The sequence below is a fragment of the Mesoplodon mirus genome (genome assembly GCF_964341445.2).
Source record: "Mesoplodon mirus genome assembly, chromosome: 1".
Classification (NCBI taxonomy): domain Eukaryota; kingdom Metazoa; phylum Chordata; class Mammalia; order Artiodactyla; family Ziphiidae; genus Mesoplodon; species Mesoplodon mirus.
In genome coordinates this window covers 73,475,554-73,547,642 of record NC_138976.1, presented here as the reverse complement: position 1 = coordinate 73,547,642, position 72,089 = coordinate 73,475,554, and the positions used below count along the sequence as shown (strand labels likewise).

Sequence of the window (72,089 nt, the reverse complement as noted above, 5' to 3'; positions counted from 1 at the left end):
GCATATGGTATTTGTTTTTCTCTTTCTGACTTACTTCACTCTGTGTGACAGTCTCTAGTATACCATGCACTTTTAAGTCACAAATTGATGTTTCTCCATAAATTTGCAAGTCCTTTGATATAAAATGTACCCAGAGTACCATTGGGCAGTATCTTTCATATCACATGATTCATCTAAAAGTAAAGTAAAATACTTGCGATTTTTCAAATTTTGAATTAGTTGATCTTTGATATTATTAGAAAGGTCTTGAATTCTATGGGCAATTCTTTATTTGCTTAATTCAAGATATTTTAACTTTTGTAAAATACTTTCAGGCTTCTCATACTTTTCTAACAAAGTTTCTATAACTGAAATAGTTTTTTTTTTTACCATCTCTCCATCTAAAAGTAGTTGTATGTGTGTGTACATGCACACACAAGAATTCAAAGTTACAAGCTCAAATCCTGTTTAAAATTATTTAAAAATTTTTTGAACATTTAATTTTGATTTCAGGTGACTAATCCTGTAGATTGTTTTTTGACTCTTGAGAGGAAATTTCACTATTATTGACTTAAAATGTCTTTTTACACAACAAACACCTTTTTCATTTTGTTCTGCTGTAGCAAACTGCAACTGCCCTTCTATGTGAAATCTACAACATACCTCCTTCCAGTCTTTTAAAAAGAAAAACAAAACTCTTCTAATATACGCTATAGAATGTTTGTGTCCTCTCAAAATTCACATGTTGAAACCTAATCCCCAATGTGGTGGTATTTGGAGATGGGGGCCTTTGGGAGATTAGATCATGAGGGTGGGGTCCTCATGAATGAGATCAGTACTCATAAAAGCGACTCCAGAGAGCTCCTTTGCCCCTTCTGCCACTTGAGAACACTGGCAGAAGACAAGCTGTTATGAACCAGGAAGTTGGTCCTCTCCAGACACCAAATCTACCGGCACCTTGATTTTGGACTTCCCAGCCTCCAAAACTGTGAGAAAGTTTTCTGTTTAAGCCACCCAGTCTGTGGTATTTTTGATATAGCAGCCCAAACAGACTAAGACATCATAGTCCTAGTTTCTCTGTCTCCATTCAATCCTGCATCAATAGTACAACTTTCTTTTAAAGTAAAAAATTTCTTTATATGTGTTACTTTAATTAGAAAACTGATTTAATTATAACAAGAATAATAAGCATTTCAGCTCAATTACCAATCCCAATTTACATGGGAATTACTATAACTCATGTGGTTTGTATAAAATGTTCAAAAGATTATACTATATCAGTGCACAGAAAAAAAATCAGTTGAACTGACACAATCCACTGTCACTGACTAGATCGCGATGCACTCGTGTGTAACACCAGAAAACCTGAAGTGCCCAGTCTACACACTGCAACCATAATATATTAAGTGATGCAAAATTAAACTGAAATTTAGTCCTACTAAAACAATACATTCGTGTTTAATGGCAAAATGCTTTACACTGCTTTGGTCTTTAAATTTAAATTAGCTAAAATTAAATAAAATTTTAAAAAATCAGTTTCTCAATCAGCCATGCTACATTTCAAGTGTTCAAAGCCACATCTGGCTAGTTGATACTATATTGAATAGTGCAGTTTAGAAAGGGGAGAAGAGACATCTGGGGACCTACCAGGAGATGTGGGATTTTGAAAAGAGGGAACAATCACAGGAGAAGATTTTAGTTTTGTTGCTGTGCCATATTATCCTCCTTTTGCTGTTCCCTCAAGAAAATCTACAGAGAAGTATATATACATATGTGTGTGTGTGTATATATATATATATATATATATGTTTTAAGGCCTTTTGAATCACATCAGTGACTGCTTTTAGTTATTGCATTTGTCTGCTTGAACTGCTATAACAAAATACATCTCTCTAAATTCTCTTCTTACATACAGATGGCCAGCAAACACATAAAAAGATGCTCAACATCACTAATCATTAGAGAAATGCAAATCAAAACTACAGTGAGGTATCACCTCACTGGTCAGAATGGCCATCATCAGAAAATCTACAAACAATAAATGTTGGAGAGGGTGTGGAGAAAAGGCAACCCTCTTGCACTGTTGGTGGGAATGTAAATTGATACAGCCACTATGGAGAACAGTATGGAGGTTCCTTCAAAAACTAAAAATAGAACTACCATATGACCCACTACTGGGCATATACCCTGAGAAAACCATAATTCAAAAACATACATGGGGCTTCCCTGGTGGCGCAGTGGTTGAGAGTCCGCCTGCCGATGCAGGGGACACGGGTTCGTGCCCCGGTCTGGGAGGATCCCACATGCCGCGGAGCGGCTGGGCCCGTGAGCCATGGCCGCTGAGCGGGCGCATCCGGAGACTGTGCTCTGCAGCGGGAGAGACCACAACGGTGAGAGGCCCGCATACCACAAAAAAAAAAAAAAAAAAAAAAAAAACATACATGTACCACAATGTTTATTGCAGCATTATTTACAATAGCCTGGACATGGACGCAACCTAGATGCCTATCAAGAGAAATGGATAAAGAAAATGTGGTACATACATACGATGGAATATTACTCAGCCATAAAAAGGAATGAAATAGTGTCATTTGCGGAGACATGGTGGACCTAGAGATTGTCATACAGAGTGAAGTAAGTCAGAAAGAGAAAAACAAATATATCATATAATATCACTTATATGTGGAATCTAGAAAAATAGTACAGATGTACTTATTTGCAAAGCAGAAATAGAGTCACAGATGTAGAGAACAAACTTATGGTTACCAAGGGGGGAAGGGAGGGTAGAGGGGGTGGCATGAACTGGGAGATTGGGATTGACACATATACACTACTATGTATAAAATAGGTAATTAATGAGAATTTACTGTATAGCACAGGGAACTCTACTCAATGCTCTGTGGTGACCTTAATGGGAAGGAGATCTAAAAAGGAGTGGATATATGTATACGTATAACTGATTCACTTTGCTGTACAGCAGAAACTAACACAACATTGTAAAACAACTATACTACTCCAATAAAAAGTAATAAAAAATAAAAATAAATAAAGTCTCTTATAAGGACACTAATCCTATCAGCTCAGAGCCCCACCCTTACCACCCCATTTAACCTTAATCACTTCTTTTCTCCAAATATAGCCACAGTGGGGCTTTGGGCTTCAACATATGAATTCTGAGGGGACACAAACATTACTCCATGACAGTTATACAGACCAACAGGAACAGTCAAAATTTTTTATTTTATTTACTCATTTAAAATTTTATACATTTTAAGAATTTTGCTGACCAGAGAGCCACAGAAAGGTGGACCCAGTGAGAATCCACAAGCTGGTCCAGGATTTTAAACAAATGTAGTATCTTTCCCCACAGATTCAGGCTCGCCAATGTGTAGCTAAATGTAGCTTTCCTTTAATCACTGTATTGGCTAACTGATTTGAGGTAACTCATACACTTCTGATTTAAACCCAGTCTAAGTGGGAAAATACTGATTAATTTGGATTATTCTCCTCCTTTCTCTCATCCTAAAAGTGGCACCTGGGCACACAGGAGGTTACATAACACCATGACGTGATGGATGGGGGCAGGGTGGGCATCTGACTCATGGTTGTTTCTCTGCAGGCATCCTTCACTGAAGTAACTCATCCATCTGTTCTTTGCTCCTCATCTCTTAACCTAAGGAATCCACTGTTCAGGTGCCCTTGTCCTCGGAGATCCTGCCTCTGGTGGATGTAGGTTGTTCCATGCCTTTCTCATACCCACCACAAAGCCTCTCAGGCAGCCCACAGTCATTTTGGCCGCTATCTGTCCCTTGCAGCATCACAGGAGATCAGATCTGGAGTGCCATCTTAGGTGCTCCTTCCCTAAACACGCCATTGTTTCCATTTTGCTGTGATCAGTACCCCCATATCTGGGGCTCCTCTAAGACACCTGCAGTTTCCTTCAAATACACTCTTAGAAATCAAGATACAAATTTTCTCTGTCTACAGAGGTCATCAATTATCTGAGGTTTTGTGTTCCCTTCAACCCAATCAGGTACCGACTCAATCGGGTAAGAAGACTGTTGATGTCCTTCTCAAGAACCTACAGCAGTGGTTTACCCTCACTCTCCTCATTAAATCCTCTCAGGCATCACCTCCACCCAAGCCCAGATGAGAATGAGTTTCTGTCATCCTCTGCATGGCAGAAAACCTGGCCTTGTATCACCACCTATTTCCCCACTGACACATACTCAGCGTTTCCAGTCCTCTAGATCTGGCCTCAGTCCACTCATTTCCATTAGGAAATGCAGAGAAAAGTAGAAAGAATAGTAAAATGAAAATCTGCACACCCTCCACCTAGATTCAACACCAGTTAACATTTTACTATATATGACTCTAGCATGCACTCTCGCCACACTTTTTTTATACTCTTTTTTTTCTTTTTAAATCAGGCATTTATAAACAAAAGGCATACATTAATTATGTAAAAATAGTTTTCAAATAGTAAAATTATTAAAAAGTTAGATTTAGGTTTTCAGAAAGATGGAGCTGAAAGTACACAAGGTTCTCATTTACTCTTCCTGCCACCCTCCCACCACACTCCCATCCATAGTTTCTCCTATTATTAACATTTTACATTAGCGTGGTACATTTCTTACAACTGATGAGCCAATATTGATATATTATTATTAAAGTCCATAGTTCATATTAGGGTTCACTTTATGTGTTGTTCTATGGGATTTGACAAATGTATGTCATTTATCCACAGAACAGATTAACAGCCCTTAAAATCCCCTGAGCTCCATTTACTTCTCTCTCTCTCCCACCCTCCATCCCCATCAAACTCCTAGCAAACATGGATCTTTTTACTGTCTTCTATAGTTTTGTCTTTTCAAAATGTTATATAGTTGGAATCACACAGTGCACAGCCTTTTCAGACTGGCTTCTTTCACTTAACTATGAATTTAAAAGTCCTCTATGTCTCTTCATGGTTTGGTAGCTCATTTTTTTGTTGTTGATGAATAATATCCCACTGTATAGATGTAGCACATTCATTCACCTATTTAAGGACTTCCTGGTTGCTTCCAGTTTTTGACAATTCTGAGTAAAGCTTCTATAAACATCTGTGTGTAGGTTTTGTGCACACATAAGTTTTCAACTAGTTTGAGTAAATAGGAGTGTGATTGTTGGATGGTATGGTAATACTGTTTAACTTTCTAAGAAACTGACAAACCATCTTCCAGAGTGCTGTACCATTCTGCATTCTCACCAGCAATGAATGAGAGTTTCTATTTCTTTATAGCCTCACCAGTATTGGGTGTTGTCAATGTTTTTGGATTTTGGCCATTCCAATAGGTGTGTAGTAGTATCTTATTGTTGTTTTAATTTGCATTTCCCTAATGACATATGATGTGGAGCATCTTTTCATATGCATATTTGCCATCTGTATATCTTCTTTGGTGAAGGGTCTGTTCAGATCTTTTGTTCACTTTTGAATTGGGTTGGGTTTTTTTTATTATCATTATTGAGCTTTAAGAATTAGTTCTTTGTATATTTTAGATACAAGTCCTTCATCAGATATGAAGGACTTTCTCCCAGGCTGCAAGCTAACAACCATAGTTTTATAGCCATAGTTTTATAGATGCGGGTAGAAGACACAGGACTTCTGTGTCAGAGACAAAGGACTTTATTACTCTCAGCACAGCAAGTAGCATGAACTTCTTGTTCACATTGGCTTCTCTTGCCCTCAGTTCCCAGGGGGATAACACAGAGAAGCCTGGGAGGAGGGGTGCTGTACACACAGTGGGTTTGTGTCACAATTAAGGAACTCCAAGCTCAGGAAGCTCAAATCTTTTATAATGGGCTGCAAGAAAACCTGCTTGACTTTTACCCGAGAGGGGGACTCTGTTTTTATTATGCTACACTAAAAAAAACCTTTCCCTTTGACTTAGAGAGAGACACTCTATCTCCCAAAGCTTTCTGCTAGTCAAATGTCATTGAAAAGACTGTTTGGTGAGACGTCCATGATGGTGCAGTGGTTAAGAATCCACCTGCCAATGCAGGGGACACGGGTTCGAGCACTGGTCCGGGAAGATCCCACATGCCGCAGAGCAACTAAGTCCGTGGGCCACAACTACTGAGACTGCGCTCTAGAACCCATGAACCACAACTACTGAAGCCCACGCACCTAGAGCCCGTGCTCCGCAACAAGAGAAGCCACCGCAATGAGAAGTCCACATACCGCAATGAAGAGTAGCCCTCGCTCGCCTCAACTAGAGAAAGCCCACGTGCAGCAATGAAGTCCCAATGCAGCCTAAAATAAAAAAATTTATTTAAAAAAAAAAGATTGTCTGGCACAAAAGCTGTTAGTGTCTGCTCACAAGACTGTGCAGAAAATGATAAAGAACTGTCTCCCCACAGTAATGATACAACACCTCTAAATATCTTGGCATGTGTGCTCTAAATTCTCCTGTATAATTACTACAACATTATCACAAATAAGAAATTTGACAATGATTTCATAAATCACAACTCCAGCAATTCATATCCAGTCCATATTAAAATTTCTCCAAGTATGCCAATAACCTGTTTTATGGCTTAAAAAACAAACCCAAAACAGAATCTTATAAAGGTTAACCATTATATTTGGTTGTTTTGTCTCTTTTTTTTTTAATAAGTAATATCTAGCAGTTTATTAACCAATGGAGTATACTGCACAACAAACTACCTCACATCTTTCAGGAACAAAACCCACTAAATTTGAAAAGTAAAAAGATGTCACCCACTGAATTCAGACACAATTAAAATGTGCTTTAAATATTTGTTTGGGTAAGGGGGTCACACACTTCTACTCAATTAAGAGAATCATTTATACAGTCCAGGTCTTTTATTTTCTTTACACCCATCATGCCATGAATTCATAGGGAATGGGCTCCAACAGTTCAGGCTCCTTTCCATTGGTTCTCACAAAGTGTGCTTCTCTGGGTGGAGCAGGCTGGCATTTCAGTTGAACCCAAGTACCTTTCTCCTTGGCTTCCTTCTTTTTCTGATCATTTTCCTTCACCCGTTTCAGGAAGCTATCCCGGCTCTTAGAGTGCTTAATATGCTCAATACGCACATTAATTGTCTTGGCAAGAATCTTGCCCTTAACTTGTTTACAATGATGCCAACAGCATGCTGGGTAACATTGTAGACTCTCCCAGTTTTGCCATGGTAACATTTGTGGGGCATTCCTTTTTGAACAGTGCCCATTCCCTTGATATCTACAATATCACCTTTCTTGTAGATTCGCATGTATGTGGCCAAAGGAACAACTCCATGTTTTCTAAAAGGCCTAGAGAACATGTAGCAGGTGCCCCTCCTCTTTCCCTTTGTGTTGGTCATTTTGGCGAATTACTGGAAGATGGCGGTTCCGGCCGAAAAGCTGTTTTGTCTCTTTAGTATCATCTTGTCTAGCACAACCCCCTCTCCTTTATTTTTTCCTATTGGGGAAAAAAAATCTCACATTCTGAATTCATCTGATAGCTTACTTGTGATATCATTTATTTATTTATTTATTTATTTAAAAATTGATTTTATTTTTTTAAACATTTTTATTGGAGTATAATTGCTTTACAATGGTGCGTTAGTTTCTGCTTTATAACAAAGTGAATCAGTTATACATATACATATGTTCTCATCTCTTCCCTCTTGCGTCTCCCTCCCTCCCACCCTCCCTACCCACCCTTCTAGCTGGTCACAAAACATGGAGCTGATCTCCCTGTGCTATGCGGCTGCTTCCCACTAGCTATCTATTTTACATTTGGTGGTGTATATATGTCCATGCCACTCTCTCACTTTGTCCCAGCTTACCCTTCCTCCTCCCCATGTCCTCAAGTCCATTCTCTAGTAGGTCTGCGTCTTTATTCCCATCTTGCCCCTAGGTTCTTCATGACCATTTTTGTGTGTGTGTGTGATATCGTTTAGCCTGCTCCTCTCTCCCATGTATTTATGATAAATTGGAAATTTAGTCTAGAGACTAGATGATTCAGATTAAGCCATTCTGGCAAAATTATTCCATAGGTGATGTTCATTTTAAATACAGTGAGAAAGCATCATAGCAGGAGGCACTTAATGTCACGTGGTCTTGCTACTAGTTTTATTACTTGGAGTGACAACTGCAAGATCTCTCCTTCAAAGGTACCATCTTCTCCTTGAAATTTGTAAGCAATCTGAGATGTAATCCTTTTGACATCAAGCAAATAGCCTATTCTCCAACAGGTTTTAGCATCCACTGAAGTTTCTTTCCTGAATTAATTATCCAGTGGGGTTAGGCTTTGCTACTAATCATCAAAGCCAACCTTTTAAAATTAAAAGGTGTGAGAATGAAAGCAGGGAAGGAGGAAGAAGGAACACCTCTCTTCCTGTAAAAATGCATCTCTTAAAATTGACAGCTGTGGCTTTCAAGAGCTCATTTTGGAACAAGTCAAGAATTTTACTCTGTTCTTAAAGGTCCCCAGCATCCACCCTTCCCTGGGGCAGTGAGCCTTAGTCCCAACAAAGGAAAGAACACAGAACAAAGAAGAATTATTGAGAAGGAAAAATACATCAGGGAATATTTCAAATATTATCCAGCTATACTTAAATGGTAGGGGTAGAAAATCATCAAAGGATGCCAGAACTCATGGGCAAAGGTTTGAGGAGTAACAAAGTATTTACATAGTCTCAGCATACATTCCTCCAAATTCCTTATTAATTTAAAAAGAAGAAGTAGCTTTCAAGTTAAGAAGCCAGACCCTCCTTAACCAAAAGGTCAAAGTTAACATCAGCAAAAATAGGACAAACTGAAGATGCCTCCTGATGTACCTGGGGCACAACATCATTTCTGTGCTATTCCTTCCTAGATAAAGCAAACTCTGGGTTAAATCAGGCAAACCCCAGCTGAGGGACATGACTCTTCTGTGCTCTTCAAAAATGTTACAGTCAATCATGGCAAAGGAATGCTGAAGAACTACTGCAGATTAAAGGAGATTAAAGAGGCGTAACAACTAAATGCCATATGTGATTCTGGAATAGACCATGGACTAAAAATAAGAAGCCACAAAGGAACTTATTGGGATAATTGACAAGATTGTAATATAGACTGTGGATTAGAAAATAGTATTACATCACTGCTATATTTCTTGATTTTGAGAACGGTACTATGATTTTGTGAGAAAATGTCCTTGTCTAAGGAAAGAGATACAGAAGTATTTAGGGATAAAGGGTCGTGTCTCCAATTTACTCTCAAATCGTTTCAAAATACACATGTACAAAAATATGTTTAGAGAAAAAATGAGAACATGGGGCAAATATAAACAATTGGCGAATCAGGGTGAAGGGTATATGTTGATTCTTGCAACTTTTCATAAGTTTCAAATTATATTTCCTCCACCACCCAAATAAAGCCACTCCTGTTTTTTTTTTTTTTTTTCACTTTCCTTACTTCCTGCTCAAAAATTCCTGTGGGAGAATGAGAACTGGCCTGGAGACAGAAAACCTGATTATAATCCTCACCTTCAACAATTCACCTTCAACAATTTCACATCCTATATCTCACAAGAAGCCTTGGTAACGTTACTAACAGAAGCCCACTTGTGTGTAATGCTCAGTTCACAAACATTTTCACACATACCATCTTACTTCATGGGAGACAACTATTTCCACCTATTGAATGAGAGGAAAAAACAACAACAAAAAAAACAAAACCCAGAGGCTTAAAGTGGCTTGTCCAAGGTCACTGAGTCAGTGAGTAGCCAAGGTGGGACTAGACCCTAAGAACATAACTCCCTTTTGAACGCCATAGCCATTATGCCCTTCTGGTCCTAGTTTGGCAACTAAGGGACTTGGTTGCATAGGTCTTACTTTCATGTCCTTTTCCCCAAGGACAGCTGGAGTCCAGAAGATTTGGGAAGTGAAGAGCTGGCTGTAAAGATGATGTCCAGGAACAGGATTCTGGTTATGAAGGCTATGGTAAAGCCAGGAGAATACTGAGTCCCAGGCCAGGGATGTGGTGTATCACTGTATCATGGGATCAGGAAGAATGCATTTGCTAACTCATGATCCCTAACCTGAAAAAGAGTTCCTTAAACTGAAAGATGAAAAGCAACAGAGAAAATTAACTAGATAAAATGGCAATAATTCCCACTAGGAAACCACAGAGTGGGTTCAGCTATAGCACTGATGACCTCAGATGTCTTTATAATGATGCACAAAAGGAATGACCATGGCAAACACAGAATTTTAATCTGAGGAAACTACAGTCTTACAAGTGTCAAGGAAACTTGGTGGGTTGAGGATCTCACAAAGTATGACCCCGTGGAAAGTTGAATCATTGAAAAGAAATACCTTCAGAGGAGTAAGAAGAATATGAAATGTTAAGAGGCTGAGACTTAGTTGGAAATCCATAGACCTGAAATAGACACAATGAAGAACATGTGGGTGAAGAAAAAGGAGAGAGAACTAAAATTCTACCAGTGGAAGTATGCTTATCATCACAAAGCCTACAGCAAACATTATTAAGAGAGACACAAATGTCAGGACTGAAGAACCGATTAGAACTCTAGTTTCTTTTCATAAGGCAGGCCGCTAGACCCATAAGAAATTGCAGATCTGTTGGAGGGAAAATAGGTTTTGGCAAAATTACAAAAATAAAAATGATAAAGGTTAGACAAAATTCCAACTCTAGTCATTTCTGATTTCTCCCATGGCACATACCTAAAATAATCTGTGAAAGTGAAGAAAGACTGGACACAGATCATGTTCAAGTTTTCCAAGTGGGGAGAAGGAGAGATTCCAGAAACAACTGGCAAGCAATAAAAGTCCTCCCCCAGAGTGCTTAGCAGGTGGTTTGCCATTTAGGATGGAAAACAGTGGTCTTCAGGAGGCAGCATGGGTCACTGAAGCGAGCCATGACAAGGTGACTCCACTTCCTACAAGGACCGGACTGACAGCACAGAGGGATCCAAGAATGTAGAGGACTTGCCATTAGCAGAATTCCTGACATTTTCTTGTAATAGTGGACAAAGTATTTAGAAACATGGGCTGGATGTTAGTAAAAAGAGTTAAATCTGTAGCTTGTTGGGCTTGCCCAAAGAATGTTGATTGACGTATCCACAACAACTTGGACAACAGAAGAGAGTTCTCTAGTTGGCTTCTGAGCTTGATCCTTGGCTTGGTTTTGATCAAAATTTTTATTTATATCTTGAGTAAAGATACAGAAGCTGTAGTGTGCTGAAGCTGGCTTATGAGCATAGATCATTAAATTCTTAGAAAATTTGTGAACAGGTTGACATGTTAGCTTGTAATTGGTCATAGTGGGGGTATTTAGACTATAGAAATTAGCAAGCACTGTAAATCAGGGCCTTTCCTTTTCCTTCCCAACGAGAACTGGTTGTTCAACATTTATTACCACACCACTAAACAGAAAACAGTATATTGGTTAGGACTCCTTTGACTGAAGCTAAAATCGGTTTAAGCAAACAAAAGAACAGCAATTTCAGGTAACTGGAAAGACCAGGTCAGAGCCTTAGGCAGAGTTGGACACTGGCACAAATCGTGTCACAAAGACTCAGTCTCTCTCCCTCTAGTGCTCTCCCTCTATTCTGCTTTCCTCCATGTTGGCTTCATTCAGTAGTAACTCAAGGCTTTTATCATATTGGTATTGCAATGCCAGTGGAAAGAGAGGCCCTCTTCCTCAATAATTTAAACGAACGATCCACTCACTATGATGATGGGAATAGAGCGTTTTGATTGTTCAGTCCTGGGCTGTGTTCCTATCTCTGGGTATAGAGACTGAGAATGCGGAAGTAGCCAGCCAGATCATGATGACGTTACCAGGAGAGAGGGAGATGGATGCTAGGCATCTAAGGAACATGTGTCCAAAGTGCATTTACTTGATCTGTGAACAAGACTGAGAAATTACTATTCAGCTAAAAAAGCGTAATCTTGGGATGATTGAATCAATGGGCATAGAGTGCCAAATCAGGAAATATAAGAGCTGTTCTATAATTACTTAACTACTCAGAGTGTTGTATTCAGTTCTTGGCACTGCAGTTTACAAGGGCCATTAAATATTCATGAGAAAGTCCTAAAACCATGTATGTAGAAGAATGTACTAAAAATGGCTGAAGAAATCAAAGAATGTTTGCTTTGGAGAAAAGAAGATTTAGGAGCATATGGGATCTCTGTTTTCAAGTATTGAAAGTCCTCTTCTAACAGAGGCTGTCCTCTGTGTGACTCTAGAGGGTAGAGTCACAGGACCAGGGGACAGACTTGGTTCAACATAAGAAACTACTCCCTGACCCTGAAGGCTGCCCAAAAACTTGAATGGGTTGACTCAAATCAGGGAGCTCATGGAGGTTAGACTCTATCTTAGTCGGTAAGGCAAAAATCACATGCAGCCAAAATCACCTTGAAAATTACCTATAAAGAATGTTTAATATAGATCATGGGTTTGTGCCTGTATATGTATGTATAAACATACAATGTATTTAATAATGTACAACATAATTGAGAGCACAATCTTTTAAACACTGGCATGACAAAACCTTTGAGAAGTGTGTGGCGACCAAATAAAACCACCACTGATTCAAGTCTCCCATTCACATTCACTTTGGGGTACATACCGACTGGGTGTGACGATCACTCTTCCCTCCCACTCCTCTACAAGTACATTTAGTTAAACCGTCCTGTTGTGTAATAAAAAACTTGACTTTCCTTTGTCCCCGCTTCCTGGGAGAAAGACTCTTCGTCCTTAGAATTTGCCAAGTAATAGGAGCATGTATTTATTCATGAGCCTCTTGGATCACACCTGAGTTTATGCTAAGAGATGAGATAAGTCGGGATGGGGGCTGGTCACCAGAAAGACTACATGATTGGAGTTTGGGGATGTAGAGCCAGCCCAACCTCCAGGGAGGGGAGGGGGACTGGAGATTAAGTCCAATCCCATAACCAATGATTCCATCTACCACGCCCACTAAAAACTCTAGAGATCAGCTAAGTGTAATTTCCTGATTAGGGAACACATTGAGGTACTGAGAGTGATGTGTTCCACCAGGAGAGAGCATGGACGCTCTGCATTTGAGACCCTCCTGCACCTTGCCCTATGCATCTCTTCATTTGGCTAGTCCTGATTTGTATCCTTTACAATAAAACTATAGTCACAGCATGGTGCTTTCCTGAGTTTTTAAGTCTTCTAGTGAATTACTGAACCTGAGGGGTTGTGTGAACTTCTGAATCTGTAGCCAGTGGTCAGAAGTGTGGGTGGCCTGGGGACTCCTAAAGTGTGGCTGGCATCTGAAGATAGGGCAGTCTTGTTGGGGACCATGCCCTTAAGTCTATGGATATGACACTAACTCTGGGTGATTAGCATCAAAAGCACACAGCAGTATTCCAGTTGGTATCAGAGCAAGCGTAACTTAAACATGGGATGTGATTGTACAGTACATCTAACAATAATTCTCTAATAACTCCAAAAGTCTACTTTTTTAAACGACAGACTTAACAAAATTAATACTTTTATCTTGGCCCATAGAAAAGCCCTTAGGCAATAGTCTTGTATTATCTTACTTTAAGAAATTTATGTTTAAAAGAGGCAAGAGGGCTTCCCTGGTGGCACAGTGGTTAAGAATCCGCCTGCCAATGCAGGGGACACTGTTCAAGCCCTGGTCCGGGAAGATCCCACATGCTGCGGAGCAACTAAGCCCATGTGCCATAACTACTGAGCCTGTGCTCTAGAGCCCGGGCAGCACAACTGCTGAGCCCGCGTGCCACAACTACTGAAGCCCGTGCGACTAGAGCCCGTGCTCCGCAACGAGAAGCCTCCGCAACGAGAAGCCCACGCACCACAACGAAGAGTAGCTCCTGCTGGCCACAACTAGAGAAAGCCCGCGTGCAGCAATGAAGACCCAATGCAGCCAAAAATAAATTAAAAAAAAAAAAAAAAAAAAAAAACAGGCAACAAAACTGGAATCTGAGAGTCTTTGGCTCGTGCAATTTCACATTACTGATTCAGGTTACCAGAGAGCAGCTAAGGTCTAGTGATGTAACAGCTTCTCCACAGTGAGGTCAGGCCAATTAGGAAAGGAAAACAGACACCCTTTTTCTAAATCAATCAGAATATGACCCAGGAGACACTAGCAACGTAATAACAAGATGGGCACTTCCATGCCTAACGGCTTAAAAGTTTGGCGATATTTTTCTTTTCCTTTTTTCTTTCAGAGAGATGTGAATCAAAAATATCCACTGCCAATTTCACAGAAATTTAGAGAGAGGGCAAATCCACTTGCAAGCTTTCAGGGCAGAAAGGACAATGCATTTTCTCCCCAGCCCCTTCAGTCAGAGGCCAACAGCAGCAGTATTCATCCCCAACACATCTATTCAAATTCCTTAAGATGCCCCCAGAGATGTTGTCCTGCTCCCCAGGCGGTAAAAGGGCAGGGAGTGAATTCCCAGAAAGCAGAATTGATCAAGGGGGGAAGTTATAGGGGTCCTTCTCAGCTGAGCGTAAGGAAGGACTTTCTGAGTGGAAGGTGCTTCTCCGGAGATTGGGGATGAACTCCCTGTTACGAGCAGGTCTAAGCTCAGGGTCACAGCCAACTCATGGGGACAACTGGACAAGGAGATGGGCAAACCCGATAAGGGATGAGGACATCAGAAGACATTTCAATCCCTGCAGCTCTGACAGCCTGTGGTTCTGTCTGTATGTTCAAAGTAAAACCAGGGAAAATCATCCCATGCAATGAGACTCATCTGCTGTGTCCTTACCACAGATATTTCTCAACAATAAATCCCACTAGAGTACTTCCTGCATGATGTTATTTAGGGAAGTTAAGGGAGATTTTGGAACTACTTCAATGCTCTTAAACTCATTATCTAATGCTAATTAAAATGATCTGTTTTGCTGTCACCAAGGAAAATCTTGTTAGCGAAACTGATGAGTTGCAGGGAGCTCTCTGTCACTGAGCTGGGAGCAGATGCATGCTTGCAGCACCACACAGCCTATGTCACCGACAATTAAAGGCGAAGGAGAATTAACCTGGCCGTGTACCTGGCCTCGAGCAGGTTTCCAGGGCCAGCCAGACATCTGACAGCACTCAGCTGGATAGCAGGAGACCTGCCTTGGGGCAGTCACCTCATCTCTCTGAGTTGGTTTATCAGCCTTATTCAACCTATTAAAATCACCACAGGAATTTTCAACAATTCAGTACCCTGGCTCCACCCTAGACCAATTAAATCAGAATCCCTGGAAACGGGGCCCAGGCATCAGTATTTTAAAGCTCCCTAGCCGTGATTCCGATGCGCAGGTGAGGTTGATTACCACTGCATCTGATGGCCTCTAAGAACCCCTCCCTCCAGCCCTGGGCCCCTCCCCGTTCCCAGACTAATCAAATGATGCAAATCATTTGCTCATCTCATCACTCTCTTGCAGACACTTGTTATAATGAGTCTGATTCAACGACTTCCACGTGAGTATCAGCTGTTGAATCATGGAGGTTAACGACTGTTAATCATGACCCTGTCTTAGTTCTTTTTGTATGTGCTTAGCACATACCAGGTGCTCAGTACTGATCTGACAGATGAACAGTGCAGAGGCCAAAAATTCCATGTGCAATTCATCCCATCTCTCTGCTTCACTTTGAGTGGCATTTTAGTCATGCTGCTGCTCCTCATCACTCAGAAGAGCAAGAAGAGTTAGTTACTAAAGTTAAATAATGTATAAGACTCAACTTTAACATCAAAATAGCCCCAAATAGTGGCTTAAACAAGAAAAGTTTATTTCCCTAAATACATAAAACCTTGGCTTTCAAAACATGGTTCTGGGACCAGCACAATCCATATCACCTGGGAACTTATTAAGACTGCAGACTCTCTGGCTCCAAACCATTATCTACTGAATCAGAGACTTTTGGGGGTAGGGCCTAGAAATCTGTTTTAACAAGCCATCCAAGTGATTTGAGAACCCTGCCTTTATAAAAGCATTTGAGAGCTGGTAGTCCAAGGTTAATATAGCAACTCCATGAAGCTGGCAGGGACACAGGCTCCCTTCTGCTCACATACCTGGGGTAAAAACCTTGTCCACATGCTCCAATACAGATGCTGAAGTTCTAGCCATCACATCTAAGTTCAAAGGAGTGAGAGAGAGAAAAGACCAGAGGAGGGCAAGGGCACTCTCTCTCTCTTTTAACGTGACTTCCTGAATGAGTACATTTATTCTTACATCTCATTGGCAAAAAAACTTTTCTGTGAAGAAGGCAGAAACGTTTTTGAGTTGGGCAGTCCACCCAGCCAAAAACTGGTGTTCTGTTTCTGAGGTACTGAGACAAGAAACTAGTTGTTTCTATCTCGATTAATCACCCAATGATGATAATAAGGAAAACTAAAACTTATGAGTGCTTTTCATGTCCAGGCACTGTGTTAAATACATCACGTGACAGTATTCTATGGGGAATTGTTATACAGTATGCGTTCTTAGCCTCAAAGCTCTGCTACTCTGATAAAAATGCTGGTGGAGGAGAAGAAAGAAGATGAGCAATAACCAATATTATATATCCATTCTTATTTAGCAGGAATAATACAGCACTGGTTTTGCCATCACTTAATAAAGTTGAGCTTGCAAAACAACACTACCCCATTCCAAATGGCTGGTTTGTTCTTTCTAAGGCTGCACGTTCAGTTCACTAGGACAGGTGTGTAGTGATGTCTGTACATGAAGAAGCTTGCGTCTTGGGCTTCCCTGGTGGCACAGTGGTTAAGAATCCGCCTGCCAACGCAGGGGACATGGGTTCGAGCCTGGGTCCGGGAAGATCGCACGTGCCGTGGAACAAGCAACTAAGCCCGTGCGCCACAACTACTGAAACCCACGTGCCTAGAGCCCGTGCTCCACAAGAGAAGCCACCGCAATAAGAAGCCTGGGAACCACAATGAAGAGTAGCCCCCGCTCGCCGCAACTAGTGAAAGCCCACAGCTCAGCAACGAAGACCCAACACAGCCAAAAGTAATAAATAAATTAAGAATAAATTTCTAAAAAAAAGAAGCTTGAGTCTAACGCAAGGGATCCAGGATTCGTGGGACCTAAAGCCTGTACAATTTAGGATCTCCCCTTAAGAAAAAATTAAATTATGAATACAAAATGATGTAGCAGGCTTTGGAATGCCAAGCAAGCAAGCGGCCCAGATGCTTAAGCCTCGCTGGCTTCACAGGAAATCTGCTTGCAGTTAATGCCTCCCTTCTGGCTCAGCCTGCTGATTGCATGTGGCACTGAGGACACCAGGCAGGAGATTGCAATCCCTGTGGTTTTCCAGCTTTTTGTTTGTTTTTAACAGCAGAACCCTGTTACAAAAAGAAACCTAACTCCAGGGCTTCCCTGGTGGCGCAGAGGTTGAGAGTCCGCCTGCCGATGCAGGGGACGCGGGTTCGTGCCTCGGTTCGAGAAGATCCCACGTGCCGCGGAGTGGCTGGGCCCGTGAGCCATGGCCGCTGAGCCTGCGCGTCCGGAGCCTGTGCTCCGCAACGGGAGAGGCCACAGCGGTGAGAGGCCCGCGTACCGCAAAAAAAAAAAAAAAAAAAAGAAAAAGAAAAGAAAGCTAACTCCAAATCTGAACACGTTCAACAGGTATTAGTGGGGCTGCTCTCACTGGAGCCCAGGTGGCTGGTCAAGAGCCCCATCGGCTCTGCCCCCACCTCCTACCACAGTGCTGCTCCCAAGGCATCTCAGGGCAAACTGGGACTTTGAGCATCCCACCTAGAAACCACCTGATCTACTGGTGGGTTGCGGGTTAGAACTCACATCTATCCCAAGCTCCTTTCATTCTATCACACTAATCCTTCGATTCCCAGGCCAGGCCTCAAACGCCTTTTGCTGAGCTCTCACCTTATCCCAAATGCAGGATTTGTTGTACTGTAGAATCAAAGTACAACGTATTACCTGCTTCTAAGGTGAGTCAGAACATGCCTGTCCCACCACAATCCTGGCGGAGGAGGGCTGTGTACTCCTTGTATTAACTTAAGTCACCGAAGGTTATTCCCCTGAACTACTGGTCCTCTTTCTCCCCTTCTTCCACCCTGCACCTCTGGCCGAGTCCCTGGCACACTGCAACCCTGTGACTTGGGAACCAAACAAGGCAAGGAATATCCAATCTATCTGGGGAATCATGAACACCTACAGAGTTTTACAAGGCACCTTCACATACACAATCTCATTTGATTCTGACCTCAACTCTATGAAATTTTCAGGTACTATCTCTATTTTTATAAATAAGAAAACAGAAGTTTCTAAAGATTGTGACTCACATTTCTGGTCAGACTCAGGGCCGCGCTTCAGAGCCAGATCTTCTGAAAACAAACTCCAAGTGCTTTTCACTGTGGTACTGCTCTCAAAAACCCCTCCCATTTGTAGTGAATGTTCTTGTTTAAAAAAGCCTATTAATTAAGGGAATGTGAAGCAGGTGGCTTGTTTTGTAGATGAGGAAACAGAGGACCCAAATCACCTGGGTGGCAGAACCCACGCTGGGTCCAAGCTTCTCAAACAAATCCAAGGCAGTTAACTGCCTCTGCAAAGCAATCACCTGGGGTTGGCCCAGTGTCTCCTGGTGCTCACACCCATCTCTGCATGACAAGACCACTAAGCAAGTTGAAACCCTGGACTTCTCTGCCGTTCCTAGGCTTTTTGGCCCAGGTGAATGACCTCAAATTACCCCTTGCTCCTTCCCAAGGAAACGAACTCCCTCTCCAAGCTGCCTAGCTCTCAGCATTCTACCCGAACAAGTTGATAGACTTTAAAGGAAGGCGTTAATCACAGGCTACAGCTAAAGGTGCTGTTCCTATCAGGGTTATTTGCATTTAAAAAAGAGCCAATTTGGGCTCAAGTGCTTTCACCCATGCTTCCTAACCTGTGGGCAGAAGAGACTGCAGGGCGCCTGCAGACCCCACCTTGCCCCAAGCCCTAGCTACAAATGGGGTGAAGGCTTTTCAAAGGTGCACAGCTGCTTTAAGTTGATTGTAAAATATGTATTTAAAAGTGTGTGGTAATGAATTCATGGACCTGTCTATGTGATTTCTCAGCCAATACAAACTCAAAAGTGCAAGTGTAATACTGCGTTTTGGGGTAAGGGTTGCTGAAATGTTTGATGTCAAAAAACCTCAACAATGGGAACTTTGACTCCCAAGGCATGGCTTTGTGACAACAAAGCTTTCCAGCAATCTCCAAATCTCCCATGATTCTACCTGGCCACTAGAAAGCCTGGCCCTGGGAGTGAGCCCCAACCTGTGTATTCAGGCCCAGTTCTAGGTCCTTTTCACATGTAAACTCAATTTAAGTTGAATTAAACCTCACAGTGATCCCCAGAGCTCTAAATGCTCTTGTTTTGGTCCCATGCCAGATTCTGATTTGATGCTGTTTATTAAAAAGAGCACTTTACCCATTAACTAATCATCGTGGCCAAGTGAATGGTGCTATGATTTGGGACACCTGGGTCACGTGCATCTGATGAAGGCAGGTCATGACGGGCTCACCCTACACAAACGGGACGAATGAAACGTGAGAGGAGGGGAGCCCCGAAAGAGGTACCAGCCAGACCAAAACACACGTCCACCAGGATGCATTACACGCAGATGCAATGGGTTTCAATACGTCTATGTTTAGAACTAGATTTACGTATTAAGCAATACAGATGGGGCAGAATAGTTGATTGGGCAAGAAAAATAATACCCAACACGTGTCCATTTCCTCAAAAGCACTTCCTTGTTGTTACACAGGTCTTTAAAAATCATGTTCATTCGGGCTTCCCTGCTGGCACAGTGGTTGAGAGTCCGCCTGCCGATGCAGGGGACACAGGTTCGTGCCCCGGTCCGGGAAGATCCCACATGCCGCGGAGCGGCTGGGCCCGTGAGCCATGGCCACTGAGCCTGCGCATCCAGAGCCTGTGCTCCGCAACGGGAGAGGCCACGACAGTGAGAGGCCTGCGTACCAAAAAAAAAAAAAAAATAATCATGTTCATTCTTTCTATCACTGTCTACTGTTGAATGTAACAGCAGCAAGTCAATGTGTTTACTGGCAGGTTTATCAATAAGAACATGAGTTTTAAATGCAAGAGGATTTCTATCTAAAAGGAAAGTCTGTTTTCAAGCATCTGGAAGTCACTTAAAATATCTAAATTATTCATTATGCTTAATTATAGTCATCAAGAGCACAGTCAGATGATTCTCATAACCATACCAGATTTCTATCACCTTCCACTTAAGTACTATTACATATCGGCACAACTAAGAACTAATCATTTCTCCCAAGACAGAATTAATTCCCCTAAAAACAAGACAGCATGGACCAAAATTTCTCATTACCATGTTTTTGGAGCTCTCTTCGTCCACTTACATTCAGCAATGGGCATGAGGCCATGTTTAAACATTAGAAATCATTTTGATGAAAGATTCCAAACACCACTCCTTCACAGCGATGCAAAACATCGGCACTATCTTCCAAGTCACTGTTTTGGGTACAAACATGCCCACAGCAATCAGTGTCTGTTTGCAAACTCTGGAATGCAGAGCAGAGCGGCCGTTTAGTTACCATTCATAAAAGACCAATCCAAAGAACGTATCTCCTGGTTGACTTCATTTAAACCCTTAAGAATTCATCTGGGAAAAAGGGTAGGGAATTTGGAGGCACTGTGGTGGTAGAGGTTTTGAATTTAGAAAAGGAAAGGTGGTGTCTTAGTTTCCTAAGGTTGCCTAACAAATACCACAGACTGGGCAGCGAAAACAACAGCAATTTATCTCCTCAAACAGCCTCTGGAGGCTGGAAATCCAAGATGAAGGTATCAGCAGGGTTTGTTTCATTTGGAATCCTCTTTCCCTGGCTTGTGGATGGCCCTCTTCTCTCTTGCCTTCACGTGTTCTTCTCTTTATGTGTGTCCTGATCCCTTCTTACAAGGACACCAGTCATACTGAACTAGGGCCTACCCATAAGACCTCATTTTACCCTAATTACCTCTTTAAAGACTCTATCTGCAGATACAGTCATTTTCTGAGGTACGGTACAGAGGTGGGAGTGGCGGTTAGGATTCCCACACACACACTTGAAGGGGACACGATCAATTCAGTCCTTAACAGATGGAGATGATTATAACCTGTTTCCTTAGGTTAATCAGTTTCAGAGGTGAGAAAAAAGTTCAAGTGGCAGATTTTTATGCTTATTTAAGTTCATTAGTTTTAGAAATAGCTTGATTAATGGCTCAGTATAAACTGTTGCTGCTTTTTCTGAGACCCTGTACTCTCTTAACCATTATTCTAAAAATACACACACTCTTGTCTTTGTAAGACATACTCTTAAGAGTGACTAATCTGCTATAATTAAGATGCAACCTTTTCAAAATTTCATTGCAAACAGAAACAGAAGTGCCATCACATATTTTAAAGAGCCTATCCTTTGCGTTCAGGTAAGCAGGAAGCCTTATTCCATTAGGCAAACACACATTACCCCAGGCTTAAAGGGGAACAGGTTCTCCTTCATTCTAGGCAATGTCAGATCGATCCCTGAGAAAAGCATGGGGTGCAATCTGAAAGCTACAAAAGCTAAATTTTAAAATTAAAGACATTCTCAAAAGCAGGAAACTTTTCCATGGAAAATACATCCTCCATTCAGCCAGGTAGGTTGTTCTCAATTTGGTTAAAACCATTTGTTGATTTCTGCTAAGAATAAATTAAAATGGTAGAAAGTCAAAAGAAAGAAACAAACAGGAGAGAAGCCATCAGTGAGTGAACAACAACAAGTATCCGGAAAAAGAGGAAGCCACGGAGAAAGTTATCAGGGCCAAGAAAGCCGAATACCACGTATAAGCAGAGGAGCAAGTTACTTCTCACTTGGATCTACAGAAACTCCCAGCAAGTAGAGGTGCTGAGTCCCGGGCAAAGCTGGAGTGAGGCCTAGCATGGGAAACAAAGGGATTGGCTAAAACTGGTTGACTACCACTCTACACATTGGCAGAAGGCCGAGAGTTTATTTTGTGGACTCACGGTGGTTCGATTTCTTCAGACAAGGGGGTCCCAGGTATAAGAGAACATGAGGGAGAGGTGCTGTACTCAAAGCAGGTGGGTTAATGAAAATCTGCACACAGTGCTGAGCAACCAGAATTGTGGCTGCCAGGTGGATTTCCCTCTAGAGGCACAGAATGGCCCAGACACAAGGCCTGTGGATCCTGACATCTGGAGGACTCCAGTGAAACAGGAGCATCCATACCTCGTCACCTGTGTAATGAGCAGTCAAAAGTCCAGAAGGGCCTGCCCACTTTCTGATCAGTTTTAAGTGTCTTAAGTATATAAGGGAGAGCCAAAGATCTCTCCCAGAAAGTCTCAAACATGAGAGCCCAAAATAAACAAAAAGTGCAGACACAAGAGAGAAAGCAAGGTAAAACAAACAAAAAAGACAACATCCCCAGGGATTTAAGAGATACTTCATGTAAGAAACAAGAAAAGAACAGGTCAATGGAAGGGCTGACAGAGAAAGTGGAGGAAATATCTCACCCAGAAAGCAAAACAAAGAGCCAAAGAATTGAAAAAGAAAATTAGAGGATCAAATCAGCATTTGAAATCTGCAAAACAGGCGTTTCAACGAGAAATAGAGAAAATAGGGTTGGAGGAGGAGGGGGTTAGGGAGACAATACAGATACAGCCCCCAAATGGAAGGGCTTCACGTCTCCGACTAAAATCCTCAAGTACCCAGCACAAAGAATAAAGAGCAGACACACATGACACATAGCAATGCACATGATCCTGAAATACAAGGAGGCTGGGGATAAAAAAAGTCCTGAAACCTTTCAGAGAAACCCCTCACAACCCCCCCAAAAAAGGCCACATATAAAAGACTAAGAATGGCATTAGACTTCCACAGTAACTCTGCAAGCCAAAGAAAATATTGACCAATGTCTTCAAAATTCCAAGGCAAAATTAATTTCAAACTAGAATTCTATATCCAGCTAAACTAGGTGTCCAGGTGTGAAAGGATAGTATAGACATTCAGACTTTACAATTTTCCCTCATATGCATTCTTTCTCAGGATGCTACTAGAGGTTGTGTGCCACTCAAAAGAGGATGCTAAGCAAGGAAATGAAATGCATGGGATCCTCGAATGGGCTTTCCATACGAGACATGAAGGGAAGGCCCGGGATGAGGATGGCTGTGCTGCAGGTTCTTAGGACACTCAGAAAGCCAGGAGGCTCCAGCGGAGGTGTCTGCCAGTTGACCTGATGTACTGGATAGTGTGGAAGTCAGTATTCACTGACTTTTGGCTTCAAGTTTCTAAAGATTCAGCTCAAAATGGCCTAAATGATAAATGAAAGTTAATTCTCTCACATAACAGGAAGTTCAGGTATAGGGCAGCTCCAGGAGTTGATTTATTCAGCAGTTCAAAATCACAGTTTCAGATTCTTTCAACCTTTTGCTCAGCCAGTCTCAGTATGCTTTCTGCATATACTAAAGTCAGCCAGCAGGAAAGGGACTCTGTTCCTTGTGGGTGTGAGACCAAAGGAACCTCTCCCAGGAATATACTTCTCTTCTGAGGTCCATTGGCCAGGCTCCTTCCTAAATCCATCACTGACTTAAGGAAAGGGCCCCTGGGATTAGTTCATACCAGTGTTCTTTTGCATGAACCACACAAGGGAAATGTTTGTATGGCCTGGTGGAGTAAGGGTTGAAACTGTTAAAATTTCAGCACATCTATGACCCACTGGAGGCACACTAGATGGGACATACTGGAGCCATCGGGAAAGGGGTTAACCCTAGAATAACACTGGAGCCTTGCCAGGCTGAAAAAAGAGGAAAATGCCTACTGGAGAAGAGTGTATGCAATTCTGATGGACAGTGTGAGAAAAATTAATTATAGGAATGTAGGAAAGTAAGCAAATAAAAATAAATGAGGCAATTTATTAATTCCAGGGGAAAAAATGGTATAGAAATGTCATGACAGCTCACTACCTCCTTCAGTATTTAACAACTGACGTCAACATAATCATATAAACTGAACACCAATTTATCAAAGATGATGCAATTCTACTGGGAAAATGGAAAGAAAAGAAGTAGGGAGACAGTGGGGGTGAAGAGTCTCAAATCTGTATTTTTCCATAACAGGAAGTTAAAAGAAAATGCCTAAAACGGATAGATTTTTTTTTTAACCCACAAAAATCATATATTTAAAAACTTAGCAGAGCTAAAAAGAACTGAAAGCCGTTGCTTCTGGGGAGGACAAGGCAGGGGTGTGGAGTGGGGCAGAAGAAGGATTTCTTCTTTCGTTATATGCTTCATAACATTCTAACTTTCCAAACTACGGATGTTATTTTTTTAGTCTTACAGATGGAACAAACAGCAGAATTTCTGTCCCCCTCTCTTTCCAAATGGGCCCTTTATACGGAAAACGAACACACAATATATCAGTCAAACAAAAGCAAGCTCTTCCCCATTGTCTCCCACACCACCCCTAGTTCCCCCAAGGGTCCCACCTCTACCCTTAGACCTGGCTGGGTCGTGGTGGTGGGGGGTACGGGGTGGGGGTAGGGGGAGAATCCACGCCCAAAGAGAATTACAGGCATCGGCTCTTTTGCTCCTGCAGGGTTCAATGCACCTGCAGGAGAGGGCAGCAGGTAACGTCCTGGCAGCTCACGTGCTGGGAGTAGTCCTGGGACCCAGCGGTCTGGTAGGAAAGGCACAGCCGTTCTCCTGAGGTGTAACAGCAGTGACAGACCTGAGTGGGTGTCCTGTTACAGCAGGCTACTTAGAGGAAGCCCCAAGGCTCGGTTTCTAAAGCAGTCAGGTATTCATAAGCAGGGCTACATGAGCCTGGCTATGAATTCTTCCAAGGTTTACCAATCCTTCCAAGCTTTGTTGCTTGGAAGCCAAGTGTAGTTTTAAAGTTCAAACATCCTACTTGTACTTAAATTCCAACTTCTGCACTGTTAACAAATTTGCATATCCTTCTAACTCAAACCCTGTAGGCCTCAACTACTTTAGGGAAAGTCCCAAGAGAGAAAGTCTCACTACAAGGAGCTATTTACTTGGAAGGCCCAGTTTTCAAAGACAGGAAGATTTCCCCTGTGACAATGACCTTAACACTGCTACCCACTATGATCCCCTAATTCATCCAGCACATTTCCTCCTACAAATCTTAACTTCCTGGAGTGGCTTGTTTCAAACAAAACCTAACACGGCACCCAATCCATAAGGCAGCTAGGAATGCAGCTGTCCTGGATGTAGAGTATCCCCATGCCTGTACCCAACAAGCCCCAAGCCTTCCTGAAGTTCAGTTCAGAACCATTGACTGCCACCTCACTGCTCCCGCCAAGGACTCCCCGTGGCTCTTCTTTACCACATCGTGCCTTCCTCTGAAGCAGGAAACTCTCAGGTTCCTTCTCCTCCATGAAGCCCTCTCAGACTACTGTTCACTGAAGATGTCTTTTCCCCTGAATCAATGCACACAACTATTTATATAAATTTGGTCGGTCCCACTGTGTATGACTGTTAAATCTTTTACACTGTAATTTGCTTCCTATTCAATACAATAAAAGAGAAGGCTGAGATTTGTTTCTTACAAAGGCCATTTTTAGAAATCATTTTATAAATAGATTCTTCTACAAAGAAGAAACACATATACAGAGCACCCACATTACCAGTAAGGTGGACCCTAGCCCTTCTTTTCTGTACTGGGAAAACAGAAGAGGAAAGATGACTCCAACTTGTTCTTAACTGTTTCTACCTAGGCAGTCAGTTTTTCAAGTAGCATTTCTATTCCTTTGCTGGTGTTTTTGTTGTTTTCCAATGTGGGAATAAGGCTTTTCAATCCAGCTTTGACTTTATTTGCAACATCTTGATCAGAGCTCTGGAGAAGGCTGAAGAGAGAAGACAAAAATTAGCAAACAAAAAATTAAATTTCATAAAAAACCCTTAGATTGTCTGCAAATACTACCTTCGCACACAGTACAAAAACTTCACTGACTTGTGAGACAAGTTGTGTAACTATAAACGCTTTTTTCCCCCCATTGATCAGATGAATGATGGGGGCTAGTAGCCTATATTCTAAAACCACATAATTGGTCCTGCTTTCACTTTGTCTTAGGACGAACACCCTGCCTTAAAGTTGTTTACTACATTTATTCTACCTTTCCTTCTCCACCTAGAAAAGCTCAGGAGCAAGGACCCTGTGCTTTATTTACCTCACGGCACCACGTACACAGAGCAGACAGTCAAGAAATGCTCACTGAGTGACTGAATTAACATGTGCGAATAGGTGTACACGGAGGAAAGGTGGGGAGCATGAAAGGTAAGCAGTTAATGAATGGCCTTCTTACTGAACTCTATTGCCAAAACACTGAGTGAAGGGGTAAAGAGCTTTACCTTGGAGCGTAACTGCCCAGATCTGAAACCTGCCTCTGCCGCTCAGTAACTATACAACCAAGAGCATGCTATTTAAGTTCTCAAAGACTCAGTTTCCTGGCCTGCAGAATGGGAACAAAAGACCCCGCCTTCTTCACAGGGCTGTGTTTTGAGGCTCACATGACCCCGTGTCTGAAGCACCCAGCCAGAGCCTGGCTCCTAATTAACCACTCGATCAGTGTGAGTCATTCAACAAAATGAGGTCAGCCCTGCTCTCTGAGACCTTGCTGGCATGCGTACTATCACAGGGGAGCAGAGCTCTGCAGACGGGCAACAAGTAGGCCCCTTTCTCTAAATAGGGGCGAAGTCACAGGCACTCAACCACCCAACCCCAGGGCCGAATTTCCTACTCTCCCCCGACTTCCTCATGACCCTGCTTAATTGCTGACCACTGAAACACAACCCAGAAAGAAATCACTTGGCATGTTTGAAAGACCCTGGTCCCAATAATTTCCATCATGTCCACAGAGAGGAGGACATGCTTGTGGAAGACAAGCAACAAGTACTGCTTGCCACCTGCAAAGCTGAAAAGTAAAGTGCCCTCTCAATAGACTTGTGACTCATAGGTGTTCTTATTTTATAAACCTTGGCTAAACACACAGTCACACGGTGCATAATAGTGATACAAGTTAATATTTACTGAACACACGCATTAAACATAATGCTAAGCATTATGTATGCATCATCCCATTTAGATTTCATAACCTAGGATTATTATTAATCTCCTTTTACATCCAAGAAAGTTAAGGCTCAGAAAAGCTGAATAATTTGCCTAAGGCCACACAGTGAGCTGGGACTGGAACCCAGGCAGTCTGTCTAGAGCTCATGCCTTTAAATGTAGAGAATTATGCTTCTGAGTTATTTTTCAGACTGCATACAAGGCTGATTTTTTCACCCAGAATGACACTTTGTCACTTACTCTAAAAAAGATTTAGCAAAACAAACAAAAACAAACACACACACACACACATACTGCACGAGTTTTTTTTTTTTTTTTTTTTTTTTTTTTGCTGTACGCGGGCCTCTCACTGCTGTGGCCTCTCCCGTTGCGGAGCACAGGCTCCGGACACACAGGCTCCGCGGCCATGGCTCGCGGGCCCAGCCGCTCCGCGGCATGTGGGATCTTCCGGGATCGGGGCACGAACCCGTGTCCCCTGCATCGGCAGGCGGACTCTCAACCACTGCGCCACCAGGGAAGCCCCATGCACGAGTTTTAAAGAATAATATAAACAAGGAAAGAATTTTGCCAAACAAGCATATGACAATATTCTAAAGCCAAATAAAAATAATTATTATATTAATCAATTATTAATTTATCTCCAGTTTCACTTCCCTTTAGAACCTCAGATACTTCATGTTCAGATATTTCATATTCCCGTTTTAAGGAATATTCCATAATAAACCTACAGTATCCTTCTCATGTTTGAAATCCACCCAAGGGGAGCTCTGATTGATGAGCAATCTTTAAAAATTAATTTTGTTAAGGATTTTTGCATCTATGTTCATCAGTGATATTGGCCTGTAGTTTTATTTTTTTGTGACATCTTTGTCTGGTTTTGGTATCAGGGTGATGGTGGCCTCGTAGGATGACTTTGGAAGTGTTCCTCCCTCTGCTACATTTTGGAAGAGTTTGAGAAGGATAGATGTTAGCTCTTCTCTAAATGTTTGATAGAATTTGCCTGTGAAGCCGTCTGGTCCTGGACTTCTGTTTGTTGGAAGATTTTTAATCACAGTCTCAATTTCAGTGCTTGTGACTGGTCTGTTTATATTTTCTATTTCTTCCTGGTTCTGTGGCACATATACAATGGAATATTATTCAGCCATAAAAAGAAACGAAATTGAGTTATTTGTAGTGAGGTGGATGGACCTAGAGTCTGTCATACAGACTGAAGTTAAGTCAGAAAGAGAACAGCAAATACGGTATGCTAACACATATATATGGAATCTAAAAAAAAAAAAAAAAAAAAAAGCTCTGATAAACCTAGGAGCAGGACAGGAATAAAGACGCAGACATAGAGAATGGACTTGAAGACACGGGGAGGGGGAAGGGTAAGCTGGGATGAAGTGAGAGAGTAACACTGACATATATACACTACCAAATATAGATAGCTAGTGGGAAGCAGCTGCATAGCACAGGGAGATCAGCTCGGTGCTTTGTGACCACCTAGAGGGGGTGGGAGAGGGAGGGTGGGAAGGAGATGTAAGAGGGAAGGGATATGGGGATATATGTATACATACAGCTGTATAACAAAGTGAATCAGCAACTATACTCCAATAAAGATATTAAAAAAAATTAATTTTACGGCATTGCCATAATTTTTAGTTAATTGAGTGTAATGAAAGAATGTGTCAGTAGGTGTTAACATTCCAAATGCCCAATAAAGATATTCATGTCAAAAAGTTCATGTTTCAGCTAATGGACTCTGGCTGTTCAAAATCAACTGGAAAATTAGCTAATTTTAATGAGAAATAAACTAGTGATCTGTATCATCCATATATTTGGAGATACTGATATACCTAAAAATAATGAATGCACGTTTGGAATGTATGTATTTGTGAGTATATGTGTACCAAATCAAAATATATATTGAAGAAATGCCTACAACATTTATAAACATATACAAATTAAATTGCATAGTAACTTGCATGTGAAATACTGTGGGAAATTCAAGCTGAGACTGGTAACTGTTTTTCCAAATCTCGACAACACAGCAGGGTGAAAAAAATCAACAGTGATTATTTCAAAACAACACACAAATCTATTTTAAAATGAATATCCTTAATAAAAAGGGTTTTATCTGGGAATAGAATAGATGAAAATTTCAATGACCCATAAATTATAAGCTCAACCTATGTCCAAACAACAACAAGTTAAGCTTATGTCTCAATTCACAAATCATCAGTTTTCTATCATTTAAATTAGAAACAAAGATTAATTAGCATGCAGACTTTAATAGCAAATGCTTCTCGAATCCTTTTAGAGTAGTTGAAAACAAAGTCAGTAAAGTCAGTCACGATTTGAAAAACAACTCTGTCAGTTTTTACAGGAACAAAACTAATCCATTAAAAAAGAACACAAGTAAACTTTGGTCAAAACCGTAAATGTGGTGAAACAATCAAATGATGCCTTGTGAATGCCATAATTTTATGATGCCTGCCATCCAGAAGAGGGCATATGAAAAGAAACTGTAAGGACAGATGGGAAGAGTTACATTTGCTCTCTAATATTTGGTATAGTTGTCTAGACCAAGAGTAACAGACAGGAATACTGGACTATGGGAAACAGACATTAGAACTGAGAAGTAAGTGTGAAGGAAGCACGGTTTGCCCTCACGGGCATTGAGGATGAGGACCCTGAGCAGAAAAAGGCACACGTTCTACATACCTGGAAAGAATAATGGCTCCTCGATTGACACCAGCCCAGGACTTCAGGTTCTTCATACCCACAAGCTCTACGAGTGTTTTTGCAAAACAACCTGTAAAATAAACTTAATGAACACCATAGACCAAGATTTAAACTCCCAATCTCTCTCTCTACTACCCTTTTTTTTTTTTTTTTTTTTTTTTTTAGCTATACGCGGGCCTCTCACTGTTGTGGCCTCTCCCGTTGCGGAGCACAGGTTCCAGACGTTCAGGCTCAACGTCCATGGCTCATGGGGCCAGCCGCTCCACGGCATGCGGAATCATCCCAGACCGGGGCACGAACCCGTGTCCCCTGCATCGGCAGGCGAACTCTCAACCACTGCGCCACCAGGGAAGCCCCTCTACTACCCTTAAAGCTGGAAACATGTTTTAATGAGAAAGCTAATAAAGAGTTCTCACCCAGTATCACTTAACACTAAATATTCTAGCTCAGCTTTATGTAATGCATTTTTAATACAGCCATTTCTCTCAACCCTGACCCAAATCCTCAGCTATGTTTAGCAGTAATTACTCAAGAGAAACAATGACTTCTTATAAAATGCTCGCTTGGTCATGTTTGCATTTCTTTGTATTATTTAATGATTTAACCCTGACCTGAAAATTATTAAGGAAGTAAATGTTTGACAGCAGCACCTCGTGTTTGGTTAAAATCAAGTTTCCCCTCAAGGAAAACGCTCACTCAGAAGGTGCCTTGAACACGGTTAATGGTCAAATGACTATTCTGGCTTACACCTGGCAATTTCTCTCTACAATACTAAACATTCGTTCACCTGTCAAAAATACGATTCATCTTTTGTTATTATAGTACATCTGATTCCCAAGGTCTCAGAGTGTATTATCTTATTCACTGTGCCATCTAAGTGTTAACTAACTCTTCGACAAAGGAGAAATTCTGAAAACTAGGATCTGGTACAGATGGAGGTGGGGACAACCTATCTTAAAGGCAAACATCTTGGGTAGGTAGCACGTAAAATTCAAAGATACCCAAATATGAGGAGCCTTTAAAAGCCAAGAGGCCTATGACTATTTTATTCTTCATGGCACGTGCTCAAGAGGGACAGAAATCAGCTGGTGAGGCAGACAATGTTTTCCAAAGGTGACCACAACAGTATCTCCTATCTGTGTATGCTTCTAGAATAGTGCCATTCCCTCATCTAAAGGTGGAACTGATGTCTTCTCCTTTCGAACTGGGTGGGCCTTTGCGACTGACTTAATCAAGAGAGTATGGTACAACTGCCCTTAAATAACTTCTGAGGCTAAATCATGAAAGTACCATGCACCTACTTTGTCCTCCTAAAACTCAACCACTATATTGTGAGGAAACCCAACAGCCAAGGGAGAGGAAGCAAGGCTGCTGGACTTAGCCACTGCCAGCCACTGTGAACGTGGATAATCCAACCCCAAGCCAAGCAGCCCCAGATGACTCCGAGTAGAGCTTCTGAGCTCCACCAAACACCAACCAAATGACTGTTGTTTTGAAAACTAAGTTTTGAGGTGGCTTGTTACACAGCAACAGATAACCAAGACAGCTAGCCACTCATTTGGTGCTACATGAAAATGACAAATACATCAAGTTCAAACAGATGTGTTTTAGGGTTGCCAGGGCCATTTAAATGAGGAGAAAAGTCACTAGAAAATTGCTTGCATTTTAAAAGCAAGACAACTTTTCTGACATAAACTCAGCTCAACTATGCTCCAACTTTTTAATAATAAAAAGATAATTCAATACATTATTTTTTCTTCAAAATTTATTACCAGAAGCTTCCTCTTTTATAAAAAATTTACAGTGAGAAATAGGCCCAAGTCTCTGTTCTTAGAGTGAGAAGTGACAGTTCTACTACTATACTGATTGCCTCACTAACCATTAGAACAGCAACTTGCCTCAAGACATAAATTCATGATCTGTCACTTTTTTCAGACACAGTAATAGAAAGCCCAAACTGTTTTAACTCAGTGGGAGAAAGCCTCTTTAGTGGCTAAAATACCAGATGGAGTTTGAATTTAGAAAGAGAAGGTCTGGTCAAAGACAGGACTGAGAGGGGAATGATACGCAAGTTTTCACTCATCAATAAATAAAAGATGCTGTCCTCCTCTTGAGAGCTGAGTTTCTACAGAGCAGCTGTAAGGTTTATGAAAAACCAGGAAGTGCCAAGGACTGGCTTGCTCTTTGGTCATATTATTTGAATGCCAAATAGGCACCAGTTCAAAATTCTCTGATGAGGATAATTTTCTTCTGCTTATCCTTTCCTCAAAACTAAAGATAAATATGCTTTTCAATTGGGATGACGATACTCACAAACTGGCCCTCCTACTCTGCCCTCACCATCCTCAAAGAATAAAATGGCATTTTAGAATGTTGGACAAGCCCGTTTTGAAGTCTGAAGTAGCAGAGGAGGGAAGAGAGAAAGGGAGGGAGGGTGGGAAAGGGAAAGAAAATGAAAGGATTCTAGGAGACAAATTTCCAGGGGGAAAAAGCATTATTTGCAACCACTAAATCATTTCTTACTCACAAACTCAACAGACTTTCATTTGAACTTAAATGGCCGGCATAAAGTTCAGGGATGCCAGACATGACTGAAATTCCACATCCAATACAAGAAAAGGTCAAGCTGCACAGCCTACCTTCTCGTCCACTTTCTTTCATCTTTTTATCTTGCTCTATTAACCACTTCAGAACTAGATGTCCTGCAGGATGTTCTGCAACGTGAAGCTGTGAGGGGTCAAGAACATATTAATTAAAAAGTTGTTTTCATCCACTCTATATCACCATATACGGATAAAGTCTCAGGTGAGTTGAAAGTCCCAAAAGGCTTAAGAGGTCTTTATCTACAATGACCGCTACACCTGGAGGGACCAGAGATCGACTCCAACCCTGACTGAAATGAAGATGCTTATTCAAGATAACATGGCCGCTGAGGCAGCTCCCATTCAGCTTCACGAGCTCCAGTTTGAACAGCTGTACCACCAGGCTCATCTTAAGATCATGCTAACCACTTTCCAGACTGTCATACGCATTTCTGAGGAGCAAAGACACCGATGGGACAGAACACGACAGCAGAAACATTACAACCTAATGCTGGATGATGTTTAAATCACCGTTGAAGGTGACGCCTGAGGAGCAAGCACTACCTGTTGAGCAGGCCGAGAAAGCATCTTTCAGCTTAACCTCACTCCTTTTCAAGGGCCATACCAACCGCTCGCACAGAGATCCCCTAGGATCTCTCCTTGTCCAGCACGGGAGACAACAGGGCCTGTGTCCTTACAGAGGAACTTTCACTACACATGCATCGTCCCAATTTGTTAACAGGATCTGCCCTGTGAGGGCAGGAGCCAGGGTGTCTCTAAGATCCACGGCCCATTTCTTTCCCCATCTCCTGTGTCAGAAAACAGTGGGCTCCCCATCCATGTGGGTCCATCAGGAGCTCACAACCCAGTGCGGGGCGAGGGCCTGGCAGGATCTGGCTTCTGCCTTCCTCTTCCCTTCGCTCACTGATTTCCAGCCCCCCGAGCCTCCTGTTCTCAAACACGCCGAGCTTCTTCCTTCCTCCAAGGCGGCCGCACGTGCTCTGCTCTCCGCCTAGAATCTTCTTTCTTCACTCAGCTACCAGGCCTTTGGGTCTCAGCTTCGCTTTCACTGCCTCAGGAAGCCCTCCTAAGACAGGTTGGCTCCCATTTGTATATAATCCCATAGAGCCTGGCGTTTTCCTTCACAGCACGTATCTCTATTCTACAATAAATAATCATTTGTGTGCATATTTATTTAAGTATTGTGTTTCCCCAAAGGGTATTCTCTTTTTCGGCGGGTGGGGGGGTGGGTGTTGACCACTGCCTAGCACATATCCAGTGCATGAACCAAGAAACTTAAGATACAAGGCAGAATAACACAAGGCCCAAATAACATAGGCAGGAGCTATCAGAAAGAGCAAAAACTTTCTGATTGAGAGGGAATTAAGGAAGACTTCACAGAGAAGGATTCTGAGGACCTGGAAGGATTAATAAGGCTTTCTACAGGAAGAGCACAGGAAAATGGAAACATAAGCAGCACTTGAGGTTGAGAAAAGAAGTACATACAAATGAAAGAAGTGCAAAAGTCCACAGCAAATTCAAAACAAAATTAAGAACACAGAATATGCTGGAAAGACAGCCTGGGTCAATCATGGACAGCATTAAGAGGACTTTGTTTTTACTCTGCAGTTATGTGGAGTCATCAGAAGACAGTGAGTGTTAACAGCAGTGTTTTGAATTCGCAATTTCCAAATGTACTGTGGGTATGAGGTGAGTTAATTATCACTAAAATTCTCTTTATAGCAATGTTCCCAGTGATTGGAGTTTTTGCAGCCACTGTGGCTTTCCCGCCTGTCTCATGATAGCACAGTACCTCTCCATCCTTGCCACCAGGATGCAGCTCTGCCGCTGCCAAGCTGGCAACGGCATTCATGGCAGGCTGCACATCTCCAATGGCAGCTCCCAGGATGTCAGCCACAAGCACACACGCAGACTTATCCAGCACCACCTCTTGGGCGTGTTCTTGCAGGTAGTTTAGCAAAGCTGGAGAAATGGATTCTAAGAGCTCTCGTTGGCGGATCTCTGTATCTTTCTTACTGTGGTAACATATTGAATGAAGAATTAAGGTAAGATAAACAGCAAAGGAAATATGGTGTTTTATTATCACAGAAATCTCTAAGGGCTTATAACAGTTTGTGCCACGCTCTGTTGTCTAATTTCTGTTGTGCATGTAGATAAGCAGTTTGAGGGCGGGATATCTGTCTTTCATCTGTGTGTCCCCAGGATCTGAACAGTGCCTGGCACAGAATGAGCACTCAATAAGTGAAGCCTGCCTTGTGTGATACAAAAAAAAAAAAAAAAAAAAAAAAAAAAAAATCCTGAACCAACCTCGAACCAAATAACGACAATAACAAAATATCTTACAACACATGTTTAGATTACTTTATGGATTCTGCTCCCCAGACTACTTGGTTAAGTGATACCAGTTGCTTTAAACATAAAGCAAAACACACACCCGAGCGCCTACTATGTGCTGGGCCTCAGAGGCGTTCTTTTGGCATGATGCTTTCATTTCCTTTTCAGGATAAAAACTTTAAGAATCTGCCAAAACTACAGACTTAAAAATGGAATTCACCTTTGGAGTTTTAGAGAGGGAGGGACCATGAGAGGTGTACACATGTGAGTAGATTTATGGAAGCACATGCCACTCAAAATGAATGAACAATCAGAGCAGAGGAATAAAGGACCCAAGCCCTTTATTCTACTGTCCCTCACCTGTGTGCATTACCGTCTCCTTTCTGCAGAACTTCAATGATCTCTCTTACCGTGTGTGCAGGATCTCTGGGGCTTAGTAAATACAACAGGACCTTCCTTCCATATTTGTCATTTACTATGTTAGGCAAGGAATTAATAATTTCCTGTAAAATTATAGAAACAAAAAGTGAATCTATATGCTTAAAATAAACTATGATTGGAATCTGAATGGTAAAGAAGGATACATAACTTTCCCCCAACGTACTTAATGAAAAAATGTACAGCTAGCTCTGAAGTCGTCTCATTAAAGCACAAAGAAATTTACACTCGGAATACAGAACTGCCTCTCTACTGGGACTAGCATTATTGAACAATCCATTTATATTTAACCGACCAAGCTCAAGGACTTAAAAAATTTATGTCTAAAGGAGTTATCTCATTCATTGTAACCAATATTTCTTAGGCCACTATTACTAGGGACATTGCTTGCTGGGGCCACTGAGCAGATACAGTTAATTTGCAGCTGCACTTAAATGGAGCAGCAGCACGGATGACGACCATTCTTATTAGAATTTCCCTAATGAGATGTATGTGAAAGGAGATAAAGAAACTCTGTTAAATAGAACAAGTGGATAAAGGCTTTTAAAGTTAGGTTACTTACTCATGGCAAATGAAGGCTGTTTAAGTATCACGTCAAAAACAGAAAGAGGGGGGAGGGGAATAAATGCAGAAAGACTCCATGGAGCAGTTACAAATAATTGCATTCTCTTACATCTCCGATCAACAAGAACAGTAACCTCCTTTTCTAGTTGTTTGATTAAGGAACAAAGGCAATGTCATCCCCACCCCAACTGAGCTCCTGTGTAGATTTGGCGATATTTGCAAAGACAGAAAAGTCACTGTTTAAAAACTCGTTTATTCTACGTATGCAACAGAAAAATCATTGGTCTTTCCCTAACATTCCTATTTCTTATAACAAACTTAATATTCAAAGCCATGTGTGACTGAACACCAGAGATTCTTCAGAACTGGCTGGGGCCACAGAAAGAATTCAGTCCAACCACCCAGCTTTACAGATGAGGGGCCCAGAAAGGGGAGAGGTGACCTGCAGGAGGACGTGAGAGTGGCAGTGCTAGGGTTCTCACTAGTTCTGCTCCTCTGACTTCAACTCTAGTCTCTTTCAAAGAAAACATACACCCCATTCTTAAGGAAAGGAATTCTCCAGGAGATGATATACTCAGAGCTGCTATTCTCTTGAGTGCCTACTGATTACAACGAGATTAGTAATTTCAGTGCAGGAAAAAATAAAAAAAACAAGCTAGAAAATAGGTGCAACAGATCTAACCACCTGAAAACGAATATAACTTTTAACCACTCAGAAAAAATGACTTAAAATTTCAGTACTAAAGGGGAAAACAGAAAAAAAATGTACATCACTTCATGGAGATGGGAGCTCTTTTGCAATTTCAAGGTAAACATGTCCCAAAGTAGACTCACATATGCATTTTTGAAAAAGAGGCATTTAGTGCCACAAATATGGACTACTTTTCGTGTGGCTTTATTTAAGGTTTAACCAACTCATAAAAGAAGATAAATGCTTTAATCAGTTTAAAGAGGAGACTGAGAATGATACATAGCTTAGGCCAATTTGTACAATCATTAAAAAAACCTCCACAACTTTGCTGTCCTTAAAAAACCCTCTGGGGTATTATACCTTTAAAACCCTTGCTTTAAAAAAAAAAAAAAAAGGGAGGCGGGGAGTAGGCAGTGAAGAACTATAAATGGCTGCTATTTATTTTTAATTAACTTTTTTTTTCTTGGCCTAGGAGGAAAAGGAGTGGCATGAAGCCGGCAATGTAGTCTTCAATGTACTTGATCTTCTCTGTGGGTTCTACATACACTTAAGGACTAGTGCATCTTATCTGGCTTGGGCAGAAATGGTTTCACCTTAACACAAGATGCATATAAAATCCATGCAAAAATACTACTCAAGGACTAAGTGCCCAAATTCACTGAACTTTTACTACCTTTCAGTCTGTAATTAAGGAATTTAGAACCTACACTTATGTTGGTCTAAGATTCTTAAACGAGTGCAATGTTTATAAACTAACAATCATATGAAACTAAAAAATGTTTACTTAAAAATGTGGTATCATTTAATTCTCCCCCAACTCCCCCTTATTCCTGGTTTCCTACCATCAAAAACATTCATCTTGGAAAAAATAAAACAGTATGAGTGATGCTGTTTTATGGAGTACTAATTCATTTCTCTTTAACCTGGGTCACACACAGAGGAGAGAAATTTCTAGATGATCACCTGGAGAACACTGAGTGTCAAAACACGTAGAGATAGAGTAGAGGCAGCTACAGAGCAGTTGATTTGTGCTGAATTTGGTCTTTGGGTTCAAGCTGTGTAGCCTTTGGAAAATCCTTTAACCTCTCTATACATCAATTCCCTTATCTGCAAAAGGAAACGATACACCTGCCCCACCTGTGGGCCACTACCAGAAGCAAATCAGAAAATTCACTCTGTAAACTGGAAACTGCTATAAAGTAATTATCTTCATGTGGAAAACACCCATCAATATACAGCATCTTTAAGTATGGAGGTTAAATAAAGCTGATGGGAGTCATGAGTTTGGCATCCTCAAAAGAGAAAGAGCCCCAACGATGAAGGTTCAAATGTAAAGGTTTTCAATTCACTTTCCCTCTTACTTAGAGAAGATCACAAGAAGGACCACTGTTGTAATATCTTCCCCTTACGCTTTACTCTAACGCAGGTATGTAAACAGAAGAAAAGTGCAGGAAGAACAAAAGATCTCCCTTGTGAAAATGTGTGGCCATTCTGACCTTGTGTTGGACCCTTGTCAGATTCTTTGGCATTCTTGTTTTGCCAACCCTCTTTTAAAAGGGAAAAGGAAAGGTCAAAATGAAAGGTGCACACTGGAAGTAAGGTTAGAGCACATATGCATTTTCAGTGGAAGAAAGAAATGCAAAATGCAACATACATTACTGAGCACCATGCCCATCCACGGTGCATGTTCCTCTATGGAAGGCTGTGTGTGAACAAAAAGAAACACAGGCTGACCTTAACCTAAGAGCTAAAATCTAGCAGAAGAGGCAAGAGGAACTCTTTAAAAGTTAAAAATAAAAATAAGACATTTAAATAATGGATAAAAACAGAAGTGTAAAAAGAAGGTTAGATCACTGGCAGTGACTGCAGCCTCTTGAGTGTTTTGTTTTAAAAAATGCGGTGACTTTACACAAAACTCCAACTTTTTGGCTGCACTCAAAAAATTGGGATGAGGTTATTAAACGTACAGAGTTTTGGTTTTGCAAGATGAAAAAGTTCTGGAGATTGGTTGTACAACAATGTGACTACACTTAACACCACTTAACTATATACTTAAAAATGGCTAAGATGGTAAATTTTATCACAATTAAAAAAGAAAAATAAATTGGAAGATCTATCACCATGGGGCTCACACTCCCAGAAGCTAGAGCCAAGGGTGGCTACCGCCTTGGACAGGGCATGTGCATTCTAGTTCCCCCCGCCCCTCCCAACCTGGCCCGCCTCACTCATTTACCTGCCTGGTCAATGAATGTTTCTGAGTTTGTAAGCCCTGGGTCAGATCACAATTAACTGCTAAATGAACAGACGGCAAAGACAAAAATTATAAGAGTTGAGAGAATGGGGAGAGCAGGTCTGGCTGAGAGATCAGAGAACATTATCTGGAGATTGAATTGGAGCCTGGTCTTAAAGAGAAAAGGAGTGTTTGTAAGGCTATGATTTCAACCTGACATTTCAGGAAATCCAGTTACTCTGAATAGAATGCTTAGCAACACTAAGTTTTCTTGGCTATTTTTAAAAGCACTGCATAATGCAACAGGTTTTGTAGTGGCTGCGTGGGAAACACAGACACATGACTCTATATAACATATGGGCAGCTTATCTGGCAACCCACAGTTCTGCTAAGTAAATGCCTTTGAGAAATGAGGAGACATACAAGAAGGCTTACAGAATTATTTGGAATAGCAAAAAATAATATGAATGTTTAAAGTTACAAATACTGTAAACAACCTAAATGTCCATCAACAGAAAAAATGGAAAAATCAACTGTGGTATATTCATAGAGTAGAAAACTATTTGGCATTGAAAAATGAATGGTTTAGAACAGTGGTGGGTAAACCATGGCCTGTAGGTCAAATCTAATCAGCAGCCTGTTTTTGTACATCCTGTGAGCTAAGAATATATATATATATATATTTTTACATTTTAAAGTGTTGCTAAACAAAAAACAAACAAGAATATGCGACAGAGACCATACACGACTCACAAACCCTAAAATAATTACTATCTGACCCTTTATTAAAAAAGCTTCCTGACTCCTGATGATGACTCACAAACATAATGCCAAAAGGAAAAAGCAAGTTGCAGGAGAAAACACACATCACTTATATAGAATTTGTAAACATGCAAAATAATGCCATAAACATCTACATATAGCAAAAGGATAAGGGAATGCATGCAAATAATAAGCACCAATCCATCACAGCAGGGGCGGGGGTACAAGGATATGCAAAAAAAAAAAAAAAAAAGTACACAAAGGGCTTGAACTTCAACTGTATTTGGCAAGTTTTACTTCTTCATGCCCGATCAGGTGGGAGGCTGGGTGTTCACTGTTATTATTCTTTATATCTTCTGTATAGCATCTTAAAGATACTACACTTTAAAGTATGTATCAATATTCACTCTCAAAGAGCAAATGGCCAGTGCACTTACTTCCTTTTTAGAGGATCACTGCTGTCAAAGCAGTTGCATCATACCAACAATTCCAGGGTCGGATTTTATAAGTATGTTTATTTTAGAAAGTAAAGTAAAGTAAGTGGGAAACAGTGTGTATCCATTTTGAAAGGTGAGGGCTCAACTGACCAGGCTGTGATTTCAACGTGACATTTGCAGGAGTCTGGTTACCCTGAACAGAATGTTTTGCAACACTAAGCTTTCTTGGGTATTTTTAACAAGCACTGCATACTGCAACAGGTTTTGTGGTGGATGGCGGGGAAAACGCAAGAGCAATTAGCATTCCATAATTTTATCACTGGCTACGTAGTTTAATGATACACAAAACCCGTTGAGCATTTGTCAGCTGGAGGCAAGACATCAGCAAATGAGGCCACTTTCAGGGAAAGCTGCCCTAAGTATGAGAAAGTCACTAGGAATGTGGGTTAAACAGTTGTGCTTATCAAACTGATAAGCACAAAGAATTAAAACTGTTTCAACAGCGACTTTAAGTGGCATAAATCTTTGGAAAAAATTAATCTAGCAGACAATTGTGGCAAATCCTGAAGGAAGTTTGATTTCTCTTAAAATCCATTTGGAACAGTTATGCAAATTTTAGTTGTCATGAAAATATTAAACAAAAGCAAGCTTTCAATAGCCCAGCCTGTTTCCATTTTCATGAAACAACTTTATTCACTGGCTAATCTATGGCCTCACATTTCTGTCACTGGAATGAAAAACAATCATTATTGATTGGAGTCAAAAGGGTAATAAAGTCACAAGGAACATGTCAAAATACTCAGTCTGTAACATCAAAGTGCTGCCAACTTGTTTCTTCCCACAATCCTATCCCAAAGAAAGTCATCACAATCTTAAAACAGTCAAGGGGAAAGCTGGAAAATGACAGCAAGGGCATGAGAAATTCACACACTGGGACCTACAGCTGGCATCTGAGAAAACAAATCTCCTATCCCTTCACTAGTTGGGACACTTTTCCTCATCAGCCAGCTCTAACTGGTCCAGATAGGCCACAAAGAGGCCACAGCACCACCACAGGCCAACAGGTGAATTCTCTTTCTGAACATCCATATGCTTCTCCCTGCCGATGGTGTGGAAGTCGCTTTTGTCACTAAGATTTCTGCAAGGGCCCCATCCATGTGTACCAACTTTCAAATGAATAATCTGTCTCTATACAGATTGTGTGCTTTTTAAAACATTTCCAGGTTCGGTCCCTGCTACCAGTGTTGAAATTTCTCACGCCTTCCCCCGAAACCTCTATCATACACCTAACACAACGTGCATGCTAGAAATAAAGGAAGGAAAAATAGAAGAGGATCACAGAATCTCAGGTCAGAAAAGGGGCAGTCATTGCAGAATGAAGAAAATTATTTCATAATGTAGTTTTTACTTGGGTGTAGTTTTTGTAAGAGAACAGCTCAGTTTTTCTGAAGGCAAATTTAGGGTTAAGTAAACCGCATTCAATTATTACCACTTTATGGTCATTATACTGGGCTAAAAAACGGAATGAAAAAAGGAAACTAGTATTCTAATTTTAGTTAAAAATTGTAATCTAACTCTACACCAGCTTTCATGAAATCTCTAAGAAGCCATCACAACTGAGTGAACTTCATCAGTTTTTCTTCTCCAGTTCAAGTCAGGACAGATGTATTGATAAGCTATGCAGAGGTAGTTTCTCCAAAGGTCATGGATAGCTTCTGCCTGGGTGGACAGGAGTTCTTGAATAACTGAAGAATTACTATGAAAATAAATTTCCGATCAAATCTAAACACTGCATCGCTAATTTTTCTTTTAGTATGTTACATGGTCTAAACAGTCACATTACCCTAATTTAAGCAGTCTTTTACATATTTAAAGCAACATTAATTAGTAATAATCAAGTAACAGGATTATGGTTTGTACGGGAATAAAGCAACCCCCTCAAAACAGGCTTAAGGCAACTAAAAAATAAGAAATACTGGCAGAAAGTATTTACACATTTCAAAGTCTTTACACATCTACGTGTGAAATCAAACTTACACACTCACAAATGATGTATCAGTTTAACTTAAAGTCAAGACTACGTGAATTACTTACTGATATGATTATCTGCTTCACAAGCTTAGTATCATCAATACAGTCAAACGCCGCCAATAAAACCAAGTGGGAGTACTGGCCCTGTAGGAATTGAAAGCCAGTAAAGGTTAAAAAAATACACAGATTCTCCCTTTTCTTCCACCTAAGGAGTTACGTTAAAAGGTTATCACCCTGACTACGTATCCAGCATAATATAAATGAGATGGATAAAAGTCATTCAAAGAAATGTGCTCTTGTATCAGGACCTAGTTAATTATATTCTAGGTTGAGTAAGAAAAAGACAAACAGGTAAGCACATTCTTCAATATTAAATAGCTGAGACGCATTTTTTTAAACTAATCAGAATATAACCTCTCAAAAATAGGTATCCTGTTAATGAATAGCTACTTGAAAATTAAACTCAAAGAAAATTACAGTGACAAGTGGGAAAAAAAAAAACTAAGAGTACTGCAATCATAAAAAAGAAAATATATAAACTCAGATATAATTATATATACAAAATATACATAATACACATACACAGAAAATCCTGGAAGAAAAAACACTGTCACCACTGGGTTGAAGGATTACAAATAATTTTTCATTTTCTTTGGTATATTGTACAATTTCTTTAAAATAATCCTATATAATTAAAATAGAAACACTAAAAAAAAAAAGAACTAGAAGAATATATTTATATACTGAATATGAGAATAAGATAAAAACAATTGCTTTCAAAAAGTAGAGCAGCATGAGATCATACAAATATACATTAGGACTTTCACAATCATTACTATTGAAATAACAGAAATTTTTCCATGATGCTGATATTGTTCCAAGATTTAAGGAACTTCTGCTTTATGTTAAAAAAAAAAAAAGTTTTCAAAGCTTGTGGCATATTCCTTTTAAGTATCCCAGATGATGATATAAATCTTTTTTTTACTTTAAGAGGGATTTGACTTTTGCTACCAGCCAACACTCATTCAGAGCCAGATCCGATGAATATGGCAGGAATAACATCTCAACTAGAAACAAACTGGAGAAAAACAACAAAGGTCTAACATCTTTACTATATATAAGACCAACAATCAACTAAAAATGGGCTAAGAACATGAAGAATCAGTTCACAAAGAGAAGTACAAATGGCTTTAAGCATATGAAATAATGCTCATTAATTAAGGACTATAATTAAAACAATGAAATACTATATCCCACCTGTCCTATACACAAAAGTGAAAGCCCTTGATAATATACTAATTTGGCAAAGGTTTGGGGAAGAGCAGGCACACTTTTATGTTGCTGATGAGAATGTAAAGTGGTTCAACCTCTTTAAGGGCAACTGACAACAACACTACAAATTTAAAATGCATGTACTTTCTGATCCAGCAATTGTAGTTCTAGGGAGGTATCTTACAGACATACTTCCACATACGAACAAAGGATATGCCCTGGAGAATTATTTGAAATAAAAAACTAGAAACTAATGTGTTCGATAGTAGAGACTTGTTAAATGAACTATGGAAGTCATATAATAAAATATCATAAAGTCATTAACGAGAGAGAGGTAGATAGATGAATATATATTGACATAAAATGACCCCTGAGATGAATTAAATGAAGGAAACAAAGTAGAGAATGTTGTGCATATAGTACACAACCACGGGTTTCTGGTTTTTTAAGTCCCACACATGGAAGCATACCCAACCGTAAAATATCTCTGGGTGAATACAGAAGGTGGAACAGAATTTAACTGAGAAATAGACAATTCTACAATTATACTTGGAAGTTTGAACACACTGCCCCAGCAACTGATAGAACTAGACAATGATAGATAAAATCAGTAAAAACATCCATGATCTGAAAACACTACAAACCATTTTGATCTAACTGACATTTATAGAGGACTACACCCACATACTCTTTTCAAGACATTAACATAGACCACACATTGGTCCATAAAATGTCATTATAAATTTCAAAAGACTGAAATAATACAGAGTATATCAAGAAATCCCTAATATTTGGAAATTAAATACTTCCAAATAACCCACAGACCAAATCCATGGGTTGTATTAGTTTGTCTCACCCCTTTAGAAGCAACTCCTTGAGATAAAAAAAGACACTGAATTGTTAATTTGCTAAACTTCACAATACCTTGTGGGGATGAGGTTCTCCAAAAAAATTTACTGTTGATGTAACCAAATTGTAAAATTAAAACAATCTAATTTTATTACAAAAGAGTGTCTTTTAGTATTAATACCTTTCAGAACTTTTTTTTTCCGATGTCATTTTATTTTTATTTTATATTGAACTATAGTTGATTTACAATGTTGTATTAGTTTCAGGTGTATAGCAAAGTGATTCAGTCATACATATACATATATCCATCTTTTTTTCAGAATCTCTTCCCATCTAGATTATTACAGAATATTAAGTAGAGTTCCCCGTGCTATACAGTAGGTCCTTGTTGATTATCCACTCTATATAGTAGTGTGTATATGTTAATCCCAAATCCTAGTTTATCCCTCCCTTCCACCTAATAGAACTTTCTATTAACATTCTATTTTTACTCATTTCTGATTTAAAATATTCAAACTTAACATGTTATACAAAAAGATTTACTTAATGATGAAATATGAATCATAAAATTTTCTCATACTCTGAAAACTCCTCACTAGAGAGCCTCTTATTTCATTTTGTTACAGCCAAGTTAGCTGCCTTCTACGTGGTTTTATACTAACTCTCTTCCTAGTCTTGAATCCTACAGAAGACAACAGATACGTATACAATCACAGAGCACCAGTTTATCTGAATTTGAATTAGCATTTACTGTATCAAGTATTCACTAGATGCCAGTAGTTCTTATTGGATTTTTCAGAGGGAAAAGTTGTTGATATCACTAATTTTAGTTCACCTGTAAATTAGAAGCTATAAAACATAATATATAAAATAGTTCAAAAATTGAAAACTAATGCTTACTACTACATATATTTTAGAATTATTATGGAAAACTATTTAGTATTTAAATACACAGAAATACTATTTTTTGAGGCAACTAATCCTTCAGAAAAAACTTTTTATATCCTCCAATTTCATTCGAAAAGCTGTTATAGCATCTCCAAAAGATTCCAAAGAATTATAAAACTTAACTAAAATTTTCTTTGACCACATTACAAATTTAATCTAAGAAAAGAAAAGAGACAAGTTTCACTTTCTGTTATGTTTTGGTGGTAATGAAAATTGGTAACAAGTTTCTTAAGTGCAATTTACCTAGAGACTAAATATCAGCTCTTCAAAACTAATAAAAATGGAAAATTGCCACAGTACAATGTTAAATGAAAAAATGAGAAATTCATTTTGTGTAAATTTAATAATATATAAAAAGACATGCATATGCATAAAAATAGATTATAACAAAATGAAACAATAAGTAATTTTCTTGGTAATTTTCTGAACTTTTCAAATTTCCTATAATAGATATAAATACATTTTATTGTTAAAAATAGTTAAAAGAAATATGTAGTTTTTATACTTACATTAGCCACCTTTTCAACATAAGTCTTCATTGTTTTCACAATCACTTTCCTGTCCTTAAAAAAGAAAAATTGTCTCAATGAACTTATAGCTACAGGTTTAGTTACAGATTAGCTATAGATTAAGGTATTTCATAGTTAAAAATTTTATATATTAAACTTTCATTGGAGTGGCATACTTTTCATTAGTGAAAATAGTTATTCAACCAGAACCAAAAAATGCAATACACTATAAGAAGTCCTCTCAGAGCTATTATAATCTTAGACTTCTATGTGACAATCCATTGAGACATAAATATGGAACCATAAAATTATTAGTTGCAAGGCAAACCTAGTGAAACTACCTCCTTTTATAGTAAGAACTGAGGTCCCTCTTCCAATGTCTGAACTGTCTTCAAATGCATAAAAGTCTAGCATACAGATGGTATTCAATACATTACTTGTTGAGGAGAAATTAAATTTGTATTAAAAAGTGGACGAAAGAAAAAAATTGGACAAAATACAACTGTCTTTTAAAGGCAGAATTATACCAATCAAGGAAATATGGATCATTTCTGTTAAGCTTCTATAATTAATACAGATTATTACCTTTTCCCTCAAAGTACTTAAGAACCATGGGAGCAAATGCACAGCTGCTCATTTTCTTCTCTTTCCTCTCCCTCTCCCACAAGATCATTAAATGAGGAATCGAAGAGGCTGACAGGTACCAAAACTTTTATAAACTTAAGCCTAACATAAATAGTGTGTTTACTTGCTTGACACACCCCTCCCCATACAAGATAACCCAAGGTTTTCAAACTTTAAGAAGACTCCAGTGGAGAAGAAACAAAAGGCTCAAAGGGGAGCCAGCTTCTGTGAGGCCTTGAGGCACAACTTTGCAAAGATAATATTGTTGTGCTCAAGAGGGCAAAACCCCAAGGAGACCGAAAAAGTCTAAGGAAAGGCAAGTCAAGCCCTGACTGACGCTTACCTTGGGCGTGCCGTGCCACAGGCAGTGCATGGCCACTCTGGCGCCATCGTGTGTGTGCGCCAGGTATACCACTGCTTCTCGGATGGCTTCAATCACTTCCTGGGGAATAAATGCACTTCAGGGCATTGGTTTACTATTTCTTTTTACTTTCTCACAACCTGTCTACTAAGGAGCAGTTATGCACAGAGAATGAAAGGCAGAAAGTATAGGTAGCAAACAATTTAATGTTTAATTTTGTGGACAGGCGTACATCCATACAACCGCTTCCTGGAAACATTCTTTTCCATCAAGAGCAGTAAGTACTGCTGGCAGGCAATTTCTATTAAAATCCCTGAGTTTTACCAACGTCTGTTCAAAAAAGTATGTATACGGTTGACCCCGAGTGCACTTTGAACCAGGCGGGTCCACTTACACGTGGATTTTTTTCAGTAAATATGTACTATAGCATTACACCATCTGAAGGTGGGTAAAATCCGCAATCAGAACTGCTGATGGGGAGGGCTGATTATAGGCGGATTTTCCACTGAGGGGGACGGGAGTGTTGGCATCCAACCCCCCGTGTTGTTGTAGGGTCAACTGTATATGTATAGTATATTCTAAAGGACTTCTGAAGAAAAAAAAAAATCTAAGAGTTGGCTGTGGGAAGAAGGGAGTTTTTAATAAAAAAGCCAGATAAAATAAATAAAATGTTCTTCCCTAAAAGAGTCATGTATATAACAAGCAGAAAACCAAAACACTAATTTTGTCTGAAAAAGTTTTTCTTTTTTAATTTATCACTGGATTACTTCTGGAAATCATATTAATAATTCACCATAAAGACACTTAAATAACATTTCTCTAAGAAATATTTATCCCTACATTAACATTTAGACTAGGCCTTCACTAGGCCTTTACTCAATGACCTTTAAGTAAAAACCCAATCATTAATTTATTACAAGGTAATTTTAGCTTATTTTTAATCTTTATTCCTTATTTTCAATGTATATAATTTCATAATTATATTTGGAAGTCTAGCATATAGGACATAAGTGAGTTCTGCCAGCTAACAGCTGCGGGGCCAGTTTAGTCCATTCCCAATTTCAAAATTTATATTAAATAAATACAAAGTCTCCTGCCAGGAAGGAGAAAAGTGGCCTATTTTTATCAATAAGGAACAGCAATTTCACCCTTAACTATCTCACAATCCTTTTCCAGGATAAATCTGAAGAACATAGCTTTCAGCTTACATACCTGAACTTATGAATCTCTGCAAAGCTATCCAGTTGGGGAGTTAAACATATATTCCAATTATGCTTCTTTTACCTCCAAAAGTTTTTTTTTTTTTTAAAGTCTCTCTATTGAAAATGCCCCCGGGGCCACAAAAACCTGTCTGATTATTTTATATTCACACTAAGTTCCCAATGATTTTTTGCTATTACTAAAACACATTCAACATTAAAAAGATAAAGACTTTCTGCTACAGAATATATTCAAATGATTATCTTCTCAGTTCTGAAAATAAAGTCCTGCCTCAGTAAATCCGGAACTGTGAGATACTGTGCTGTGCCAGAACAAGAGAGAAATCCCCTAAAGAGAATCAGCAGCTGCTGTGGTCACTGAACCACATGCTTAGGCAGGTGGCTACTCTTGGAAAACTATTTTGCATGTCAATTTTGAGAGGGTCACAATTCCTATGAATGTTTAATCTGGCATATTTGTTAAAAAGACGTGAGTCTCGTTACTTGGTTATCGCTTACTATTAGAATGAGAACAAATGGATGATGGGTTCACAGTATGATGAGGCAAGCAAAATTCAGGGGACTAAATGAATTCTCATCTATATTCCCATCACTGACTTGAAGGGCACTGCAATTTACCTTCACTCTCATGTAAGGTCCAGTTTTTCAATGGTTCACTTAGTTTTACCTAAGTGTCCTCCTGTAACCTTTTAACACCGATATAATTTTTTTTTTTGTATCAATACAGGTGAATTTTGAACTCCCTGAATGCTGAATATTCCTCCATGTTAGTTAATTTTCTGATTAGGTTAAGCTAGAGGATGCTCTCTGGATTATAATTAAAATATAAAAATTCAATGAAATTGATAAAATTATGGTCAATTCTACTGTCTTTCTGGCAAAAATCTAAATGGAATTAGTAGACTTCTTCAAAGGGAGTTTAGCGCATTATCTTTTCTAAATAAGGAAACAATTCTTTAAAATTTTCAAAAGCCAATATACATCAAAGCAGTATTCCACATTTTTTACACAGTTCTACATGTTTCAGTTTAAAACCTAAAACCAAGAACTTACTGATCTCAGCTTTGGGGGTGCATAGGTAAAAAAGTCCAAGAATACTTTATGTACCAGTGAGTGCTTAATCACAGCTTCTCTGAAAACAGAAAAAAAGAAGAAAAAGAAAGTCAGAAATGGCACCACAATAATACAGAGATAGGTAACCTCGGTCGCCCTAAAATAATCAAAACAAGTGAAATGGTTTTAGCAAATGTCATTTGTCATAAAATAAATCATATCTTTAGCAATCCTAAGACTAAAAAAAAAAAAACTTTTAGACCTATTAAAATATATATAGGTCTTGCTTGCCATCTACAACCAAGACCAGAGTACAAGTTTCTAGTATCTAATCAGCAAATATGAAATTATCATTCAAAATACACTCGACTTTCTTAAATAAGGATATCTATATTCTTTTACACAACAATGGACGTGTGATTAGAAATCCACATGTAGACTATTTTTTAATGGCTATTTTCTTTCTGTCAAGCCTCCTTTATAATGTGTCAGTTTCACAAAATCCTTTTAGCAGTTAAATCCTAAATAGATCAAAACAGTATCAGCAATCGCAAAACACCGAATTGATCCAAGCCTCCTATGTGACACTTGGTGAATTCAGGTGTACAGTGGAGACTAATGATCAGGCACCAAAGACTTTAAGTCCACATCGAGTATCCATGTAGACAGCAAAAACATGTTGTTTTTAATGGCAAAGCACTGTTCTGAGCACTTTTGAAATATTAGCCCATTTAATCTTCATAAAACTCTATGAAATATACACTATTATTATCGTAATTTTACAGATATGGAAACTGAGGCACAGAGAAGTTAAGTTGCCCAAGGTCACACAGTTATTAACTGAGAGAGGCACCACGATTCACACCCAGGAAGTCTGGTCCCAGGCGTAATGCCCTAACCACTCCACTGTGGTACAAATTCCAAGAAGGCCAAATGCATGGGCTTTTAAGTCTCACAATCCAATTTAAATAACAGACTATAATTGGGAAACTATCCACCTTTTCTCTGTAAAGGCTATGTAAAACTTTCCTCCTTCAAATGCCATTTGTTAAGAAAAAAAACAAAAACAGCTTCCTTACTTTTGGGCCATTGGAGTTAGAATCTGTTTCATTTCATCCATGATAAGCTCTAGTTTTTCTGGCTGTACCTCTAATACTTTGTCCAGAGTTGGGTGATCTGCTGACTGCAACAGAAGAAAAATCAAACCCCTCTAAATTTAATCAAGTTTCTTCAACTTCAGAACAAAGAAAATCAATTATTGTCATTTCACATAAACTTACATTTTTAGATTTGCCATATTTACATAACAAAAGCCCCGCTGTAGAGACACTCACAGGGTAATTCTTGATTATCTAATTCTCATTCTATACACCCACCATCGTACTTCCAGAGCCAAGCTAAATAACCAACCAGCCAGTTCATACTTGCCAAGCACCTAGCATGTGCCTAATCATAAGGTCAAGTAGTCAGTTAACAAATTCTTGCCACCATGTTTTGTAATTAGCTGGATATTCCTATAGCGACTGTGACAAAGGAAACAGAGCACAAAGTACAACCCAGGAGCTGAAACTGACTAGCAGAAGGAACCCAGGAATCCATCCATCTCCCTTGAGGTAAATATGTGTATTTGTGTCCTGAAGTCTGAAGTGGATCCTTTAACTGTCCTAGTCCCATTACTAGCCTTGTACTAAGTCCAAGGTTGGGTCTCTTTACTCTGCTTCCTCTCTGCATATGACCCGGGGAAGGGTAATCCACAAACATGAGGAAACATGGGAGAAGGCAGCAACAGGGAGCTCGATGCCCTTCAACCAGAGCTGGCTAGGGGGTGTTTACAGAGCTTCACTATTAAGAATCTTCTTCCTTGGTCTATCTGATTGTAGAAACAGAAGTACCAAAGCATTACACACAGTACTTGGGAAGGAGTAACAAAAGTAGTTTTAATTTATAGGGGATTTAAAGATTGTGCTCTGGGAGAAAGAAATGTAAGTATGATCACTTGCTTATTACACCCGAGACAAAATAATCCAAGAGGATAAAGGCTATGAGGTAGTCTCTTAAAGGAACCACCAAAGTAAAAATACATTCTGAAAACAGGGCATTGGAAGGTAAGGAACAGCACACAGGGAAAGTAAAATCTCTAGGAAACATGTCTTGAACTGTCACCTTGTAGAGCTGAAATGTGTTCCCATAGAGCTCTTCTGTCAGCATGGTCCTCTGCTCCAAGATGGCTTTATCATTGTAGGCGTACTCCACGATGGCGGACGCTTCCGCGTGCCGCAGCATCTTCCTCACGTGACCTTTAAAGCTTCTCATTATCTCTGCAATCTGTGCTTTGCTCCTAAACCCGGCGTGACCATGGGAAAAGAGAAGTGATAGAAGGAGAAAGCTGGGTGGCAACAAAACATAACACACTTCTTCTGAGACCAGCTCATCATTGTGTGTGGAGGTGGCTAACACAGAGAAACGCTACGAGAAGGAAAATCAAATTGCCTTGTATTTCTACCTTGTATTCCTTTCTTTTCTTTTTCTGTTTTTTTTTCTTTTTTTGGCCGCGCTGCACGGCTTGCAGGATCTTAGTTCCCCAGCCAGGGATGGAGCCTGGGCCCTCAGCAATGAAACTGTGGAGTCCTAACCACTGGACCGCCAGGGAATTCCCTCTACCTTGCATTTCTAAGTGACTCGGGGGCCAGCCTGCCTAGGTTTGAAAAGACCTAGGGTCTTACCAGCTGAAAGACCCTGGGCAAGGTATTTCACCGCTCTGTGCCTCAGCTTCTTTAAGTCACAGAATAGAAAGAATAAGGTTGATGTGAGGATAAATGAGTTAAGATGCACTGAGAACTGTAACCAGCAAGTGCTAGTAAGTGCTCAATAAATGTCAGTTCCCATTAGTAAATTGTTCAGCTTAAAAAAAGTGGGGTAGAAGGAGAAAAGGAGAAGGTAAAAGTCAAACATGCAGGACAATATGAATAAAACATATTCCAGGATTCTCTTTTAAAACAGGACTTAATCACAAATATTTCTATTCTATCCTAAAATAATCAAGCAGCCAGTAATTCTAGTCAGGAATACAGTTTTTGAAAATTTGTCAGCTGTACTTTTTTGTTGTTGGTTAGCATATTTTGGCCCATTATTATACTTGAGACAGCAAGACAAGTATCAATTCCACCTAGTTTAGGAAATCCTCCCATCTCGACATTTCCTAACCCACTAACCCTGCTTCTGAGCCTACTCACCTGCCCCTCCCATCACTCCATCTTCTAAATAACTGGTGACTAATTTGAAGTTCATTATAACCATTTCTGCTCTTCCAGGGCTTCAAGATATACCCGTAAGAACAGTGAAGACAATACCATCATTTTACATTAATTTTAATAACATTAATTTTTTAAGACCACACTCCTTGCAAACATCACAAGCATCTGCTTAAGCCTCCTATTATGGTAACAGACTTTTAAGCAACATGTATTTGCACACAATAGGTATCCACACCTTTAAAAAACTAATAAAAAATATTTTATAAATAGAACAACTCACCCATACATGAGAAACTTCTTAACAATATTTCTGGAATATTTAGCTTTACTTAATTCAACCAAATCTCCTGAAAAACAAAATACATTACATTAATGATAACCTCATTTCAGTCCTCCAGAAACAAGGGAAGAACTAACTGCACAGTCTTGGGAACACAAACGAATAACTCCCTATTTGTCCCAGGCAAAAAAAACAAATAAACAGAAAAGGTCCTGCAGAGGACACACTGCTATCCCTCAACAGAATTCTTTTCCAGGACAGTGTTGGGTATTTCAAGAGAAAACAAGCGACTTCTTACAAACAATTACGAAATATATATAAGAAATACCTCGCAGTTCTTCAAAAGCCTGCTTCCTCTGCTCTTCGTTGCCATACTGAATGTAACACTGGATCACACGAGTTGAATCATGTGCAAATGCAATCTGTAGGAAAACATTTGGGGCCTTTAGACGAATTCTCCCTGAAAATATATGTTTCTATCATATTATTTATGTTGTATTGCTGCCTCTTTTACAATTCCTTGTGAGGAAAAAAAAGTAGGGTCTTCATGGCTAATCAAACCTAGGTTACTTGGGAGTAGAAATTCTTGTTTAATTGTTCAGAATGGCATTCTTTGGTTTTGCTGGCTACCGTACAGCATTGACACAGGAATGCATTTAAGTATTCTGCAAGATTCTATCATTATAATTCAAACCAAACCTGTCTAATGATTATACACACTACATTTTTCATTTCTCTGATAGTTACTTTCCCTAAAAGAGGAATTTTTCAATGCAAAAATTCTATTATTCTATGATTTTTAAAAAAATATAAATGATCTAAGAATGTTTGGCTTTGGCAACCAAAGTATTGCTACATAAATAATTATACCTAATTATTATAATAATCTAGATACACATTGGCAATTACATTATGAGCTAATCACTCCATTTCTCACATTTTCATTATAATCCCTGAACATACATCCAGTTATATTCCTAGAATTTCAAATCTGACTCTCCAACCCAAGCCCCCTCACAACTATTGGATGGATTAGATCCTCACTGAAGGACTTGCTGATCAATTTTCTAAAGCAATAACCGCAGATAATCAGCCATGCACTATTATTTTTTATATGCTACAGTCTACTTTAATAGTGCTTATTACTCGTTGCTGAGTCTGTCTTTAAATTTTTAAATTCTAACAAGTCAGAAGGTGAAGGTATACCTTCATCAAAGTCATGGATTTCCGAAGAATTTCCTTAAGGGAGATTTACATAGACATTTTTGATAAAACTTTAAAAATAATTTTTAAAAAGAAATAAGGCTGTTTTGTGCATATGTTGATTACGTACTATGTAACCAATATATGTGCTTAAGTATATTTTTCTCATTTAAACTCAAAGCAACCTTAAAAGTGGGTTGTTGTTATTAGCACTTTATAGATTAAAGTAAGTTTATGAGAAGTTAAGGAATTTGCTATCCTTGTGACCCTGGGGATGAAACTTAACTTCTCTGAGCCCAGATGTATCAAACGTTTAATAGGGATGATGACTAAGTTAAAGGATACAAAGTATGCACTGGTTAGCATAATTCCTAGCACACAGTAAATAATCAATAAATAGGCTGTTATTGTCTAAAGGCACACATATTTTATATAGCAGAGTGGGTATGTGAATACCAGACTAACCCCTAAGTCCATGGGCATGCAGTAATAACCTAAGGGTAACTGGGAAAGGATCTTGAGTGTAAAGTATTTATAAATTGAGTACAACAGGCTACTGCTAGAGATGAGGAGGAGTTCCAACCTAAAAAGACCTTGCTGGCTTTAAGAAAGCAGCAGCTGGGAACTCACTATTTTAAGACAGTCCTTCAAACTGCAATACAGCATCTAGTTAGACCCACGTACATGGTTCAGCAAAGGCTGCCCCTCAAGGGTCTCCAAAGATACCAAGTCTGTTGGCTTACAAGTGAATATCACTAAGTATTTATCCAAATACACAAGAATCAATAGACGTTTACTATAAAACAGTATTAAACAGCAACAACGAAAATCAATTCAGAAGTCCCAAATCTATTATATTTTAAAGATCTTTGCATGATGCTTGTAAACGCAGGAAGAAAGTAATCATGTGTTTGCATCACACATACAAAATAGCCAGCAATTTAGAACATACAAAAGTATAGAGTTCACAGCAAGACATTCTAACGAACACTGTTGAACTAATAAATTTCTCGAGACAACTTTAAGAGAACATTGATTTATTTTCAGTAAATTATTTTAAAATGAACAGCCAAATACTTGATAGCCTTTTTATAATTTCCCGGCAGTAAGGTCTCTCACTATTAAATTTTTTAATCAGTATTATAAAAGGTATTTGAAATGTGAGGCCAAATACATTAAAAACAGAAACAATTTCACCTGCCACAATGGTCAACTACCCTTTACTGTGAGTCAATTTCAATTGTTAAAATTGCAACTGAGTATGCCCTACTTACAGTTTTAATTTTCCCTTGAATCAACTTCTGCAAATCACTCATCAACTTCACTCTTTTTTCTTTGTCACAATCTTTTCTATAAAAGAGGCAGGAAACATAGCCTAAGTAAAGATACTATTTTAAACACACAAAAATAAAAACCATACCAGTGTATGTTCACCCAATTCAGTATGATTTTCTCTTCGAAGAGAGCAAACTGGACATTAAAATTACTATTCCAGAGCAGCCAGAGAAAAGTAATTTTCTCAAAGGCAGAAACTCATCTCACAAGGTATAATTTTACGCATCAATCTAAATCTTAACAGCCAGAACTTCAAAAGTAAAGAAAATAATAAAACAAGTCCAAGACACCAAGTACTGAAAAGAACTGTCCTTCATTTTCTCAGAAATTTCTCAGGAAGGACGTCAAATCCATTTTAACTCTCATTCATTTTCATAAGCAGCTCTGACACCATCCGAATGATTCCACACATTTCTGCAACGGGCAGACATCCAAACACTGATGCCTCTACTGGAGTATTATGAGTACTCCCTAAATAACCCAAGCGCTATGTCATTTATCTTAGGACATTTCACTATTTACTAGGTACACTGTTACTCCTCCATCATCTCAAAGGGCCTAATAAAGATGCCATTAAGTAGCATTACCTTCTTAAGATCTCCCAGATCTGCTTCGCCCGAACAACCACGTCGTAGTTGGTTTTATCACTGAGTTGCCTGCTCTGCTTCAGTTCTTTTTTCTTCTTCTTGAACTCATCCCATTTGGGTTTCTTGGCTGCTGTGTCTAGTCATTACAGAAATTATTTTCAATTACATTTAACATTCTCAGTGCCATACACAAGGACAAATTAGGTACCTATGGCAATCACTAATCAAGATCAATATTCATTGAGGAAACTAGAAGGGGGAAAACATCATTCCCTACCAAGTTATACTTTATTTCATTTTCTGAGCAGTTTACACATTTTAAATTTGGTTGACACCAACTGTTCATTTATTCAACGGCTATTTATTGAATCTTAACAGGATACCCATTAAGAAAAAAAAAGGAAACTAAACAGATTATAAAAGCAATTTAAAAAGTTTAAGCATCTTTCTCAATTGTAAAATAAAATTTTACTCTAGAACATTAAGATCATTGGACTTTAGGTATAATCAGTTCTCAATGAAAACAAAAATTAGTCCAAATTAACACAGGAAAAACAATATTCAAAAATTCACTCTTCTGAGTGCTGTTATGTATTACGTGATTTAATTCTTACAACAACCCTGTGAGGTGGGTACTATTATTATCCCTTTCTTGTCAGGGAAACAAAGGCACCAAGCAGGTAAGTTCCTTGTCCAAGGTCACGTTAACTCCTAAGTGGCAGTCAGGATTCAAACCCAGACATGGCTCTAAAACTTTATTATCTGCTGTCTCTTACTCATGACAATGCACAATCAAAATTCCTCAGTTCTCTACAATTAGGGTCATGCTATAAAAGTCGAGTATCTTTCTATTGGTTATTTTTGGTCTTCACAATCTAAATAACTTACTAGTTGAATGAAAAAAACCAAAGAGGCCAAACAAAAAAAAACTTAATAAAATGGGTATTATTTACATGAGTACCCTGCAAAGAACCCTTAGGAGAATAAGTTATTTCTAGATATCTCCCCTTCTCTGATTAGAAATACACTCAAAAAACAAAATTCTCCTATAATCTCAAAACCTAGGGATTAACATTTTATTTCCTTCTTGTCTTTTCCCCTACACGTTTTATATTAATTTCCTTATTGTCTTTACTTAAACATTATTATGTTGTAAGCATTCTTCCATGAAACTAAATATTCCTCAAGAATATAATTTTTAATGGCATTCAATATACTACAGTGTACTTAGTTACTCCCCTTTCTGCTCACTTGCTTATTCCCAGCCTGGTAATAGAGGATTACAGGCAACAGAAGGCATATTCACCATTAATATTAGGGCATCACGTACTATGCAGCAGAGGATAATAACCAATCCAGAGTTCATTGAATTCTACAAATATCTGGGCACCCTTGACATATGCCATGCTGGGTTGCAGCAGATACAACCAATTCTGGGGATGTCTAGTATCCAATCCCCCTCAGTTGCTGGTATAAAACTGAGAAAATAAAATCAAAGTTCCATTTTGAGATGCTGGGAACTTATCTCCTATAGCAAAAGGAACCAGAGCTCCACTATAATAAGATGAGGATGTGTGTGCACTTAAAATCCAGGTGTCAAGAACTCCAGTGTGGAAAGAAAGATTTAGGACCTAATAGAGAAGCTAGGAAAGAGTAGGTAGGAAAGAGAAGCTGGAAGAGAAGGCGAAAAGAGAAGAGATGGAAGCTAGAGCATGAAAGAATCCTCCAGGCCTAATGAGAAATAATGAAAATTTCCCTGCTTTCCTCTCTCCCTACGCCCCTGTCTTGGAGCAGCCCTAGGCAGAGCAGAGAACAGGGACCAGGTCTAAAGAACTGGAGTAAAAAGGCCCCATGGCAGTGGTCTCAGCTGGCAGCAAAGGAGCAGTGTCAGGCTATGCCATGCTGGAGAAAAAGAGTATGAAAGACACCAGAGAAATTCTCAAGATGCTGCAGAGAAGGCACATGCATGACAGCACGCGTAACCTGGAAGCTGCTCGTTTGGGACCAGTGCAGGACAGACGATGTAAAGCAAGGGCAAGCTGTACAACAGACAGCAAAGCTCTGGGTTAGACACAACCACTTAAACATTATGATGAAGAGATTAGTAGTTTGTTTCAACAAAGAGGAGCCTTGCCAACACTTGTAATCAGTGAGCAACCTATCCTGTTCAACCAATTCAAGTCAAATCTGTCACATGTATACTATACCTTCTCTGGAACTGTTTACCGGGTCTGAGCCATCTGATGGGTTGATGATATTAGAGTGGCCTGAGCTCTGTGAGGGCAGGGTCTATATGTTTCTTGTTCACCAGGGCATCCTTAGCCAAGGTGGATGTTTAGCTGGGACACACAGTTTATTTAAGTATTAAGTATTTGTTTGTTGAATGAATGAGTTCATTAATTTTAGCCTACAGAAAGGAATGTTTTATTGAGGTTCCAATGCATAAAGCCAATACAATTTAGCCTAATTCCACAGCTAGGGGAATTCAGCAAGGGCCTAGGAAGTAAGGAATTCTAGGTACCAGAGGACAATTTTGACCAGAGAAGATGCTTTCTGTTTTTTATTTAACCCCATCTACCCTCCCACCCCCACCCCAAGTGTCGCCTGTCAAGGAACAAGAACAGAAGGTCTCTACCAGACTTCTAGAGTCCCTGTGCACAGTGGTTCAGGCAATAGCTCAGGCAGGGCAAGGCTTCTGCAAAAACTCTGCTAAAGGAATCAGTGCTTACCATCATTTTTACTGTCTGGCTGGAATTTTCTCTTCCTGTTGAATTTATCTGCCTGCTGGAATTTGTTCTTTGGTATTTTATCCCCTTGCTGCTTATTCTTGAACTGCTTCACACCTTTTTTCCCAGGTTTTGTGGCAGTTTTCTCAAAGTTCTTAGTGGTGATTTTAGGTCCACCTTCCTTAACAACTTTTTTTGGGAATGTCTTTGAAGAACCAGAATCTAGTGACAATAATAAATAATTGTTAGTTCAATGATCCTGGGCCTAGATCTTTTATCCACTGGATTGTATTTGTTACAGAAAATTACACACTCTTTAGTGAAACATACTTTGTTTTATTCTCAAAAACAGAGCACAGTAGGACTTAAAAAATCAAAACAAAATTTAAAAACTTACTCTGGTTATAAAATTATAATACAGGTTCATTATAGAAAACCTACAAAGTAGAGAAATACATAACAAAAACTACCCATAATTCGAGAGATAACCACTGTTGTCAGTTAGGTGTACTTCTGTTTTAAGCACATATCACAAGATGAGATATTATTTTTATGTTTGTGTGTGTGTGTGTGTGTGTGTGTGTGTGTGTGTGTGTGTATTTAGGGGGTCAATAACATAATAGGAATCTAAGAATAAAATGAACATTTAAAATTTAGAAAGTATATCATATATAAACAAATTTAAAATGTTTATTTTTCAGAATTTCTAGTTGCAAGGAAAAAAAAGATTGCTTAGGAAACTAGTCATTGACACAATTCCCGACTCTTCTATTTTGCAATACTGACACCTGATGGAACAATAAAGACATCACAGTGAGAAATCCTGAATATCCGGCTCACCAGTAGACGTATTAATTAGCCACAATTTATCAAACGTTAAAATAAAATGTTGTGAATTAGTGTGACTAAAGTGAGAAAACAGCATCACTAGACAACATCTTTCAAAAGTACGGCATTCACCAATTATCCTGGCAATTTCTTAAAGGGCTAAGTTTCACAGGGAACATGCAAACTCATATATAGTAACACCTACTTTTTCCTACTACTTTAATGCTAACTCTAACCCATGAATAGATTGGAATCTGCTACATGCCCCCTCATCCCACCAACCGCTCCCTCCAAGGGCCAAAACAACCACATGGGAAGCATGCTTTGAGTATCTTACCACTGTTTTTATGAAATCTGTTTTTTTCTTGTGATGGCTTTGTACCTTTTCCTGTGATTTTCTTTTTCCCTTTGACTTCCATTATAGAAACTCTGGAAAACAAAAACAAAATCCAAAAAAGGATCACTGAATTGCTCTCATCCAATAAAAGTCATTAGTGGTCACTGCCACATTTACTCCTTGAGGTCACAGATGCAGGACAAATTAGCTGCATACAGCACAGGCACCCATGAGTCCAGGAACTACACAATCATGACTTCTAAGATTGTAAAAGTGAAAATAAATACGATACCAATACAAAAACTAAGAACACACACACACCTTGGCTAGTGTGTGATGTTTTGGAGGCAACATTTCAGCAATAGTAATGGCTAAAAATAAATCATTATTTACACGAAGCATGATAAAACTGTCAGTGTTTGCATTACTTACAACCTGGGAAGACTTTGTGATGAGAAAATGACAATATTACCACTTGATTTTTTGGTCTCTATCCTAAAAAGCCAGGAACAAACATTGCACTTATCACATATTCAAATTTAATGAAAGAAGATTATCTAAAAGTTCCTTATGTAACCCAAGGTAGCTAAAACAAAAACTAACTTCAAACGTTTAATCTGTTATTCTTTTAGAGGCGATCAAGTAATTCTCAAAGACCTCTGAAATAAGACTGTTGAAATACTTAATATTTCATTTTAAAGAAATCTGCCTAACAGGCTGCTTCTGGATAGAGACCCCACCGTGCACAGGGCAAACAATAGATAACCCCTCAGCTGCCCAAGGCTCCTGAAAGCAGCCGAATGTATCAAGAGCAAAAGTTATTATGTTTTGTCTATTTCTGTACCTTCCAAAGTTGCATATTCAACTCATTTCAAAATTTCTAAAGTTGACCCTCTCGAGTAGATGCTAGGGATCCTTAGACAATTCCAGATATTTCTAGACAAGAATTTTCCATTGAAGAACAACACATTTCTCAAGATATTAATAGATATAAGAGAAACAAGGGGTTCTGGGGTGAAATGTATTTGGGAAACTCTTAAATGAAAATAATGAAGGAGGCATCTTTAAGGAAAAGCAGATTCTTTTAATTTGCTAATTTAAGCCATTAATTACCAAGCACAAGCTGAAGTATGCAGGGTTTCCCAACCGTGGTTGAACCACTTTTTCCTGGAATATCTCAAGGGACCAGAAGGGTCCCAAAGAGCACTCTGGAAAATGAATGGCCTCTGAATGACTACGTTTCCTTAGATGATTAATGACTGTAGGGTCACTGTCACTTGGCTACAGCCTTCATAACCACATCTGCATCCCTTAGCTCTTCTGTGCATGAACTTTTTATTTTGATATAAGTTTAGTTTTAAAGAAGAGTTGGGAAAGACACAGAGAAAGGTCCAGTATACCCCTCAGCCTCCCCTAATGTTAACATCTTACCATGATGCATTTACCCAAACTAAGAAATAACATTAATATGACGCCATTAAATTTGGATTTCGCCAGTTTTTCCACTGACGTCGTTTTTCAATTCCAGGATACCTTGCATTTAGTCATCAAGACTTCTTAATTTCCACCAATCTGTGACAGCTTCTCCATCTCTACTTGTTTCTCATGACCAAGACACTTTTGGAGAGTACTGGTCAGGCACTTTGTAGAATATCCCACATTTGGGGTCTGTCTGACATCTTCCTATGATTCTACTGGCCTTACGGATTTGAGGGAAGAATACCATAGAGATGAAGTGCCCTTCTCATCCCAACACATTAGGAGGAGCATGATATTGACATGACTAGTGATATTAACCTTGATCACTTGGTTAACATAGTGTTTGCAAGGTGTCTCTGCTGTAAAGTTACTATGTCTCCCTTTCCATAATTCAGCCCAAACTTAGGGAGAGAATTAAGCTCCATTTTCTAGAGCGGGGAGTATCAAAGAATTTGAATCAATGCATTAAAATCCCAGAGCAATTAATAAATATTTTGGATATGTTTTGAGATCATGCAAATATCCTGTACCCCCACTGATTTTAGCACTCTCCAGTGGATCTTGCCTGCAGCAATTTCCGTGGTGTTTACATGATGATTTTCTATTTCCCTTACTTTTACCTTCATTATTTTGTATTCTTCTGTAGGGAACATTTATTCTTTCTCCTCATTCATTTAATCATTTATTTACATCAGTATGGCCTCATAGTATTTTATTATGTGCGATATGGACTAACAGTATCTTTGTATTTTGTTGCTAAACAAAATGTATTTTGTTGCTTAGTATTTTGTTGCTAAAATTCTTCCAGCTTTGAAATCTCTAAGATTGCTTCTGTGTCCTTTTCATATGGTCCATTCTTTTTTTTTTTTTTTTTTCCTTAGCATGTCCTTAATTCCTGGCACTTGTTCCAAGTTTACCTTTTATTTTCCTTGCACAAGCCCTAAAATCAGCCATTTCTCCAAGGAACCCTAGAGAAACCCTCTTATCGAGATCTGAGTGCTAGGTGTGCTTCTCACTGGGGTGTCACTGCTTCTAGGTCTTTTCACCAGACAGGGCTAGGTAATATATGTATGTATATAAGCCTATGTGTATACACAAACCTGTATTTCTGTACCTGTTAAGTAAGTTCATACTAATGTCTCCAACTCTAATCACGTGCCACAGGGTTATAGTTGGTAAAAACAAATGTACCAACTATAATGTGGTGTTTATTTACAGTTCTTTTTGTCTTTTCCCTCACAGTATCCATTCAAAACACTGCTTTCCAAAGTTTCTTAGGTCAGCTCTTTTCCCTCCACTCCTTCAGTGAGGTCTTTTTATACATTTGTACTAGTTAGATGCATTTTGTTCCAGTCCGCATTCCACTTCCTGACATGTCAGTTGACTTTCTTTTCATCTGCCTATAGTCAAGTTCATTCTTTTTGGTGTACAGTGCTGATTTTGACAAACCCAGTCATGTATCCTCCACCACAGCACCTTACAGAACTGTCCCAACTCCTAAAAGTCCCCCGTGGAGCCCCTTTGCAATCATCCTCTCCTGGCTCTCTTGGCAATGCTTGATGTTTTTTCTACCCTCTAGCTTTGTGCCTTTTCAAAAATGTCCTATAAATGGAATTAGACAATATACAGTCTTTGGGGTCTTGCTTCTATCACTTAGCAAAATGCATTTGCTTGGGGACCCTGTACCATCACATCCAACCATCACACTCCAGTGTCTTGGAATTGTCTCCTCTTTTTCCCTTCCCTCTACTATGCCATTCAGACTCTATCTCTTGCTCACATTGTTTTCTGCCGTTAGACCCAGTCTGCTACGATCCACCGCCTGCTGCCCGATTAGTCTTCCACTATCACATCCATTTCATGTCATTTCCCTGCTCTAACACCTTCAAAAGCTTCCCACTGCTTATAGGAAAAATTTCAAACTCAGTCTGGCATTCACGGCCATTCAAAACTTAGTCCTAACTTACCCACATCACAATACCACACTGAAGCCAACCTTACTCCCTCACTATTCTTTTTCAGGAGCCAAACTTTAAAGCCATTCTCTATCAATATAAATCCTACCCATCCTTCAAATCCAGCCTCAATGACAATTTCTTATCATTCCTCCTCCAGATGCCTTCTTTCTTTCTCAAATGATTCTCCTTATTCCTATGGCACATTTTGATGACCTTCTTATAACAACGCTTTGGACTTGAAATGTATTGAATACCTACACAGTATGTGCTAGAGAGCTAATGGGTTTTAAAAATATATGTACAAAAAAAATCAAAGTGTGGTGTGATAGAGACAGGCAAGCAGAAAATTAAAACATGGCATAATTAAGCATTATAACTGAAGTATATAAAAAGTGTTCAGGGCTCCCCCGGTGGCACAGTGGTTGAGAGTCCGCCTGCCAATGCAGGGGACACGGGTTCGTGCCCCGGTCCGGGAAGATCCCACATGCCGCGGAGCGGCTGGGCCTGTGAGCCATGGCCGCTGAGCCTGCGCGTCCGGAGCCTGTGCTCCGCAAGGGGAGAGGCCACAGCGGTGAGAGGCCCGCGAACCGAAAAAAAAAAAAAAAAAGTGTTCAGAGAGCCACAGAGCTGAGAGAGCCCAATTCTGCCTCGTGAAGGAAAAGAGCAGAGACTTCCCAGACATAGAGGGACACGTGACTGATCAAGACGGATCTTGACTCCTCTCAGCAGGCTCAGCATTGCACTTTGAAAGTAATGACCATTCAATACCCAACTTCTAAATGCTGGCATTCCTCATGTCTTCCCCTCTCTCTTCTCCCTAGGTGATCTCGTGCAATCCCATGGCTTTTTATGCTGGACTCCCAAATTATCTCTCCATTAGGAACATCTCCTTGGGTTCCAAGCTTCTGTATCTAACTGCCTACCTGAAACTTCCATTTAGGTGTCTAACAAACACCTTACACTTAACAGAACCAAAATAAAATTCTTTAACTATATGACCACTGCAAACCACCCCCAAACAATAACATCCTCATCTAATTTCCCCCACCCCATTCTTCCCCATTTCAGCAATGGCACAGCATCCACTCCACTGCTCAAGAAACCTAAGATTTACCTGTGAGAGTTTACTCTTCCTTGTCTGCTACATTCAATCTTTCAATAATTCTTCTCAAATCTTTAAAAACCCTTCAACTTCAATCTCCAGTACCACCACCCTAATTCAAACCATCATCAATAATTCAACTATATAATCAATAATAATCCAAATTATTATCCATTTTCCAAAAAGAACCAGGGTCTACTGTGTTTCTCCCTTGCTTATAAGCCTTCACTGTGTTCTAATAATGCGAATATTTTTCCATTGTAGAGAAAATCGAAACTCCCACCATGGCCTTCAAAGCCCTACAGAACCTCCTCTCACCCCTTTATCTTATATGGCTGAACTTCTAGCTCACGAACATCGGCCCCCCCCTTCCACCTCAGGGACTTAGCCCAAGTTACGGCCTCTGCGGAAAGTAGTTTTCCCTGGGCTTTCAGATATCAGGGTTGCCTCTCGCCACGCTCTAGGTCTCGGCTTCAGGATCACGTCAGACTCCCCTATCTTGTATCTCGGCACCCAGGTCATTTCCTTCCCAGCGCTTACAACCTGCAACTCTACATTCAGGTTGCAAACTGGGCATCTAGCACTGACCGGGCGCAGAGCGGATGTCAAACGTACGACAAAAAGGGTGAAAGCATGGTAGGGAGAGGAGTTGTAAGCTGCCCTTGTCGCCAGGCTCCCGTCAACCCCCAAACTCCCAGAACAGAAAAGGGCACAGAAGGCCGCCCAGCGGGTGACACGTGTGAACACCTCTACCCGAGAGACCCTCCGACTTCAGCGTCGAGCAGGCTGCAAAGCCCTACCGGGAGCGGCCACGGAGGCCGCAGTACTCACCGCGCACGTGTGGCCCAGGGACGCGCGCGTCGCAGCTCCGCCGCCACGGCTTCCGCTTCCTCGCCTTGCCCCGCCCCCTAGTCGCCTTTTCCTTTCTTCCTCGGCCGAGTTCGGTTAAGGGGTGGGGATTAGCCGGAAAAACGGAAATTCGGCATTTCTATTGGCCCACTTCTATTCTCCCTTCGTCCAGAAGCGCGAGGGCTGCGTCACAGGCGGGTTTTGGCCCTTGAAAGGATCCGTGGGGCGAGGACGTGATAGCGGCTCCTGAAAGTGACGTCATTAACCCTGTCGCTTCCCGGCCGGGGGAGCCGGCGGTATCCCAAGAGGGTTGACCAGTTGTGGAAGCGGAGGCTTGGTTGGCTCGGCTCATTTGTAGCTGGAACTGAGGCTAAACTAGTTAACGCTTTGAGAGTGCGTTCATTTGCATCCTCCCTGGCAGTTCAGCGGGGGACGTTAAAGGGAAATCTCGGGAGTCGGCTAGAACTGCGATCTCGGTTTTTTTCCGCTTCTTAGCTGTGTGCCTTTGGGCAAATGACTGAATTTCTCTGAGCCTTGGTTATCTGATTAATAAAATAGAGATGGCTAAGTCACACAGGGAACGCGCCTAGCACACTGAATGATCAGGACAAGCGCTCAATAAACGTTTGCCGTTTTAAACGTCTGCGCGTTCCTCCAGACTGCAGTTACCCCACTTAACATTTCAGGAAATGAGACTAGGATGTTACCCCCATTTTACAGATGAAGAAACACCACAAACCTGGGCTGGTCAAACAACAGAATTTATTCTCTAACAGTTCTGGAGGTTGGAAGTCAGAAATCATGCTGGTACCGAGGTTGTGCACCCTCTGAAGGCTCTAGGGGAGCATCCTTTGCCCCTTTCAGTTTCTGGTGGTTCCAGGCGTTACTTGGCTTGGGCTGCATGACTTCAACCTCTGCCTCTGTCTTCAGACGGCTTTCTCTTCTATGTCTTCTCTTCTACGTTTTATAAGGACTTGTCATTGGACTTAGGGCCCATCAGGGTAATCAAGGATGATCTCATTTGGAGGTCCTTACTTAATTCCATCTGCAAAGATCCTTTTCCCGAATTAGGTCACTTTCATAGCTTCTGCAGGTTGGTACACTGACATATCTTTTGGAGGGCCACTCGGAGAGTTGAGGAATGGGACTTGATCCCAGGGGTGTCAAGCATCAGATTTTACTGTCTTCTAAATCACATTGCTTCCCACCTCTTAAGGCACTGTCTTGAGACTGATGATTCACTAGACTACGCTTCTTGAGGGCGGGGGCCATCATTACTTCCCAGACACCTATCCCACTCTTCAGCACACAGACCGTTGATAAGTACTTATTGTCTGCCTTAAGTATACGTTTGGATAAGCTCATTTAAGTCTCATAAGTACAGTTAAGTACATCTTTCCCCCTCATGTTATGGACAAAGGGGAAACATTCAGTATTTCTGATCCAGTGAGTCTGACTCCAAACTCAACGTGACTGACTCTGGACTGCTTTCTCTAATTCATTAGTTCTCCAGTGAAAGCTCAAAAGGAGAGAATACAGAACAGGAATGGCAGGAGGTCCATCAACAGCACCTATTAGGCAAATAGTATGGTATGTGCTAGCTAATAATAATAACAAAATCTTAACATATATACCCTACCTGGAAGAGATTCATTTGTATTTTCAACACCAAAGTCCACAGCACCCCATATCCTCTAAGACACATCCATGTAGCTGTCTTAAACATATACATCAAACTCTAATATTCTTCTGCCTTCTCAACAGGGAGAAAAAAAGTTGTCACATACCTAAGTCCTAGATTATTATTTATGGTGTTATTTATCAAGTCTGTGCTGTCAAAAAGTTGACAAGAAAGATTGACTTGAGTGTTTTGTTTGGAGTTGGAAATATCTTGCCGTTTCGCAGACCTCCACCACCACCAACAAAATTTTCTATAATTTTACAGTTGACCAAGTTAAGCCCATTAATTCTTCAAATATTTAATGATCTAAATGTTGAACGTTACATGTATTCCTAGAAGCATAAAATGCTCTTCCTAAATGATATGGCATGTAATTTAATCAGGACTAGACCTGTACACATGCAAGAGGTTTATAGCAACATAATTAGAGCATTGGCATTGGAATCAAAAGAACCTGGCTTAAAATCCAAGGAATATGTGACCGTGGACAAGATAACTAATTTGTATGGGCCTCAGGTAAGAGGTCACTTTTTGTGTGTGTGTGGGCCTCAGTTTCTGCATATGTAAAATGGGAACAACAGCACTTATCTTTTGGGGTTGCTGTGTGACTCAAAAGCTGATAGTTATCAGGTGATAGTAAATGTTTAGTGATTTGTAGCTTGGAGGGGGAGAGAAAGAGGGTGAGTGCATGCCAAGGTGTATCCATTAGAAATTATTTTGGTTGAAAGTAATGGAAAGTTCAGCTAATAGTGGCTTAATCAATCATTTTCTTCCCCCAACAAAAATTCTGAAGGCAATTGGTTGCTGTAGTTCAGTGGCTCAACAGTGTCATCACAGACCCAAGCTGATTTCATTTTTTCCTTTTTCGTTTGTACCTTTGGACCACCTTCACCCATTTCCCCTATGCTTGATACCCCCCCTCTGACAACCACCAATCTGTTCTCTGTTTTTATGAATTTGGGTTTTTTGAGATTCCACATATAAGTGAGATCACACAGTATTTGTTTTTCTCTGTCTTGACTTATTTCACTATTGTTTTCTGACTGCAAGATGTACTTCTCAGTTTCCGGATTTATATCAGAGTTCAGGGCTAGGAGAATGGCGAAAAGATGAAATCCACTTTTTCCCCCCAGTAGGGCGCTATCCTCTTATCTCAGAGGGAGAAGACCTGGCAGGGTTCCCCTTCCATTTAAGCACCTAGAACTCAGTCACATGGCCCCCCCAAGGACTGGAAGACCATCAGACATAACGTTAACCAGGCATTTGGAGTTCATTCCTTTTCCAGCACTCTAGTAAAATTAAAGGTAACTTGGCAAATATGCTTTCATCCAACAGTAGAGATTTAATTTGTTATTTAAGCTGGTTTAAAGCTTAAAATAACTGTAGTAAGCTTAGACTTAAAATAATTGTAGTATCCAAGGTAGTGACTCTCAATCTTGGCCACACATCACCTGTGGATTAAAAAACAGCAACAACAACCACAGTAATTCTGATTTAATTAGTCTGAAGTGGGACCTGGGCATTGAGAATTTGGAAAGTTCCCCCAGAACATGCTAAGGTGCAGCTAAAATTAAGAGTTGCTTATTTAGGGAATGGAGTTCAAGTTGGTGATTTGATTTGATTTTCCAGTTAACTGAGGATTAAACCCTGTTTAATCCTTTTGCAGTCACTAGAATTAGAGAATTAAATGTATACTGCACTTGTTTCTGTAAGTAGAATGTCTTGGACATAACTGTATCTCTCTTGTTGCTTGAGGTCTCCTGCAGTGATTTAACATCATTAGATATTTTAAATGGTTTAAATTTGAACTATACACTTCCAAATGTATTCTGGAAAATATTCACTTTTTTAAAATTCATCATGATTTTGTACAATTTTTCTTTTTCATAAAAATAAAGTGTTAGGTGTCAGCTCCCACACATCTCCCCTCCCTCCAAATCAGTTCTTTAGAGTTCTAACTAATGGATTTTTAACTAGGTATAGTTTCTGTTTCCCAAACACATAAGCAGGGATAAAGGGCATGTTATTGATATAAAGCATAAGTGAGATTTTGGCAAAGATTGGGTTTTATTTTCAGGACCTATTAGAGTCATAAATCCATGGAAACGGAGCAGTTGCCAACACATTTTCATTTAGTAAAAAAGAACTGCTTCTGAGTAGAGTGGATTATGTTTTTCAATACCATACATTTGCTAAAAAGTGCACAAATATAGTCTAAACATTAATTGTGCATTTAGAATGTTCTAGTTACTGTCTAGTAAACATAAAATTGACCTTGTCCTAATTTTACTTTCTTTGGTGACACCCACAGGAGCCACAGAAAGAAAAATCAGACCATCAAAATGCATGTGTATCTGACTGTAGTATAAAATACCACCTTTAATGAAAGATCATGTCAAAGATTAGTTAATATCACTTAAAGCCCACGAGTTATCACTTATACATGGAGCCTTAACAATGCACTATGGTAAAACAAAACTCCTCACGCAAATGTACCAGCCCCAGGTTTTAGCGAGGATGAGAACAATTAACATGTTTTTGGTTTAAGTTTTTGTTAAATTTTTGTTTTCGGGCTTTATGAGATGGGAAACTAGTGACTGGTTTTGGCTTGTGATTTCCTTGATTTCTGAGCAATAAAGACTTGATAACCAAGCTTATTAATAAATTAATAATTTTCTAACTATTTCTGCCATTTTACTTTTAAAAACTATAGACAGGTTAAGTCAGGGCTTACAATGATGTCTAGCTCTACGTACCTACCCAACTTTCCTCCTACTTTTAAGAGGGAGAAAAGATTAGCCAACTAACCTAAGCCCGTTATGTCAGTTTGAATTCACGAAACAGACGCCAAGATAGAATTAGAAGGCCAAGACATTTATTGGGGGGAAAGCCTGTGAAAGACAAGGATAGAGGGGACAGGAGTAAGACGGAAGCCTCAGACCATAATACTGATCTAATACTGATCTGGCACCTGTGAAGGGAGGGACAAAGGGAGAAGGATGTGGTAAAAAAGATCTTTTAATTGAGGGTTCTGAGACTCTGGTAATCATACCCTTGTAAGGTGAGGACTACTACAGAGGTCCACTTACAGATATACTGGGGGCTAAGGAGTACTGAGAGGCACCTAAGTGGATTACCTGGGCTCTACAGTGATCCCACACGTCCCCGGCTCCTCATCTCTCCTGCCAACATGGTGACTCCTGTCGGTCCTGGACACAGTGAGTCCAAAATGTCCAGGTAGCATCCATAGTTCAGTGGAACTCTTGCTCTGTCCTCTGCCAAGAATATGTCCCCTTTGAGACAAAGACCTCAAACTCTGCAGAGCCCAGAGCTGTAAGAACAGAAAACACAAATGGCCCCAGAGGGCCATTTAGAATGATGGCAAGTGGGGCCATTCCTGCTTCTGCTCCTTAGGTCTCAGGCCTATGTAGTCTTCTTCTTACAACACTATATAGAGATCTCTGATTTAGATTTATTTATTCTGCATTCTGGAAGATAGCATCGCATTTTTGCAGATTATAGCCTCTAAGCTGGTGCTTCAACTGCACCTTTAGAAAGCCAATGCAAAGCTGTCAGGTCGGCAGCCTCTGGACGGTGCAGTATGTGATATGTCCTGTGGATCACATGACCTCCCTTGTTGTGAAGTGTGTTCCCTATTCAGATGCCATGTTGTGTACTTTTCCATGAGCATGGATCAGGCACTTCTTAGCTTCTGGATAGCAGTGCTGGCTGAGGCTCTTGGGCAGGAAAGGCGAGTCCATACTTGGAATAGGACTCTATCCCTATGAGGAGAAACAGCTGGCCGTTCCACAATAAAAGGAGCCCAGCGTCATCAACTTTCCAGCAGGTAGCCTGTTGGTCTCTGGGAAAGAAACAGTGCCATATCAGGGGCTCAGCACTGGTTTCTGTTGCTGGCAGGTTCTACATTCAGAGGAATCACTAGAGATTGGCTTTGGTAAGTGGAAGTTCATGCTGTTGGGCCCACGTGTAGCCTCTGTCTCTGCCATTGTGGCCTCTCTGTTCATGTACCCATCAGGCCAGCTCTAGAGTGCCCAGCGCTGCAAGCTCGCTAGTGTCAACTGGCCGAGTCGTGTTTGTCTTCTTGGTTGTTCAGTGTTTATTGTGGATACCTTTGATGGGTATTAACAATGTGAAAATTGGCACTTGCTGTGTCCACTCCCATCTGCCTTTACCCTGGACCTCGTTGTTTCCCATTGTCCTTTTCCTTCCAGGTCCCTGACCAGCTGGTTGGGGCACTGGCCAATGATAGGAATTTCTACATGTTCTCACCTTGGGCCACTTCTCCTTCCACATCAATTGGATGACCAGCACTGCTTGCCCGTTAGGAAGATTCTCCCCCTCTGCTTTCAGCCTGAATGAGGTTGTAATGCTACTATTTAGTTTCAGTTTGCACCCCCAAGCCTAGCCAACTCACCTGTAAACTAAGCTTGGGCTTTCTCCTCCCCCATCAGCTATTTGTAAGGCACCCTGCTCTGTAGCCATCGGGGAGAGACGAGGAAGGGGGCTGGTGTAATCATGTGGGCGATATGGAGGTCTGGGTTTTCTATTCGTGCAGCTGACTCATACCCTCCAGTCTTACTTGGGTTCAATCCCTGATATACCATTTCCATGTTATAATGGATTGTTGCTGGGCCCTTTTCACTTTATGCATTGACAGGTGAGACAGAACCTGTCCTAACCAGCAGTTGTGGGTGGATGGTCATTGGTACACTATAATCAAGCACTCTCTCTCTATGAGGGCTCAGTAACATGCTAGGAGGTATTTCTTCAGATGCACATAATTCTCCATTACAGATGGCAAGGCCTTGCTAAAGAACCCCAAGGCCCTGTGTTATGATCCTCCTACTTGGGTTTACCATGAACTCTGCGCTTGCATCTTTTCTCACCACTGACACTTCCCACACCACAGGGTCTGCCCATTGTTCTGCTCTAAGTGGAAAGGCTGCTTTCACTACAGCCTAGACCTGCTCTACAGCTCCTTCCTGACCCAGGCTCCACTCACAGGTGGCAGCCTTCCACACCCTCCAGCTCATGGACCAGAGCAAGATTCCCAGATGTGGACTATTTGGCCTCCAGAACCTGAAGAGGCCCCCCAGATATTGTACTTCCTTGTTTGTAATAGGAAATCCAAGAGGCAACAATGTGTCTTTACTTTGGAGGGATATCCTGACATGCCCCTGACCCTAAAAATGTGTACCTCCGTTTTTTTTTGTCCTAGCTTTTTAGGATTCCTGAAAACTTTACTGAAGTGGCCTGTCCCTGAAACTCTTGTAGAGTTTATTTCCCACCTTCTTGAACACATGCTTCTTACCAAGGTCTCTAGCATGCTAGCCATGTCTTTATTTTACAAATGTAATGGATCAGTGTGATGTTCTGCGGGGTGTCCAGATGGTCCAGATCTCTTTGGACTATATTAAGACAGAAGGTGGGCGAGCTAACATAGCCCTGGTGCAAAACTGTAAATGAATATTGTTGTTCATTCCAAGGAGTGTGAACTGTTTCTGATCCTATTTTCCATCTGTTTTTTCCATCCTATTTTACCATCTGCTGTGGTAACTCAGGCATTTCACCTCTGCTCTGTGATTTGAGTAAAAACATAGTGTTTGCCCCATTCCTCCAGGGTCCTCGCTGGAGTGTTAAATCCCATGTCCCAAGAAAGTAGACCCCAAGTCAGGGTTTTCCCGCTTGTTCACTTTGACCTTCCAGCCCCTTGGTCAAGCACCCGC

At 40.0% G+C, this 72,089-nt stretch overlaps 1 protein-coding gene and 1 pseudogene across 2 annotated transcripts; both read right to left on the bottom strand.

Moving 5' to 3' along the window:
• Nucleotides 1-6,747: 6,747 nt before the first annotated feature.
• LOC309803132 (large ribosomal subunit protein eL21-like) lies at nt 6,748-7,558 on the bottom strand (annotated as a pseudogene). The gene has a single exon. The product of its transcript is annotated as a large ribosomal subunit protein eL21-like (transcript).
• A 17,998-nt stretch (nt 7,559-25,556) lies between these two features.
• PUM3 (pumilio RNA binding family member 3) lies at nt 25,557-64,714 on the bottom strand. Its single transcript, XM_082626309.1, has 18 exons — nt 64,644-64,714; nt 59,274-59,365; nt 58,112-58,330; nt 55,383-55,518; nt 54,735-54,810; nt 52,586-52,679; nt 52,258-52,324; nt 50,887-51,061; nt 49,803-49,906; nt 48,724-48,802; nt 46,433-46,531; nt 45,466-45,519; nt 41,951-42,031; nt 35,095-35,237; nt 34,193-34,415; nt 32,437-32,524; nt 29,777-29,867; nt 25,557-25,847 (listed from the first exon to the last, which is right to left on the bottom strand). The coding sequence occupies exons 2-18, from the start codon at nt 59,353-59,355 to the stop codon at nt 25,715-25,717; spliced, it is 1,944 nt and encodes a 647-aa protein (XP_082482435.1). The 5' UTR covers nt 59,356-59,365; nt 64,644-64,714; the 3' UTR covers nt 25,557-25,714.
• Nucleotides 64,715-72,089: the final 7,375 nt, after the last annotated feature.

Coding starts and splice junctions, on each gene's coding strand:
- PUM3 (XM_082626309.1), bottom strand. CDS start 59,355: ATGGAAGTCAAAGGGAAAAAGAAAATCACAGGAAAAGGTACAAAGCCA. Junction 48,803..49,802: donor CTAACTCCAATGGCCCAAAA/GTAAGGAAGCTG, acceptor TTCTGTTTTCAG/AGAAGCTGTGATTAAGCACT. Junction 25,848..29,776: donor GGAGCCATTATTCTTTCCAG/GTATGTAGAACG, acceptor TTCTCTCTTCAG/CCTTCTCCAGAGCTCTGATC.